This window comes from Pyxicephalus adspersus, chromosome 7, assembly GCF_032062135.1.
Source record: "Pyxicephalus adspersus chromosome 7, UCB_Pads_2.0, whole genome shotgun sequence".
NCBI classification, from domain to species: Eukaryota; Metazoa; Chordata; class Amphibia; order Anura; family Pyxicephalidae; genus Pyxicephalus; species Pyxicephalus adspersus.
The window spans coordinates 46,501,028-46,572,466 of record NC_092864.1 but is presented as its reverse complement, the minus strand read 5'-3'; the positions used below and the strand labels follow the sequence as shown (position 1 = coordinate 46,572,466).

The window sequence follows — 71,439 nt, the reverse complement described above, 5'->3', positions numbered from 1 at the left end:
TGAAATTCAGTCTAATTTAAATAACCTAGATGCATTTCATAATTTCAACATTAATAAGCCATATAGACATCACTATAACAAATAATGCATATAAGCACGTACAAACCTTTGCCTTTCCATTTATTGTAGGATTCTTGTTGGTTCTCCATGATTTTTTTCAATGCAGCCTTTTCCTCATCACCTTCCAGAAGCTCCCAGGTCACATCCTTTCCTTTCAGTTGTAAATTGTCATTATTTGCAGCCTTGGCCTTCTCCATGGCTTCCTTGGCATCACTCTTAAACAGGATAATTCCCTAGGGTGGGGGGAAAACGGACAATTTAGCAAAACTCCTTCTCATTACTGGCCACTTAACCATTTCACATAGCAGTGTAGGCACATAGATATCATATAAGGTTTTTACATTTCTGCCTGGCAAGTAAAAGTTTTTAATCTAAGTAAACTCCAAAGTAATGGCAGTTATTGGGTCAAATTACCCACAGACCAGGGAAAGCAGATGCAAAGTTACAACAGCAGTTACATAATCAGGTCCATCCTGCTATGCATATTACTAGAGCTGCTGTGACCACCAAGCATTTAACGGGGTTTTATTATGCATTATACATACCTCCATTGCACCTCTACTGAAGTCAATCCATTTTATTTCACCATGATCCTGAAATAAGGCATGAATATCTTCTCTTGAAGTCATATTGTCCAGGTCTCCTGAGAATTTTAAGAGGCAGCCAGTCTGTTCTTCCAATGATTTCTGTACATCAAAAACATACACAAATCTATTCAAACTTTTGCATAACATTTAAAAAAAAAAAAAAACCCAAAACACCTAAAAGAATTTTAGATGCCAAAAGTTTTTAGCATCCAACTCTGACAATTAGGCTGACTTCCCACATCTCCTTACCCAATTTCGTAGCCAGGATGTACCAACTGACACATGGTACAAAACAGTGCAATGTCGTTTAATCTTACACATCGCCTCTAATAATATTTTAAAATAGCACAAAAATGGAGAAGGAGAGCAAGGGTTTTATGCCTACCATTTCAGCATCTTCTGCTTGTTTCTGAGCATCTGCCTTATCCCTGGAGAGAAAATAAAAAGATAGTTTTAGAATTGGAAACAAATTACATCATAAAATATGCAGTGTTTTGAAGTGGGCAAAAACTAGTTTGAACAGCAATAAAGGCACTAGAAATTTAAACGTTCAAAGGAACTATAGTAAGATATCAGCTTGTGTTTCAGATTACATCAGATCAGTGTTCTCCCCAGCTCCTTTTAGCCAGGCAGAACACCCAGCACTTTTCAGTAACTGCCTGGCTGTTTTTGAGTTTTTATTGAAAGGTTAGGTCACAATTCAGGGTCACCACAGCTTCTTCCCACCCAGCTTAAAAATAATATGGGGAGAACACTACTAAAAAAATTATATCATACAGTGGGACATCAGCATGATCTAATGGATACAGACATTTAGACCAAGTTTTAACTTGAATCAGACTTATGAATTCTAGAATCTAATTTAACAGAAATTCACATACAATCAAGAATGAATCTTTACATATTAACAGTATTACAATGCCTTATTCTGTATACTTACTGTTTGGATTTCGCTTTGGCCTCAGATTGCTTCTGCTTCCTTTCTTCATTTTTCTTTGCAAAATATTCCTCCCTAATAGTATAGAACAGAAAATAACACCATTACAAAAAAGCCCTTCTATGTAACAAAATCACAAATACATTACTACAGACTAAAATGAAAAAGAAACATAACCCAGAAACTTACTTGGATAATACGATCATATCCGTGTCTTTGAATTTAAGATCTCTATTTTCCAAGAATTTTTTGGAGGCATCCTCTGTTTCAAATACAATAAAGATTGAACCCTGTGTCAGGAAAGAAGACCCAGATTAATACACCTATACAATATTTAACCATCAGCATTTCGAAAAAATAAATAAAAGTTCCAAACCTTGAATGTCTTCTCAAGTGTTCGCCTCATCTGGATGTTTTCAATAAGACCCTTGTTTTCCAACCATCCTTTTATATCATCCAGTGTTGTGTCCAATGGAAAACCTTTCTGTGAAAAAAAACATTTGCTTATTAGTAGCCTGTGGGACCTCCAACATACATTACTGTAAAAAATAAACTATTCTGCAAAGTGGAAGGAAAATAGTTTACAATCTGTTGTGAACTACAGTCCCACCAGGGTATGCTTTACAAAGAGGGCATGCCAAGAGTATTCCAATACAGCAGTGGAGCCATCACGAAATTTGAACCAAGTGGGATCACCTATCAATATATTAATATAGCAAGTCTGGTTTTCTTTGTCATACACTAAGGGACACAGGATACAAATACCAATTGATGTCCAAGGCAATTCAGCTTTAGAGTGGGCAAACAAGCACCGAATGCATCTTAAATGTGTGCCTAAATGTTTAAACACCTCCCCCACCCAGTGGGACAATCACCTAATGATAGGTACAAGGGATGGGATTAGCTAGACTCCAGTACCTGAAGGTACCTAATGCAGAAGGACTGCCTCCATGTCTAGTCTTGTTACACTGGGTTCCTCTAGAGACTGGGCTCTGCCTGACCTCATCCTTTGTCCGCTATGTGTCCAGCCAAGACATATGGCCAGAGGTTACCCAGGACGCTGTAGACAGACGGTAATGGTTTGTTCCACATGGCTCATACAAGCAGACAGCAGCATGGAGAAGCTCCCTGGACACTATATGGTGCAAAGTATGGAGCATGAGCAAGCCACTTTTCAGGAAAGCCTTCAAGGTCTAGACCTAGAGAAAAAAAATTGAGGCATGCTGGTACAAAAAAAGGAGTTCTCCAGGGCTGCCCTACAATTTTCACCCAAAGGGTAAATGACTTCCTGTGTTTGTCAATGAGAAAGAAAGTTTTGCTTAAGATGAAGTTTCAGAGGCTTCAATTTCAGCAGTCAGCTGAACTACACCCAGTCTTTATACATCATCCATGATATTTCATACACATATGTGGGTTTATGATCTCTTTACATAAAGCCAAAGCCATATGACAAAATAAAAGTGGTCATAAATTAGAGACAAGGAACATTTGATGGCTTGCAATGACAAAGTGCACATTTCTGGTATACCTTGTTTCACAGGCATATGGCTCCTGGCTACTTACAATGTAGACTGATCTGTTCTTTATGGAGTTTTTGTACTCTTCTGTGACCTCTGGCAAAGGTTTGCTAGGAGATCTTCTAATTTTAGATTTTTCTTCATCAATTTCCATCAGACCAGTCTTGGATTTTTTAAGTGCTCCCAAAATAATTCCAAAGTCTGTGGTTAATTTACTTAACCTAACAAATATTGAGAGAAAAGGGTTAATACACATAACATGCTACAAACTCACACCAAGCCAGACCACACCAGATAATTTTTACCTGTTAAACTTGATCATTATTTCTAAGGGCACCCAGCCGTCATCCAGGGAGATCTGTTCCTTTAGGAATTTGTCTCGTGGAAGGTTATGGTCACCAAAGTAGTACTGTGAATAGACACAAATTAGGTTTAGACACAGCTATGTGTGGTTTATGAAAACTAACAAAGCTTTAACAACCAGGCAGAATTTGCCTAATTTTCCCATATACCTGTCTATACTCAGCACTTATGAATACAGAAGGGCAAACAACCCACCCATGTGACAGTGCCAATTAGCAATGAGTGAACTACAACTCTGGCCATTTGGATTTTTTACTTTTTAGTCCCAGAGGTTAATCAGAGACAGGATGTGATGGAAAAAAAGTATTTATGTCTGCAGAGGTTATTTATTTAGAAAATACCTCCCCCTCAAATTAAAAATGCCAAAAACTGTACAGGTATATATACTTCAGATGCATACACTCTACTGTTAAACTGCCCCAGGCTGCACAGACGTTGGCAAGGTGTTCAAAATTAAAAACAGTTTTTGAGCCCCACCAGTAGAAATTAACAACAGTACCATCAATAAATTATTATTATTGAATTAATTTTAAAGCACAATCATGCAGATCTGTACATTAAACAGGGATTCATTCTGACAGACTGCACAACATAGTGCAGGTGAGGACAGAGTCTTTTTACTGAGTCTTCATTAGATTAAACATTTACTAACAATTTTTCGTTTCTAGATATTTAACTTACCTCAATCTGCTGGCAGATCTTTGTGTCCAAGTCAGACATTTGTTCTTTATCACCGTTTTCTGCCATTTCAAAGCCTAAAACAAGAAAAAAAAAATAAAGAAATCTGTCACACAGAACTACAATACTGTAAACGGTTACAAGCTTGAATAGTAGCTCAGTTGGTATAAAAGGCAGAATTACTCACGGTGACAACAGGAAAAATTGCAAAGTCATACAGATTCATTTCAGGATAAAAATACCAAGCCTTGATATTAGCACAGGACAGTCATCCCTGTTTGTGCCCCCCTGATAAGAAAGGGTTGCAGTGCCATAGCAGAGACACAAATTCAGCTGTCCCTGTAGGCCACGGGGGGCACATGTGTCTTACGGAGAAATCCACAGAAATGGAATGCATCTTGACATGTATGATTTCTGCCTGACAGTAAAGGGTCTTCTAAATTTTTGCTATTGTTGTGAAATATATACATAGTGTGTGTTGTGTTTGTGCCATTTGTATATTCAGCAATTCAGACATGAGCTTTAGACACTGGAACAAGATTGTAAAAGATTTGATTGTAAGCTCTATGGGGCAGGAGCCCATCTTCCTCCTGTGTCACTGTCTGTATCTGTCTGTCATTTGCAACCCCCATTTAATGTTAGCGCTATATAAATACTGTTTAATAGTTATTTCTAAATAAATTGCTTGCTTCTGAAAAGTGCTAAACATAACACATGCCTATAGGTGATTGTTTAAAAGCCTATGCACGTCAATAAAGTACAACAAAGTGCCCCGGTCCTACAACTATTACACTTTCACTGTCATGTTCAGGGATACCCTATACATGTTGTGCAAGCATCCTTTTTGATCATATGTGGGCATAGATTCATATTTAGCAATAGTATGTTGTAGGATGACCAGCCATTTATGGGTCTTTGCAGTGCAAAAGTGACCACCAGTGTCACCTTTGCACTACTTTGAAGCTGTATGCACAAATAGTGCTCTCCCAGCTCTAACCCAGTGCTGGCCAGGTAAAGTACTGAGATTACCCAGAGCCCAGCGCTTCTGGTGTCATTATTACACAGTATGTATATAGCACCGACATATTTCACAGCGCTGTACAAAGTCCATAGTGGTGTCACTAGCTGTCCCTCAAAGGGGCTCACAATCTAATGTCCCTACCATAGTCCTATGTAATTAATACAGTCTAAGGTCAAATTTGGGGGAAAGCCAATGAACCTAACTGCTTGTTTTTTGGAAGGTGGGAAGAATCAGAAGTACCTGGAGGAAACCCACGCAGACACGGGGAGAACCTGCAAATTCAATGGAGATGTCCTGTCCGGGATGCAAACCTTGGACCTAGTGCTGCAAGGGCCAGAGTGCTAGCCACTGAGCCACCATGCTGCCTATTACAGTGTCATTAATTACAGGGTCACCACCCTCCACCTTGGCATCAGGCATGGTGGTCCCAACACCCTGTATGTACAGGTACTCCAGGGACACATGGCAGGGAGTGTTAGGTGCACCTATTAGTTGTAACATTGGGGTGATTGCACAGCTTAGTAGCCACCCAAATATAAAGTACAGCTAGCAATGCCTGGGTACTGACTCCTACACATCAATGCCAGCCAATACATTAGGAACTTCAGCGAGCCAATAGACTGCCAGAGTTGTATTCCAGCATCTCCGACCATCTATAATACAGATCTGGCAGTGGTACAATACTGAAACTTGTTACAATGTTTATATGGTCAGAGCTTTAGGATAAAATGTTGCAGATTTCAATACATAGAACTAATGCTGTGTACAGATAGAGGATTGCAGACATCTATAGATCATTTCCAGCAATAGGTGAATGTTGAGTGCTGTACACATCTTCCTGGAAAGTGGAGAGACAAGCAAGCAGCACCCAGCTGAGCTCTACTCTTTAGGAAAGTACAGCAGTTGCTTCTGAACGGTTGTTTATCAATCAGCATGACATGATGTTGGGTGGCTGCTGTACACTACAGATTTCTCCCCCCAAGAAACTGTTCACTACCCCAATGTTCTTTTAGAAGCTCAAGACTGCAGAGACTCATTTCCTACTGAACGCAGCACTACAGCCTGGGCCGATGCAAACTGCATACATGAGATTGAAGGTTAATGGGGAATAAAAAAGGGGTTCTTACCCCTAGGAGGAGCTTAGAAAAGTTGCTAACCCCAGAGTGCTACCCCTGCCCTCACACCTGAGTCACCAACCCAGGGCCAGCATGCAGCCAGTGAAATAGGACAACCATTACCCAATTTTTTTGTAGTTACGAATGACAAAGTTTCTACACCAACAGCTAATATCTCACTTCCTTCTATTTGCTAAATAGTGTTTTGTTGCAAGAAGTGCCAACAACACCTGTTGAACCTGCCAGAATAGTCTATTCCTTTGTGCACCTTAAAATGGTGTCAGGACTGAAGCACTCCCTGTATGTTACAGACATGGCAACCCTTCTGCACACATTATATACTAATTTGCTTGGGAGGTACCAACCTCATCCCTTACTACCCCAGCAGCTAGTGCACCCCTCTTTCCTGTACAAGGCTGCGGATGGTGAATAGCATGCAAAGGAATCTGGTGGCTGCAACAACCAGCAAAGCAGCATTGGGGGACCTCATGGAAAGGAGACCCCCCAAAAGAAAATATAATAGTTAGGGCTGGGGGCAGTGTATAGGTAGATGTATTTAGATAACAGCCCCATGGGGGCCAAGGCAGTGATCACTGTCATACCTGTCCCAAGCACATCTCCTGGATCACCGCCCTGTACAGATGTCTGGGGAACACAAAAAGCCCTGCTCATTCACCTACAACATGGGGGGAAACTTTCTCCTCCAGGCTGAATAATAATAATAAACGTGTCGGGCAGATGCTGAGCTGCAGCCACAGCGACCGATCCCCGCACACATGGAGCCCGGACACACCACGTGGATGGCAGAGAGAACCCCGCCGCCTGGCACAGCCCTGACCCGGCCACAAGTACAACAATCTCCATGTGGCTGCAGGCCGGGCTCTGCCCTATATAAAGCCCCAGCCCAGGCCCAACACACCCCGGCACATGGCCTCACCTGAACACGCTGCTTCTACACCGGACAACCACTCGGCCCGGCCGCTGAATGACGCGCTGATTTAAAGGCAGAACTAGCTCAGCACCGCCCCCTCCCGGCATTCATCAGCCGCGCATGCGCTGTAGGAGCTGGATGGTGGAGGATGTGATGTGTGCGGGTGTGTGGTGTCATAGGTAGCATCCTGGAGGTGTGTGTGGGAATGTGTGTATGTATATATTGTGTGTGTGTATATATTTATTTATTGTGTATGTATAATATGTGTGTATATATAATGTGTATGTGTGTATATATAATGTGTATGTGTGTATATAAATAATGAGTGCATATAATGTGTGTAAGGATCCTTCCTCATTGGATCTAGATGAAGACATTGCAGTGCATGCGATTATCCCAAGGAATAATGAGGGGTCAGGGCTAGTTGGTATAAAGTGGGGTTGTAGATGGTGAAAACATCAGTGAGGTCTGAGAAGGGTTAAGGGGTTCTTAAAGAAGGAAAAAATGATCAGCCTAGTGAAATGATAAGGCCAGATTTCTGTTAATTATTGTTTCACAAAATGTGGGAAATATACCAGAGAGAAATATTCTTTATCTAAATGCAAAGGGAAGAAAATAAGATGATTAATTCTGTTTTATCAAAATGTCAGGGGAAAAAATACACCACCTTGCAATAGTTAGGAAATTACTCTAGGTAGATACGCTGTTTTATAGCTGTTTAGTTTTTTTTATGTAGTATTCTAACGCTCTCTATATGACACTGAAAAAGCCGACAGGCCACATGCGTCTGTTTTAAAACATTGCTTTTCTTGAATCTCAGGAGATCTCTGTATAATTTATGGTCATATATCTCATGGTGTTTAATAGGTTTGGACCCTTTTCTAAGAATGTTGTATTTATGTGCTGTTTGATATTCACAATTGTACTTCATTTAAACGTTTTTTTCGGATAAAATACAACCTAAATTACTGAACAAAAAAACAACCCAGTTCTCTTCTTTCTGTTCTGTTGATATACTGGGATATAATACAGGTTTCCATTTTGTTGTTTGTATGTAACTTTAGTGATCTTTATACAGATCTAACATGTTTCCTGTTGTTGGTCCAATCCTGGGATCAGAACCAGAAATTATTTTATGACCAATGTGATCACTTCTCATTCTGCAGAAATGAATAAAAATGTACTGATAGATGATCAATTACACAATTAGTAATAGGGCCAAAGATGGTGGATTCAGGGGTGAGAAGTTGCTTCAAAGCAGGGGTCAGCAAAGTTTTATGGCCACTAGGCCACTATTGGGGTGGGAGGGAGCACACTAGGCCAGACCTGCCCTAATGGCCCCGCCCACCACCAGGGAACGCCCCCTGAAGTGAAATCCTTTTCCTCTGTATGCATTGTGGAGGAGAGGGATTTACCTTCAGGGAGCTTTCCCTATTTACCGCAGTGGGTGAAGTATCAATGCCGGCCGCGGTAAAAAGAGGAGCAACTGCAAGGAGGGGCACCGGAGCTCTGGCTGTTCCTAACGCACCTGGCAGATCCGCCGGCAACCCGCGACTCCAGAGGTTGCCGGCCGGCATTAGGCTGGATCGGCCAGGGGGCGTTAGGCCAGGACGAACTACCGGCTAGGTCGTATCTGGCCTAAAGGCCGGAGTTTGCTGACCCCTGCTTTAAAGTGTAACTCCAGTCTTTCAATTTTTTTTAATATATGCACACACATGTAATTAGCCTAAAGCCCCCCATGCAAAAAAAAAATGTTTTTACCATCTCCACTTTCCTACAGCGCTGTCCCTGAACCCAACACCCACCCCTCACCCCTGATCTGGCACGGGTTCTCTTTTTTAGGCACAACAAAACTTTTCCATGTCGCCCACCTTCTGTGAGCCCAGTCTGTCATTTACTAGCCCCATGAAGCCTGTGCTCCCAGCATCCTCCAGAGTATAAGGAAGAAGCTGCAGTGACATTCCCAAACCACATAAAAGACAGCAGTAAAAAAACTTAAACTTAAATGTAAAAGTTTGGGGGTTCTTTATTGAAGAATATTAGAGATGTTCCCTTGGAATTTTGTGGTTGGAGCTATTCAGATCATAATGATTATGGCACAGCCCTACCATTTTCCTTGTGCCCTCCATGAAGAGGTGTCCAGGATCACTGCTGCATCCCCTGAAAATGCCATCTTTGTTGCCAACTCTTCCAGGTTCACCACAATCTTCTCAAAGCAGGCCAATCACCAACATTTTCACTTTACATAAAAGGGTAGACAACTCATTTTTGTAAAATAAAAAATTCATTCTTTTTTTTAAATCCTTTTTTTTTGTTTTTAAATTTGCTGTCCCTGATAAAACAGAATGGGAGCCTCCTGAGATACCCACGTCACACTTCCCAGTAAGCTTCTGCCTCCATTCCCTGGTAGGGCATCCAGCTTTAGGAATCTTTGAGATGTGTTTGGGAAGACTTTACACAGTGGTGTAACTCGCCTATCATCAATACAAGATCTTGGTGAAAAAATATTAATAACAAATGGTATTTATATAGCGCCAACATATTCTGCAGCGCTGTATATTAAATAGTGGTTGCAAAATGACAGACAGATGCAGACAGTGACACAGGAGGAGAGCACCCTGCCCCGAAGAGCTTACAATCTAAGAGATGTGGGAAGCAGCACAGACTAGGAGGGGGAATGGTGGGGGAGTAGTGATGCTTTAAGAGACAGAAGAAGGTAGGTAGGTGAGTTTGAAAAGACAAGTTTTGAGTGCTCTTTTAAATAAGCAGAAAGTAGGAGCAAGCTGAAAACTCTGGACAGAAATAGGCTTATCAAAATGATACGCAAATCATAGCAAATGTGTGCTGTGATCAAAGCTATAAGCGGTCCAATGACATATCAGAGATTGTGACTTTTTTGTGTTATTTTTGGCAGTGTATTTTGAAGGGAAATCAGTACACTGTACATGCAGCGTCTTGTTGTAACACTAGAGAGCGCTGTTGTCTAGCATAGTTATGGTTGCAGGAAGAATGATAGGGCATGCTGTGCTAAATTTTGTTCCATTTAGATCCATCTACTAGCTAGATATTTAGACTACATTAAAAATCTTGCACTTTTGTATATAGCGATATAGGCGGCTTAAGATTGTTAGAACACTATTTATGTTCCATGCTTCTATGAGTATTATTGTTAATTTTTGTATATTTATGTTGATTTGTTTTATTCTGTTTCATGAAGGCTTTGACAGATTATTGCTACTTTTATCAGAGTATATGCTGTATCTAAGATGTGTATTTTATGCTCATACGAAGCCAATGCCATTACGGGTTAATAAGATTTCTGTGTTTTATGTTTTAATGTTTGCTATGTATGTTTGTCTATTTTCCTTGAAAACTCAATAAAGCTGATTGACACAAAAAATCTTGCACTTTTACTATCTGCTCAGCCACAACACCCTAATGTCATCCATTTGCACGGTTATAACATAACAATAAGCTATAGGTAAAACCTATGGATAACTCTAGATAAGATATACCTTTAAGATCACATAGGCCTGGGGGGACAGGTGTTCCCAGGTGGCTCCCAGCCACTTAACCACGTCCTGGTTCTCTAATGAACCAGTGTTTCAATAATTGAGAGCAAGTAGTACTGAACTACTAATTACCCCCCCTTTCATTTCCCATGGGCAACCACGGGTCAGACACTAGCCTCTCAACCACGCATCCTCACCACCCATCTGACCCAAGCCTAACTTAAAGACATTTGGTTCTCTACAGCTCTGTAATTATAGCCAACATTCTTTGTTGCATCTCAGAACTGCTGATCTCCTGCAGCCTTATTATAGGGATATGATCTTCAGCAATATCTGTATCAAATGTGGAAAATCTCAGGACAGCTCAGGACAATGTTCGAGTGAAATGTGTTCTAATAGCCCTGGATGTCTCCAAAGGAAGCCTATGTGGCGGGGTGACAATGGGAGACAAGGACAGAATTGAGTCACCCTTTAATGAGCATTGTCTAAACAATGATCTTTGTGGCAGGATCATAAGCTAATATTGTAATGAAAATTGAAGATTTAAAAATATTGAAACACATTTTTACAAGCATGTGAAAGCATTTATAACTGGGTTTGCTTATACTGTGAAACGTATAATCTATTAAAAATAGAATATAGAATAAATTGTTTCATCATCAATAATACTAATATTATGAGAATGACAATCAGAATATGACAAAGAATTAGATCCATTCATTTTATTTTTCACAAAGAGCCATGTACAAATATTTCAAAAATATGTACAAATCATCAATTACAAATCAACCAATTCACAGCCAAGATAAAAACGAACACAGCTTGTGCTCTGACAATGATAAAACGTTTGATTTTTCATAAAATTCTTTTAAAAGCACAGCCAATAAATAAACATTTCTGAAAAGGTCAAACTTCACGTTTTATTAGTTAAGGGATTTCTATCATTCCTAAGTCAGTAGCATTTTGGAGAATGTCAGCAGAAATCTGCACTGGAAAATGAAAAGCAAATTTCTATAAATGAATAATGATAATCGTCTTGTGCATTGGTAGCGGCCAGATCATTCCTTCCTGATATTATAATTATGTCCATAGGGGGAATCCAGCAATGAGATCTCTGGTCTTTTTATTGTTAATATTTTTATTATTAATATTATTAAAAACAGTACCTATATAGCGCCAACATAGTATGGAGTGCTGTACATTAAATAGGGGTTGCAAATGACAGACAGATACAGACAGTGACACAGGAGGAGGAGAGGACCCTGCCCTGAAGAGCTTATAATCTCTTTTTGATTGGTTGTCCTGCCTGCCTCCTTATGAAACTGCTGATTACCTGGCTGTATCTGCAATCTTGCTGTAATCTACAATAAGCATGCACCAAGCGAGGTCAATGGGCCTAATTTATTAAAGCTCTGGGCTTTAATAGGGCTGGAGAGGATACACAATTATCAGTGAAGCTGGGTGATCCAGCAAACCAGTAATGGATTTCTTAAAATTTCTGGTTTGCTGGATCACCCAGCTTCACTGATGAAAGTGTATCTACTCTAACCCTGGAGAGCTTTATTAAATCAGGCCCAATGACTCAACTTATTGGACCTGATTTATTAAAACTCTCCATGGCTGGAGAGGATACATTTTCATCAGTGAAGCTGGGTGATTCCACAAACCTAAAATTGATCTGGTCCAGGATTCAAAACATTTGCTAGCAAATAGCAAACTACTTTGAAGAAATCCATTACAGGTTTGCTGGATCACCCAGCTGCACTGCTGCAAATGTATCCTCTCCAGCCTTGGAGGGCTTTAATAAACCAGGCTCATTGAAGCCACTGAGATTAGCATGATGGACTGGAGGCAAACACAAGATTAGCAATAGTAACGCTATTATCACAGTTCAGGTTTCCTTGAATGAATCTTTGACACGCCACATTGCGGGTTGGATCTTTATGAAAATGATGTTGTATGGCACTGTGCGTGGACCTATAAACAGTCCAGGACTTAGTAAAAGTATTCCTATATATAATAAAAACGATGCTTAGCTAATTCAATGAAAGCAATCCTCTGAAAATGGAGATATTTGTTCAACACAATCAGCACATATCCGCATTTCTCCACGCAGAAGATTGGAGATACAGATATTGCTGATAATAAAGATCTCCACCTGCTCAGGATTGCAGAAGAAAATACAGAATCTGCTGTATGATAAGGTAGTGGTATGGTAGCTACCCAGCATCTCTTTAGGTTTATGTGGCCCCTGCAAGCTAAACATGAGCAAGCATAGGAAGCTACCCGTATAAAGAAATGCCATGATGCCTTATACAGCCATGGGAAAAAGAAAGTACACCGTATTACCATTCTAAGGATTTATGTTTTTCAGCTATAGTTGATCCTACAAGCTATTAAATCATGGGGTGCACTTAGTTTTTCACACATGCTGTCTCAATTTTGGATTTATTTTCGTTAAATAGATAAAGACACGATAAAATCCATTGTGTGCTATTTTATACCTGAGATAAGATAATAATAATTTTAGAACCTGCTAAGGGCCAAATGATTTTTTATTATGTCCTGATACCTAAAACCTTAAAAAGGTTGAAACCTCTGAAAAATTATGTCCTTTTTTCATGACTGTATATCATTCTGTACCTGGTGGTAGAGTATGAAGAGCAGAAGAAGACATCAAAATTTTCCTTTTATCATGTGTTAACAAAACATGTCAATACACTTAGGGCTCTAGTTATAAAACGAGGAATCAGACATGAAACAATCCTTTGTGGGAATCTTCCATGTCCACGTGTTTCAATGGCAGTAACTGATTACCACCAGGGAATGTTTAAGGGAATGTCACATTCCCTGTTTTATAAATAGAGCCATAAACTGCATCAAAATCAGTCTGTCCAGCACACTATGATGCAAATACTTTGTAGCACATTGTGTTCGGTTTAAGATTTTTTTTGTCTATTAAGCGGCATTAGCAGACCATTGAGAATAAATGAACTAGCATATCATGAATCACCTCAATGCATTAAAATGTGTTAACGTGATTTGTAGAGTGAATGGGGCCTTAATGAGTCAGTCCAGTCTGAAGTTTTATTTTATTTATAGGTAAAACTTGTATAATAAATCAGCCCCCGGCCTATATTATGTCCTGGATACTCCAGTAGCCAACTAATATAAAGGTTAAAAAATTAAAGACTGTCAAGTTAAACTAAAAGACAAAACAAAATACATAAATACAGATTCTATTAGTCACACTGACTCTGCTGGCCTTTCCTCCTGCAGTGTATTCTGCTGCTATCTCATCCCCAGGAATGCAATAAACATGTAACTAGCCATCCACATTCAAACACATGGGCTGCTGAATGCATTACAGAATGTGAATGCAAAACATAGCTATAGTGGGAACAGCCCCTGACCCTGTGTTCCCCTTACCTCTGCTGATGACAGTTGCTGATCAGACATCCAGCCTGTTCTTTAAAGATGAAATGAAAACTAAATGCTCATTTGGGTGTAGGGAAGCCTTAAGAAACAGTTTTATATGTCTTATTCCTTCACTAACCCCCCCCCCCCCGCATTGTCCTTCCTTAAATGCAGCTAGACTCCCAAAGCCTCATCTCTTTACTGCTCCCTCTAGTGGTAACAGATCTGATGTCATCCTGCACAATGCAGGACCAGCAGTCCTGCATTACAAGTGAGCATTATAGGAGCCTGCCCACAACCCAGAGTATTGGAGGGAAAAGGATGGCGCCAACTGTCTTGAGAGTGAGAGATAAGATAAATAAAAGTGCTTCTTACTTTTCCATAGAATCAAACATTTTGTTTATCCTTTTATTTGGAATCAGGCTTTAAAATATGCAGCTAGATGACCACTTAAGCCAAACATGAAGCAATTTTGCAATGGCTACATGCATAGTACATTCTGACCTTGTATTACTGTATTTTCCATCCATACAGTACATATTTAAAATGCAAGCCATCCATTTGCTCTGTACAAATGTGTGGCTAAATGGCATGATGCCTCAAAATGGCCTAAATGACCCTTAGGGGTAGCTTAAAAATACCCTTCTATATATTCCTGAAGATGGCTGTACACAGGCATCAAAGGTAGTAGTTTGGAACAATTTAGGCCTCACAAACCTGAGGTGCATTTTTTTTGTATCACATATCGGATTATTGTATGTATTAGCACCTATGCATTATATACACAGACGCAGCCATGGGAGCGCATGGGACTGGGGAGATTTCCGACAAGTTCCCATTCATCAGTCTCTGGATTGTACCTCTCGATACTTTGCAAGTAGGTGCCTTTAGACCAGGAGTAACCACCGGTGATATAAATAAATCCATTCATGACAATGGCTCCACATTCCATTCTCCGCTCCATTGTTGGGGCAAGCTCAACCCACTTATTGCTCTCCAGATCATAGCAGTCAGTGGTAGTGGTCTGACCTCCGACCAGGTACAGCTTGTTATGTAGTGCCACAGAACACAATCCATACTCTGAACAAAAAAAAATCTTGGTATTAGATAATTATATAAAAATATATATTCATTTATGTGTAAGTTCTTACCTACTGATGATTTATATCTCGCCTCATTTGTAAAATAATACATTAGTGTAATACATTCCATTACAGTTCTCACATTCTATAATTTTTATTTAGGTAAAGTTTAGTGTAGATTGTTCACTATATACTGAACTTGAGTGTCCTAAACAGACTCTGTCACCAGGACATTACATTACTGTGTCCCTTTAAATGAATCTGAAATTATGAAATCTAAGATTGGTTCCAATGGGGGACCAAACAGCACGAGATCACCTTTACTCCAAGAGGAATGATTAATGAGTTCTCTGCCTGTACTCAATGCAATGATAACATCATGGCCTTTGCAACGTTTCTTTTCAAGGTAGCCACATCGAGGTCCTTATGAATGGAGAATATACTGTTTTTTTTAGAGGAAAACAAAATCCTTATGTGTGCTCATAGGCACTTTAGAAGCTCACCAATGCTTCTAATCACATGGGAGTAACCTAATCATCTTCAGATTATATGAAGTCACAATCCCATTGGTCCCATCTAATAATATTAGGTGCTGTATGGCAGCCTAGTAGTATAAATCTAATGAAGTATTTATAGGGTAGGTGCATTGGATCACCAAGCAACTATAGAAGCCACCATGGGGTCCAGAGACTTGCCAGGGTCCACAATGTAACCACTCTTGAGGGCTTGATGTGACTACTAGACAGAGGTTTTGAACCAGATGTTGATAGGAGCTGACAACCTGAAGAATAACCTTTTCTCTATGAGGAACCTGCAAAAGCAGCCCATTATGGTAAGAAAGAATGCCTGTTACTGGGTGCCATCACCTTGGACAAACTGGACAGGAGGAAAGTGGGACAGGGGACCTAATTCTGAAAGTTCCTCCAAACCAGGAACAGTTGGTAGATATGCACAGATAGTTTTGGTACTTGCTTAACATATGCTTAACATATTCTAAGCATGAACAATAAGAACTAATCTATCCATCACAACTGAACTGGGAAAGTGCAATGCAGCTTTTTGGCTGAATGGGGAAGTTATGTATTCCTTAATAGTGTTTTCTTTTTTTTTGTATGTACAAAGTTCCCCCACATATTTTTTGGCTCCCAGATGTTTGCTTACCTGGATGGGGACACACTGATAAGATGCTCCATTCATTTATATCTGAGTGAAAACTCTGAATCTTATCATATGTGCAGCTTCCTCTGTAACCATAATGACCACCACTGATATAGATGACATCACGCTGCACACACGCTGTAGCATTTCCCACTCCTGTTGCAAGAAATTAAGTCATGTGTAAGTTCAAATAAAGTATATTTCACATTTAAAACACGGTTGCATTTTCCATGATTGTACTTAAGAGCTCAGTGTCTATTACAGCAGTGTAAAAGGAAAGCAGCAACTCTTAAAAAACTAAACATTTGAGGCTAAGTCATGCAGGCGGTGAGGGTATGGTACAGTTACCACTTCCTTACGTCCATGAACTTTGCCTCTGGGTGAGACTATAAAGACTGCCAATAGGGAAATAATGGGTTAGTACCACCCCTACCAACCTGCAAATGTTAAAATGCTGGTTCATTAGGAACCAGCACAAAAGATGGGTCAGCCATGTGGCTAGCAAGCTGCCAACAGGTGAGATCTGCTGTTTCCATCTCATTTCTAAACAAGCTGATATGGATGCTTTTTCAACTGACTTGTGGGATGACAAGGGGATTTAGGGAGTATTTAAGGAGACACAAAGCGTTTTATTGTCCAGGAAACATTGAACCAACTGTCCTGTCTCTTTTTTGATGGTCTGTATACTTATAAATGTGCTGTAAAAATATAGCATTAAATTTGATAAAATTATCACATGATGCAAGAAGAGAAACTTGAACCAACGATTATGTTTTTTTAAGCATGCCAAGAATAACATGATGTCTTAATGTGACCCTGATTAAAGGTCATTTACAACCCTAAATAGGTTTGTGTACATAGGAAGAGTGGTCCTTTTGCTTATAAAAAGAGGACATTTTGTTTTTTCCAGTACATATACATAATGTATACACAGGGCTGTATTTACTTTATCGGCACTTATTGACTAATGCAAGGTAAGAGGAGTCTGTACCAAACTTTACAAAGGGATTCATTTATTTTCCCTTTCCAGCCCACCTCTGGGCATTTGTAGCTAAATGAAAAAATAAACTTCAGGGGGGTGTAAAGAGAGAAAAGTGGACTGACTATAGTTCATTAAACATAAAGCCAACTCTTTTTTGGCTGTTGATTTGTACAATGAAAAAGAAGCAAAGCAAATGCTCCAATATACAGGGCTCAATTTGTAATGCAGTATCATGTCCCTCCTGTGGCCATAATGACATCTCTTTTGTAAACTGGTCCCATGGCATTTACTGAAATCATCCCATGGCACAGGAGCAAAGCTTGTACAATAAGACGTTGTTATTCAGGTGTACCTAAGCTAGCACAGAACTGTATACACAACTCTAAAAATAATACCATCTCACCTAGAAAGAACAAAAAGAATACCATACATGGAACTGGATCCTAACGCTGAAACAAAATATCCATTCTTGGCACTTGTTTCCATATTGTGCCTGCAGGAACTATTTGCAAAAGCTTTAATATACCATATAATGATCCTGCAGCCACAAAAGCATTCTGCAAGCTAGTGCTTTGAATTTCATAATACTGAAATGTATCATTTTATATTACATCTTCATCTTTTTACTGCACAACATTGTCTTATACAACTTTCAAATTATGGTATAACCAATATTTAGCAGGGACATCTATTTTTTTCTCTTTATTTAGCCAGTGTGTGTAGTTTCTTCGTTTCCTTGGTAGGTATATTTGTGTAGTTACATTTCTACTTTAGCATACATTGGAATCTATTAATAAAACAGGGAATCTGACATTCCCTCAAACATTCCCTCGTGAGAATGTTCCAGTTCTATGTGTTTTAATAGCAATAATGGATTCCCACTAGGGAATGTTTGAGAGAATGTCAGATTCCCTGCTATTTATAAAAATAGAGCCCTTTGTGTTTTTAAGTGTTATTGGTCATTATTTGTGCTATGTTAAAATGTATTTTACTTTATTTTGCTGTCAAAAACCATATAAAACAATGAAGCTAACGGAAGGCCATTTTTGGGGGAAAACAAATTGGGCCCGGATAGCTGAAATAAGTTTCTGTGTTTGACTTTTTTTTTCTTTTCATCATGGTAAAGCTAGTAAGTGGTAGAAAGCACTAAATAAAAAGCCAATAGGTAGGTGAGGTGAATAGTAGTGGGCAGGTAAGAATGTGACCATAAGCCTTGGTTGGAGCATACCAAGGCAGGTGCTTCTCTACTGAAACAGTCCACAGGTCCAGCACTGCACATGTGCTCAGAAGCTTGTACATAACAACTGTAATGTATGTTATTCCACTGTGGCATTAAAAGAAGTTTTTTATTAGAAAAACTTAGAGACTTCCATTTGACCTAACATTCTGAAAATGCTAGCTGCCTGGCTGCAATGTTGATCCTCCTACTTCAATACTTTAAATCAATGACCCAAAAAAACATACATCCACATATGTCAGTGACTGGAAAAATATAAAAGCTTGCAAGTCAACCTATGCTGCAAATTGTTTTTTGGAAATAAAGAACAACACTGATATAAAATATCCATATTCACTCTCATTTTAACTAATAAATAACAATTCAGATAACTTTCTGATTTCAGCACTGAAAAATAGTAAAGCAAACCACATCAAGAATATATAAATGTCTACGGTCTGGACCCAACCCTGTGGTCTCCAATTAAAATAATTAAAATAATGAGGTTGCTATCTGTAGCTATCAACATTATTTGACACCTTGTCTGTCTGCTCCAACAATAATGAAACCTGACAGGTGTTCCCTGTACACCACATGTGCTGGAAACTGCTTTCTAATTTAGAAAATGTTTTCTAATCACAGCTGCTTCCTGCTTATCTGTCACAACTATCACAAATATGGAGCAAATCTAGTACACTGCATGGCAAAAATGATCTGTACATCACTTTTTTATCTAATTAAAATGCATGTATTAAATTAGTTTGAAACCATACCTAAAAAAGAGTTTAGGGAAAAAAATATAACGTTTAAGCTTCTCTTCACATATTTTCTAGTTATTAATTACTGGTGTGGGTGATCATAAAGTAGCTAAAAAAAATCACAAGCTATTCAGTGTGAGCACCACTTGCCGCAACTGGCCCATTTCTGCCATTCTTAATGGGCAATACCAAGCACTTCTAGAAGATGAAGCAACAAACAACACGCAACAGTGTCCAAAATTGTTGGAAACATTTCATGCAGATAATCCCAATCCTTTCTTGTTCTATGTGTAAAAGATCAAAGTACCTTACTTGCAAAATGGCTTTCTTTGGCTGAGGAATCTACCACTCCAGGGGCAAATTCAAGGAAAAGCAGATAAAATCCATCTTTCTATGGACAGTCTATCTCAGTGTTTCTCGGCCAGGGTTCCTCCGGAAGTTGCTAGGAATTCCTTGAGCAATGAGCAATTTGTGACTCTTGGGTCAGTTAAACAGATACCAATGATCTTTTTGGCTGTCTGTAAGTGTGACATTCTTTCCATAGGTCAGTAATGTATTCTTCTCACTGACCACTGTACTAATGTACTGTGAGATGGGGATATAGTCATTATAGAAGGCATTCCCAACCCCTAAAAGTTATTTCAAGGGTACCCACATGTTCCGGAGGCAGCAGAATGAATGAACGCCGTGCAGACAGTGCTGCTCTGTTCTATGGAGAGGAGGGAGGATTCAGCACAGCAGATTACTAAAAAATGCTGGAATACAGCTGTGCTGACTTAATTTTCTTGGGTGATGAAAGAGGGGTTTCACAGAAAGAATTCTTTAATGGTCTTCCCATTGGAAAGAATGAAATTTTTTAGGGTGAATAACACTTGACCCAACTAAACCCAAAATGAGGTGGCATGGTGGTTAGCACTCTGATCTTTGCAGCCCTGGGTCCCAGGATCAAACATTATCTGCATGAAGTTTGCAGGATCTCCCATGTGGGTTTCCTCCGGGTACTCCCACATTCCAAAAACATGCAGTTAGGGTAACTGGCTTCCCTCAAAATTGATCTTAGACTGTGTTAATGACATATGACTACGATAGGGACATTAGATTGTGAGCCTCTTTTAGGGACAGCTAGTGACAAAACTATAGACTTTGTACAGTGCTGCGTAATATGTTGGTGCTATATAAATACTGTGTAATATTATGTAATATGACTCTATCTAAGCTGTGATTTCTTTTTTCTACCCCTGTCCTGCCTTTCATTTTCATTTACACAACCAGTCCAAGAGTTTCTGCTGTCAGCCAGATTTCTCATTTTAGTTAATGGAAAGATGATGGTGGGGATGAGCTATTAGGATGAGCAGTCAGGTACCCACAAAGGTAAAGTTTAAAAATAACCAGATGAAAGAAATATGAGGCTGCTTTTTACATTTCCTTGGGGTATGCTCAGGTATGCTCTTATGAGTTTAGAATTATTAGTAAAAGGGAATCTATAAAGAATAAAGTTAGATCACAATCTCTCAGAATTATCAGCCACATGTAACTTACCTTTGATCATATTGGCAATCGGGAACCAAAGCTTTTTTAGTGGATCAAAGAACTCAGCTTCTTGTGCTGGAGCCCCTTTTCTATAGCCACCCAAAGCATAGACACAGCCACCCAGAGTGACAGAGCAATGGTAGTATCTTGCATTGATCATGGGGCAGCTTTCCATCCATTCATCTGTCTCTGTATTATAAATCCATACAGTATTCAGAGCTTCTATATTATCAGTCCTGTACCCTCCAGTAATATAAATCTGAGGTCCTAGGCAGGTGGCACTGTAGCTCTCCCTTGTGTGATCTGGCATATCTGCTCCTTGAGCCCAGTTGTTGCTTTCTGGATCCCACAAGTGGACCTCTGACAAAGGATGCCAGTAATAACCCCCAACCACAAACATATTTGCAGTGGATCTCCTAGGCACTTCTTGTGGTTGCCTGCTTAAAGCAAAATACAGTAATGATTGTATCTTGTTCTCTGTGAGTAAATGTTTTTTGTGCAACTCCAAAGAGGACCTGAGATAGTTGTCATCAATGTCAATTTTAATGCATTTGAGTAGGTCATATATATGTTCTATACGTTTCCTGCAATCGTGACCAATCCATTTCACTAGAGGCTGCAAAAGTAAATCCTCTTTCCAGACATTGAGGTTCTTCTGGGAAAGGATGTACAGAAGTTTTTCAAAAGAGATATCCAAAAATTCTTCCTGAGTCCAAACCTCTTGGAATCTGGACACAATGATCCTTCTGGATTCTTTCTCTAAGGATGGGCAGATATGGAATTCTGCAAAGGAATGCATGCCCAAACAGTTGTCCACATCCAAATGTCTCACCAAAAACTGTTCACAGGCATCCTTGACTGACACAAACTGGAGCTGATCAGCAGCTTGTAGTAGACCCTGAACATTCTTGGCCGTAATCCTGATCTGAGCGGTGTAGGTGTAGTTCAGTAATGCTTCCAAAATGTGGTCATCAATCCCTGAGATCTTGATCTGATTGTTGGACTTTTCCTTCATGTCAGCTGTAAACATCACCTTGAAGTAGTGACTACAAGCAGCCAGGGCAGCTTTGTGGCATTGAAAAACATTCCCAGTGGTGCTCAGCAAAGTAACGTCTGTAAAGAGACCCTCCTTGTAAAACGTTCTAAAGGAGTCCAAAAAATCTACATGATGAGTTGGGTCATTGTAGGTATAACAATAATCTTCCAGATCCTTTTGTGACATGGCTACAAAAACAATAAAAAAAGCTGCACAATATAGAAAAGTATACAAAGATATCTGTACACAGAAATGCAGTGTTAAACACTGACATACATGATACCTAATACTAGTGTTCAGTTATAAAGAACAAGGTCAGATGACTGAGAAAGAGCATGCATTTCCTAGGACAATGATATGAATGAAACAATGTAACAACAGTGTCCTAGCAAGACATAGAAAACACTGTCCTGTGTATACATTACTGCACAGCCTATGATCACTTGTTTATTTAGCCTACAGTAGAATATGATTTGGCTGCAAACATCCAATTTAATGGCATCACTCGATTGGCTACCTAATGTTCCAAAATGGTCAGGCTGCAGGCAATAGAAAATAAATGACAGCATACAGTATTTACCATTTGTCAGTTTCCCCCAAAACATAACCTCCCCTCCTGCAGATTAGAAAATGTCATAATAGCAGCCACCACAATGCTCTTTTGTTGTGTGAATAGCTTTAGCTGCCTGTACACTGATCTTGTGGTTCTGCTACTGTAAATAAAGCCTAAGGTTGTAAAATTTCATTGCAAATCCATTACCATCAGCCCAGAGACGCCTCCTCTTAATAACTAGTAGGATTAGCAATGAGCTGGCAGCCTTGGATGGATCTAGGATTCTCCTCCCCCTCCACACTATGGCACAAAGCCACTGGCTGTATTCAGGTACAAAGCAGGGGATAACAGCATGCAAACCATAACATGATAAAAGTCCTGTCACCTTTTCTGGCACTATGTGATGGAAGCAGAGCCCAGCACAGCTGTCAATCATTGACTCACACACATAGGTGTAGCTTTATCTATGCTCCAGTCCCAGCATGCAAATATCCCATGAATTCTATGTATTGTTATCACCCTTTATCATGCTTCATTGTCATCCATGCAATGAATGATGGCAGCTGCCAATGGCAAGAGCATCTAAACAAAGCAATATTTGAATTGGTCCACAGCAATGCAAGTGCCATATTTCTGTCTGTGCATAATAAAGCTGTCAATGTAGCTTCATAAGAGAGCCATTGTTTACCTGCAGCGCTGTTCCAGGCTAGGAAGTGTTAATGTGCTTTCAGCTGCTGTCAGTGGCTCACAAGCTGATAGCATTGAATACAGCACCTCCTTGTTGACCATCTTTGGCATAAGCTGCACACACAGGGATTTGGAATGGAAGAGTGTTGTTATTGCAGAGGAGAGAATGTCACATCCTATTTTGGTGTCCCAGCTGCTCCCATCCACTGCTATCCCACACTGCATGCCTTTCCCCATCCCCACGGCCTGAGCCACCACAAAGGTCATTTGGATGGGCACAAAGGTTATAGGCCCTAGAAACCTTGCTACTATAAATTATTCACAGCTATTACACTCACTTTATAAATCAGAGCCGCTGTTTACAAAATACATTTAATAAGTACAAATCTAGTCTGTAATATAATACTACAACACAGGTGACTCATACCATAAATATTTAGGATTTGAAATATAAATCCATGGCAGGTTAAACAAACCATAACCCAAAATAGATTTCTATTGAAATAGGATGTACATTTAGTTTAGTAGGTTCTAGTAGTGAAATACGTAACATAATAGTCTGTAGAGGGTTCTTTTCATTATGTATGAGCCATATGCTGCCCCTTAGGTAATGAATTAAACATAAAATGGGGTAGAATTGCTCTTGTAATGTAAGAATACATCTAACATATAGAGGACATTGGTCTGTGCAGTTGGTGCTGGGTTACATTGTCTGCCACATAGTGACATTAGCAGGCAGCATTCATTCATGCGGTTGGTATTCACTGGCTTTTCATTCATAGTTACATAGTAGGTTAGGATGAAAAAAGACATAAGTCCATCAAGTTCAACCACTAGGGAAATAAACATATCCCGGATATAAAACCTTTAAGACATAGTTGGTCCAGAGGAAGGCAAAAAAAACCCTGGTACAATTTGCTTCAACAGGGGAAAACAATTCCTTCCAACAGTCACTGTTATTTTTACTTTAAAGCCTTAATACCCAGTGGAGCTCCTTGTGGAAACTCTTGTGGACCACTAAAATCTAGTTAGAATCAGTCAAGCTTTGACCATGTGGAATGTTGTAACTGAGCAGTAATTACATTAATGAAATGTTTTACATTTTACCCCAAACAAGGATTTCCGCCATGCCATTCCTGCTCATAAATCAAGGAAATCGAGTAGGGCAGTTCTGGACAAAATAAAAAAAGATCTGGAGAGAACAGCAATGGGTCATACTGCACTCCTGTATCCTGCTCTTCTAATTGGGTACCATTCCAATGAAAGACATTGTTTTAATGATATCTAATGAACTGTGAAAAATAGAGATTCCAGAGAAAATGACCTGCAAACATGTGTTCCAGTAGCTCATTGTAGTCCATTATACTTTAAAAGCACCCTTTTTAAATCCAGAATTAAATGGGGTACCCATTGGATATTCCTAAAGTGAGTCCAGTGAAAGAGAGGCCGGTAGCCGTAGGAATTTAGGCACAGGGCCACATGACGGGGGGGGGAGCCTAGCCCAGGGGTTTTAAGGGTTAATAAAATGTAGTAAGGCTAGAGGGGGCTGTGCTAATGTGGAACGTGGGGTAGGAGGGGATTAGGAATAGGATGGGTTTAAAGGGGCTGGACAGGAGTGAGAGGCCCACTTTTGGAAAAAAAAAGTTTCCCGCCCACCCACCCCTTTTATAGTTATAATTATAATTTGAAAGTGTGGTTAATTTTAGCGGTCGGGGTCTTGGAAGGCAAGGATCCAGTGCATTGGTAAAGTGGTGGAATTTGGCAGGGGGAGATCCTCTTTGGTGGGCTCTCCCCCTTTATGGTGAACGGATGATTATGGCTCCTGAGGCGGTGCTGAGTGGCTAGGGGCCAAGGTGGAGATGTTGGAACATGATGGTGGTGGTGAAGGATGGGCTAGAAAGACCGAGCTACCCTCGTCATGATACATTAAACATAATTTGTCACAGGTTGAGCCCCACTATAGTGATTCTGCAGTAGAGTTGGGATGAGAACTTGATTTTGACTTATCTTATTATAATAACATACATTAAGTGTTGTATGGCATAACAATAGTTTATAGTATGGCAGCAGTCTCCAATTTTCTCATATGACTTGGTCATAATTTGCAGCATTCCCATGTAAAAAGAAAGCAGTATATAATAGCTTCTTGTAACAAATGTTCTTACTCAAGGTTCACCTAAATTTTACCTAAAATTCACACATTGTTTAGATTGGGTTTAGTTAGTAAAATGAATAAACTACAGGTAAAAGTTGATTCACACATTTTACAATCCAATGTGAATGATGTTGATTTTGGGTAAAAGTTGTTTAAAATCATTTATAAATAGACCTCATAGAGTGGTCCCCAACACGTGATCAATCTTAAACATGCCAGCATGCAACTAATATAAATCTTCTATCTTTTATTAGGAAATAGAAATCATGAGGGGCATTGGATGTCTTGTAAATTAAGTAATTACTTGCAATATGATAGTGTTCCCTGGCAGCGGTAATATGATTTGGCTAGGGTTGTGAGTATGGGTTAGGTGTAATTCTACGAAACCAGACCCTTACAAATGCCAAGTGCAGGAGGAAATGTAACTGGGCAATATCTATATATAAATTTTATTAACCCTTTGTAGTTTTAATCCAGTGTTTCTAACCCAGGATGGGAGCCTGGGCTTCCTCCAGAGATTGCAAGGGGGTTCCTTTAGCAATGAGCTATTTGTACCTCTCAGGTAATTTACTATTGACACCGATTATCTTTTTGGCTACCTGTAAGGGTGACATTCTTCCAACTGATCCCTAGACTAATATACTTTGAGCTGTGGATATAGTAATTATAGCAGTGGGTTCCCTGAGGATCCAAAAGATATTTAATGGGTTTCCCAATGTTAAAATATTAAAAAAGCCTGTTTTATTCTATCTAAAGCAATGAACTTGCTGCACATATTCTGCCCATGTATTTTCATTGTATAAAATACATATTTGTAGATATCATTGCAGAGTTTGAGGAATAAATATTGCATCCTGTTATTATTATGTCGGTATTCCTAAAAACAAAACATTCTTAAAGCTTTTCCCAAGAGGTGAGTTCCTAATTCCTATTTTATTTAGGTCATTGCTAAACACATGAAGACAGCCATTTAAAGAGGTGCCCCTATATTGTATGGTGAAGGTTAAAATGTATCAGTTAGAAAAAGTCACATGATAGGATATTTCAATAATTAAATAGTTTAAGCTTGAGCAACATACACAAAATATAAATAAAATTAGATTATCTAGTAATACGGCAAAAAAGCAGAAGATATTTTCCTGCTTCTACCAGTTATACTCTGCATTATAAGAAATATATACATACTGGTAATAATGGATATGGTTTTATCACCATACCCAACTAGCCAAATGCAATCACTGCATTCTCACACATGGATGTTCGAAGAACTTATGGCAAGCCTATTATGTTTTTAGAGGTTGGGATAGAGTAGGCATGAGTTCAAACTCTGTTAGGGTATTATTGCTGTTTATGTCCCTACTGGAAGTATTCGCTGCTCTTTTAGTACTTGTGACCATCGTCAGTGATGCTCAGATTTAATCTGGAATCTAAACAGCAACAATAGTCACCAAGACAAAAAAAGATGGAAAATCTTAAATGGTAAATGGTAATGATAGAAAGATGCCCAGGATTAAAAACATTTGCCAAATAATAGCAAAAATAAGCAAAATGTTTTCAATCCTTTTAAATCCATTTAAGGTTTGCTGGATCACCCAGGCTCAACCATGATACTATCTCATAGTCATCTTCTCCAGTCATGAAAGGCTTTAATAAATCAAACAGCTGTCAGTGAATGAAGCACTAAAAGCCAACTAACTGGAGCAAACCAAACATGAGAACTCTCCATTATAAGCAAAAGACTGATACATTTTACCAGGCTAATGATATAGTGCTGTGTACCAAAAGTTACAAGTGTAATTAGCTGGCTTTTTTTAGATGTTTGTTATATACATTGTTAGATCTTGTAAATACATCCAATTAAAAATTAATATGAAAATATTATTGCAAAAAAATGCAAATGAAATAATTATAAGATATTTTAGTTTTACCATGTTATGAATGCTATGAATTCACAACTCAGCTGCACTTGCATCATTAACCAAAAGAAAGAGGAAGCTCATCTTTATTCTATTTTAATCTGTTATATTTGTTCATTACTGCTAATCCATAATAAAAACTTTTCCTGCACTTTCCAGTTAAATTTTTTTGCACACTCTCCAATATTTAAAACAGTGAGTTTAAACCCAGTGGAGAAACCAACTCCTGTATTTTGTGTTCAATCCACCAACGTGTTCAATTAGCCACTAAGATATACTTAGGTAATTCTGATGGGTGGGGGGTATCCATCTCCAACAGTAAGGCTATGTACACATGTCAGATGATTCTCGTCTGATAATCGTTTCAGGGCTAGTATCGAACGAGAATCTGTCATGTGTACAGCTTTTATCCGACATGGTTCATGGATCCGTCCTGGCAGATCCACAAACAACAAACGATCGTAATACAAGTGAAGGGCCCTCTCCATAGAGCTGAACGGCCCTGTGTGTACATTACTTGTTCATGGATCTTTCAGTCTTTTGTCGTTGGAAAGGATTGTGAAAGATTCTTTCCAACGACAATTATTGAATGTGTGTACCCAGCTCTAATACATATAACATAAGTCAAATGTATAATAAATAACCAACTTAACACTTCACCTTTCAAATTCAAACTTTTTGCTCATCAAATTCAATAATATAATAAATTTGGATTTGGATGAAGATGATAATGTGGGTATTTCCCCTGATTGGCGAAACGCGTCAAGAATGGAGCTGTATTGTTAGTTTCATTGATGAGAAATAGTTTTTTATATATGTCAATCTGATGTCATAGAAATAATTGAAATAAATGGGTTGTTTTTTAGGTATTTATTTGTAATATATATATTTGTTATATAAACTATTGATAATGAATGGAATGTGTAATTACATGAAAGTATCTGGAAAATTCCTTAAAGATGCGCTTTGAAGGTAATGTGCAAAAAATAGGAAAAGAATATAATTGGGCATGTGGTACGGCAATATCACAAATTTCACCGAAAAAAATTGAATTGGTATAATGATTGGTGAGAATTGTGACCTGAGAATTGATGTGATAGTGGGCTCTTCATAAGAATATTTAAAAAGATCTCATGCTTGTGACACAATAGGCCTGAATTTTTAAAGCTCTCCAAGGCTGGAGAGGATACACTTTCATCAGTGAGGCTGAGTGATCCAGCAAACTTGGAATGGACTTCTTAAAATTAATTCGTTATTTGTTAGCAAATGTTTTCAGTCCTGGATGAGATTCATTCTAGATTTACTGGATCACCCAGCTTCACTGATGAAAGTGTATCCTCTCCAGCCTTGGAGAGCTGTAATAAATCAGGCCCAATTAGCCTGAGGCAACCATGCAAGGGATGGGGTGAGATTCCTAGGCAACACTAAAGACCCAGGGGACAATCATATTCTGCACACTTAATCCAAAAATGATGAATGGAGCCGCTCTTTGAATGGCCCTGGACACCATGCTCTTTAGCCCTCTGGCCTGGCAGCACTAGGATCGCAGGTTTAAATGTCAGACAGGACACAATCTGCATGTAGTTTCATGTATAGCACTGCATAATATGTTGGCACTATATAAATACAGTTTAGTAATAATATTATTAATAATAGTTTGTTCATCTGGGGACTTGAGCTTTCCTACATGCCAAAACATACTGATAACTTGCTCCCCGCCTAAATTCACCTATGTTGAGGCAAAAGACTATGACATTTGATTGTGGGCTCCTCTGAAGGACAGGTAATGACAGGACTATGGACTACGTACAGTGTAGTGTTATATAAATGCATAACATTATAAATCGTTTGTTACAAATGATAACAGCAAACCATCCTGCTTGGAGAGTTAATAAAACACATTGACACACCTGACCACATATCTTGTCAGTACAGCAGATCAGATTGCACGTTGCTATTATACAGCTCTGTGAAACAGGTGTCTTTCTATTCACATACAAAGAACATGACACAGGAAATAAGTCAATGAATGTCTGCAGTTATGGAAAACCAATACCTGCACACCATCAGAATGTTTATTAGAGAAGAGCACCTGTTATCTCTTACTTCATCACTAATCACAGTCTGCTACACTGAAATCTTCACATGGGAGTCAATAAATCCACTTTATACTACATATTTTTCTCACTGGTGATATACTTATCACTTTTTATGGACCATTACAAAAAAATGTCATCACATCATATTTAGAAAAGAGTAATTGCAGGGCAGATCTATCTCCTCTACTGCATCTTCCTGTTGTTATATATTGTCTAACACAACATAATGGGAGATGCTGGCATTAGAATCATTCTTAATAACATTAAATGGATACTGTAGACATGTAATTTATTATTCATACAACGTTGATGTATGAGAATCCAACAATTCATGCAGGACCCCATGTGTCTGTCTACACTTCCTCACTACAGCCAAACACAATCTCAATTTACACTTTAATTAGTGTTTCAATAAAAGTAAAGTTCTCCACTAACAATGCAGTAAAAGTCAAACTGAACTGCACAGTAAAATTCAGCTGCTGTATCCTAATGCCTCATGCTACTTTGTATCTGCAAATACATACCTACTGTCCATTTCTGCTATTAGCTTGCTATTCTTTTTACAACTCTTAAGAAAACAATTGTTTGCCCACTTGCATTGTTAAAATAAAGGTTGTTAGAAAACATATCAATGCACAGCAGGTGAGGATACCAGTTGAGGCTCATACTACAAATGAAAGGCCTTTTGCTTATGGGTGCTGCCCTAATATAAAGATATTACAAAATGGGTTACAGGCAGAGCAAAGTATGCAGTTGGACGCACATCTTAACAATGATCCCTTGTGGTACCACAAGAGTGTATACAACACAAATATGTGAATTAAAGAATTTCTATTTTTTGCATGTTGCCCTTGAAGCTGCATACAATAGCAATTAGGCTTCCCATGTAACTTTGTTACAACTGGCTGCTATAGTTGGCCTCCAGAGGCCTGAAAAACACATGATTATTTTCCCAATTGGCTTCAGTGTTTTGATAATTTTTCGTTTGCCCTACTGCATTGTTAATTCAAAGTTTTAACAACAACAATATATTTTATGTGTGTATGCAGCCTAACAAATGTATTATACTACCACCATCCACTTCTAATCTTTTTCCAGTAGACACCTGCTGCTTCCCTCGGTCACTCCCACAACATCCCAAAGACGATTTAGGGAAGATCTGATACATTAATCACTGCACTAAAGTCCAATAAGGACATAATATACTGTTGTTCTTGTAGAGAACTGCTGTCCTTTAGGGCAATTTTACAGTTGTGTTGCAATGCCTTAAATTACAGCTAGGTGATGCTGTGAGTGCAGATGCAGCTTCATGAATTAGTGGAGGATAAAGTGGAACCCTTGGGAAGATATGGAAGATGTTATGCCATTAAATATTATTTGCACTTTTCAAAACATAAGGATAACACATGACTAGGAAAATATTATTCTGTAGCAATTGCCCCCAAAAAGTTACTTTTTGCATGAGTAGTCTTCTCTGCCCAATGATCACTGGTTTGGCTGAAAATTTTGCTCCATAAAGATAGCATCTGTAAAGTCCAGTTTACACTTCCCTGTGCTGGTGTGTTGCAGTAAGTTAAACAGCGTTTGGCCTAAAGGGTTAATAATTGGTGCTAAAAAAAATCCCATAGTGGCCTGGTAAAAGTTCACATTGCGTTCGTATAGACACAGGAATGTTGTATTAGGTAAGTTAGATGTATTCAAAGCAGTGGTACTCACATGCCTCCTGAACATGCAAAGCATATTGGAAAGATCTCGGATATGTCAATGAATAAAGTAAACTGCCAAAGGTAGGTCAAAGTGTTAAAGTGGCCCTGTCACCAGAATATTCTGAGCTATTATTCATAACAACTAAACTTAACGCATTGATTGATTTGATAAAGAAACGGTTATTGTATCCACCAACAAAAATGCTGCATATTGAGGTCTGAACCCTTAGATTGTAAGCTCTTCTGGGCAGGGTCCTCTCATCTCTTGTAGCTATCCATCTTTTGCAACCCCTATTTAATGTACAGCGCTGCATAATATGTTGGTGCTATATAATTGCAATTTATTAATATTAATAACCAAGAAAGTTAAGGCGAATAGCAATCAAAATCCCTCCTTCATGCAGCATGGTATAAATGACTCCATAATACCAGTGCTATACAGCAGTAGTCCTGGAAGTTCAGTAATTTGAGTGTAAATGAATGATTTGTATGGTTTCAACTCACTGTTCTGAAATGGGGAATACTCTAGGTATTTTTGGGATATGTGGTGGAGTGAGACGTGAATATCTTCTGTTCTAAAAATTTTTCTACTGAACAATAGGAGAAAGATGAAGAAAAAGTGCATTTGTCTTCTACAAATAAAAAAAAGAATGCAATTAATGATAGACTCAAATCTCAATCAAATACAGTGCTTGTTATTTGCCTTTCACATACAATATTTTCAACAAGCACAGCCAATGAGAGCTCAGAATATGGCAAATAATAAATTATAGTTTAATGAACTGAACCTTATGTGCTGTAATAACACAGCTACAACAACACATTATAGTGCAAAATAATCCTAAAATTAGCACCAGTCTTTTTTTTGAATGACTGTGAAGATTTAGGCAGCACATTCACATGCTGAATTGGTACATATTTGTGTGAATGGATCCCAACAATAATCCCTAAAAGCTAATTTAAAAATTACTGCAAACAAAAGCCAGGTATTTAGTGTTCTCCCCAGCCCCTTTTACCGGGTGAACTGCCTGGCACTTTTCAGTCACCACCCGCCTGTTTATGCACACAAAAGCCACCTGTATTGCTGCCATTCTCACAGATTCCAGTAATTACATTAAATGAGGGAATGCACAACAATGGACAAAAATGCATGGAATATAGAGAGAATGTCTGTTTTCAATACAATGTCTGTTATTTCTGCATATCAGACAGCACATAAGGTGCAGCGTACAACACTGAGTGTGAATGAAGCCTAACAGGGAACATATATTACCATTCCTAAAAACCCAGTTAGGTTAATTGGTTTCCCCTGAAAAAATTGGCCTTAGACTGTTTAAAGACATATGCCTATGGTAGGGACATTAAATTGTGGGGGCCTCTGAGGGACAGCTAGTGATATGACTATGCACTTTGTACAGTGCCATGTAATATGTTGGCGCTGTATTACTCTCAACATAAATTAGTGTTATCCAAACAATCGGTCCTGCTTTTGCACATTTCATGCCAATTTTTCTTGGTCTTTTTATAACACGGGGGAACCTTTGAAATAACTTTCAAGTCTTCAGGAAACCCCTGCTATAATTACTATATCTACAGCATATTAGTTTGGGGATAATGTCATTCTTACAGATAGCCAAAAAGATCATTGGTGTCAGTTACTGACCTGACAGGGACAAACTGCTCATTACTCAGGGAACCCCTAGCAACCTGTGGATGAACTCTAGGGTTTTACGAAACCTTGGTTTAGAAATACCGTTTTTAACAGTTTAGTATTAGTGAGAAAAATTTATAAATAAATGGCACCAAAGAAAACAGAGCTTTTTTTGTACCACATCCAAAAACAGTTAAAAAAATAAGTTTATTAGAATCATTCATTTCAAGTATCGCATACAAAAATACAAGTACACAATATAAACAAGTAATCATTCGTGACCCAACTGATTTTGATAGCCTATAGAAAATTTTCTAATACCTATTCTAAAATGACATACTATATAGAATAACAATATGATGGTTACATCTGTTTAGACCAAAATGATGGCGTGTTTGCAGTACAAAGTCTGCCCCATCAAATCAAAGGGATGGTAAAAAAGTATGGCATAAAAAACAGGATTTTGGCTCTTATAGTACCGAAAATTTAATACAAAAAACAGAGGATTGTGTAAATATATAAATGGTTTCACATGTAAGGAACATATTAATAATTTTAGGTTTTAACTGCTTCTGTTGATTTTGACATCTGAATTGTAAATTGTATACAACCTTGATTCATTAAAGCTCTCCAAGGCTGGAGAGAATAAACTTTCATCAGTGAAGCTGGGTGATCCAGCAAACCTGAAATGGATCTCGTCCAGGATTGAACAAAATTGTTAGCAAATGACTTTTGAGAAATCCATTCCAGGTTTGCTGGATCACCCACCTTCAGCGATGAAAGTGTATCCTCTAGAGCCTTGGAGAGCTTTAATAAATCAGGCTCTGTGTATTTATATGTTCTTTACATGTGAACCCATTTATATATGGATGTGGTACAAGAAAGCCCACTTTTGTGCCATTTATATATATATATCTCATTAGGGATGAAGACCACACCAAGTTTGACTTTCTCCTAGGCACCATTAATCTAGGTATGTGAAAACAACAAAAAGTTAGTATGCAATATAACTGATGGGGAGATTGCCCATGAATGTGATTTTGTTTGGTTTACCAACCAGCACTAGATAATTGACAATAGAACCTTACTGGCCACTATGGGCAACATTTTTGTCTATAATATTAGTGCATCAATTATTTAGGAAATGTGTATGGCTTTTACTTTGCTTTCCTGTGACTTTCTCATAGCACATAACTTAAGTGCAGATTTCACATCTGAGGACATCAATTATAATAACATCATTACAATACTATAGTTACCTAAACAACTAATGCTCAAACACCCTTTTATAAAACATACTGCACTATTCTCTACCCCTGGACAAAACACAGCAATAATGGCCATATATTATTGACCATACCAACAAATTGACTGATATGAAAATCACTTTGAAATATTTACATATATAAGTCCTGCAAAGACAATCATTAGAGAATCCTCCGCACTGCTTCAATATATTTTGTTCCTTTTCTTGCTCCCAGCTGCTTCAGGAAAAAGGTGCAAGTTGTCTTTTGCTGCCAGCCAATCACAAGACAAGAATAATGGGTGCTTGCTTTATATGTAAATCAGAATGAAAGAGAAATATGTATTTGCTCTGAAAAAACATTTAACATTTATTTGTTATTGAGAAAACAAATGTGAAGATTTACTGCTCCAACAATAACTTGAGATGGGACAATATTTCATTGCCTGTGGACCATACACTTATAGAGGAATCAATCAATTTGATCTCGTTAGCAATGCGCTTCTGAAGTGAATAACCTTCCCGTGGCATGGCGATATCCCCCTTCTTCAGGAAAGTTACTGGGCAAAGGTCATTGCTGCCATCACCAACATAAACTATCTTGGAATACTGAACTCCATTGCTGATCTGCTTGGCTACAAATTCTTCTAATACTTTTCGCTTGCATAGGTTCTTGGGGCATGATGCGCAGTGGTGGACGTGAAAATTTTGGACGGTGAGATTTCCAAAGCGATCAAAGGCTGCGGGGTTAGTAAACACTTCATCAAATACATTTTGAACGTTTGCGTGTGTTAGAATCCAGTCAATAAAGATGGTGTTTGAGTCGGAGATGATGATGCAATCAAAGTGATCCTTGTTCTGACCAATAAAATAGAGGAGCTCAGTCATTCCCGGGGTGTACGGTATGGCGATCATAATTCTTTTCATGTCGTCTTCTCGTATGCCCTGTTCCCCTAGGTAGGTGAAGATCCTGCCCATATACTCTGTCCATTTTCCTTTCTCGTATGAATTTTTCAACACGTTGGGGAGAGTTTTATCTGGAGCGCACTGGACAATCCATGTATCACTGTTATCATTCACAATCGTGTGATCAAAATCAAAAACGAGCAGTGTCTTCATCTTTTTGGCTGGGCTGGTGTCGTTGAGCTGACCTGCAGAAAAAAAGAGTCATATGTTGGTTACTGTTATTAATATTACACAGTATTTTTATAGAGCCGAATTATTGCGCAGCTCTGTACACAGTCCATAGTCATGTCCCCAGCTGTCGCTCAAAGGGCTCACAATATAATGTCCTTACCATAGTCCTATGTCATTAATACAGTGTAAGGTCAATTTTGGGGGGAAGCTAATTAACCTAACTGCATGTTTTTGGAATGTGGAAATCAGAATACCCAGGGGAAACGCATGCAAACTATCATGATGCCTGACGTACCAAGCCACATAAATCCTGGTGCTTGTACATTTCTGGCTATATCCAAAATATCTGACATAGTCAAGACCCTGATACAAGCATAAGGTACTGCTATCTGATAAGTGGAGGAGAAGAGGCTGAATAAATTATTCTTATTGTCTGTAGCAGATTAGCTTCAGTCTAAGCAAATTTGTTGGATTCAACTACTGATTTGTAATAATAAAATGTGCAATGTTTAAAAAACACTATACCATTACTGTATATGAGGGAGATGCTCATGCAAAGTGAGTAAGAAGGTCCAGTATCAGATGCAGTTCCATGTCACTGATTCTAAACTCTCCTATATGGAACAGTAAGGCACAATAGTTCAGAATATATACAGCTTGCAGATGAGACCAGTGGTGAGTATTGATGAGTTGTTTGAAGAAGGACAACTACCCACTCATTTGTTTCAGGATATACCTGTACATCTATAGCCACCCTAAAAGTTTGTGTAAAAGGTTATTATTTGATTAGTGTGATTGCAAAAAGTCTCAGAAGCAGCATTAAATAACTGAACAAAAGGAAGTATTCCAAACCAAAACTTACGTAACTCAAAAGCAAACCCCTCCCTATCCTATCAGCAAACTGTATTTTATTTATTCCAGCTCCTAACACCCTTGTTTCATGGACACCAAGTGGAGCCAAATCATCAGCAAGGCAACCCTAAAAAGGAGCCCAGGAGCCTCAGTGGATAGCCAAAAGGGGGCAGCTACAAAAAGTAAACCAAAAAAATAGCACAACTGGTTATCCCTGTGCTCCTGTCTGTCTCCAAGTAAGAGAGAATACATTTATAAATTGTTAGTGTCTAAAGTCAAGGATTCATGCCAGTACAGAAAATGCAAATTAGGAGGCTTCTTGTATGCCTACTGCAATCTATGTTGGGCATTGGAATGCTGGGGGGTGGAAAGCTTGATACCTTGTCGGGTATCAAGCTTGATTACTTGCATGGATTATGGCAGATAGCTGCCTTAATTCATGCAAGTAATCAACTCCAAGTTTGGTTTGTATATCAATGTTTGCAAATTTCAAAATGTTTACAAATTATACAAATGTTTACAAACTTTTCAAATTTCAAAATGCAAAAATAAAACAAATACACATTATAAATATGTTTCTATTATATTTGCTGACTATTGTTAAAATCTTAGGCTACGTACACACGTCGGATGATTTTCGTCAGATAATCATTCCTGGAGTGGTATGAGAATCTGACGTGTGTACAACGGCACTCTGACGTTGCTCATGGATCTGTCCTGGCGGATCCATGAATGGTCGTAATGTAAGTGAAGGGGAGAGAGCTCAGTGGGGTGCCACTTCAACGTTCCCCCCCCTCCCCTCTCCATAGAGCAGAATGGCTCTGTATGTACAGCGCTCCTTCATTCATCGTGAAAGATCCTTTCCAACAACAAATATAGCAAACAATTTTAGGAAATCCATTCCAGTTTTGCTGGATCACCCAGCTTCACTGCTGAAAGTGTATCCTCTCCAGCCTGGGAGAGCTTTTATAAATTAGGCGCTATGGGTCTGCAAAGACACAAACCCTTTCCTAGAATAAAAACAGAAACAGTTTTTGCAAATAGATGCATTTAATTATCCCCACCTATATGTTTTGTTGACAATGGTTGAATATAGATTCCTAAAAAGCAGTTTATCTCTGACTCCAATCATTTATAACAGTTATACATTTTAAAATATTTATTTGTACAATGTATCTGTTAATATTCTGTATAATCTTTGCATTTTCCATGTTACCAATTTTAGCAGGCCTGTGCAAAAAGCTGCCATGTATATTCTTATTGACATCAGTATCCAAGTGTCAGGGGACTCCCCAACAATAAATAGTGGGAAGCACAATACTGACCATACAGAACAGTGATTCAGCATTGGCTGTAGCCATTGATTCAGAATAATCCTTCCAGAAGGTCTGCAGATTAAAAAGGATTTATTGCACTTACCCAAATGAGAGCTAATGCAGGCACAGTTTAGGGGGAATGTGGATCTGAGCCTGTCTCTCTATCATCAGTTTGCTCCTTGGCTGAAAAATAAAATAATAATAATGCACTGTGTCCGTCCAATTCAGATATATTCACCCCTTTCTCCTCCAGACTGGCAGAATCACACACTCCAGCACCAGCTCACTAATGATTTTAGGGCAAAGGTCATTACGTCATATGTGCCAGTCAGCCATCTTTACTGTGGGCAAAGTCCCGAAATATGAATACAACTATTTTTTTCCGATTACTTTTCCAAATTTAAATGTTCCTTTAGTAAGAAAAAAACTGGCCTGGTGCTCTAACTAATAATATTATCTAAACAAGTAATTTTTATCTATTAAACACCGTAGCACGGAGAAATAGTGATTCCAATTATAAAATTCTGCTTTTATTGTTTTTTTTCTTTTCTCTTTCTGTGTTGTTTAAATTCAGCTAAATTAAAGGCCTTTTTTACACCTACAACCCCACCTCACTGCAGAGCCTACGGTCTACCTGTCAAGTGACTGCTCGACGTACTTCCGTCTACTTCCTGCGTTGTAACTAGGTAACGAAGACTCACTAAAATTTTGTAGTGTTTCCGTTGCCAGGCAATGAGGAGACGCGCCAACATCTTGGAAGTATAGGAGAGAAGAGAATTCCAGGGTGATGGCTACGGCGTCCGCTCCTGTGGTCCAGTATGGCAGGAGGAAAGGTTCTAGTAGAAGGCAGACAGGTGAGCAGCTCAGCTCCATGATGGGGGCACTGGCAGGGAGGAAAGGATCACAGCCCTGGGAGCTCCAGAAACTTAAGGATGACAAGGGAAGAGAGGAAAGTTACTTATTTTGCTTATAAAAATCTGAGCAATTATTTGGAATAAATACAACAAATTCACTGGATCTTACCCTATTGTATTTGTGTTTTCCTAACTATTAAAAGTCTTGTGACTCCTCTTATTAGATACTGCACCCCTTCCCCTAATGTTTCTTGCTCTAAACCATCCTTTATTAAACAGGATTTATATAGCGCCAACATATTACGCAGCGCTGTACAATAAATAGGGGTTGCAAATGACAGACAAATACAGACAATGACACAGGAGGAGGAGGACCCTGCCCAAAAGAGCTTACAACCTAATAGAGCCTTTCTTAACCTTTTTAACTTTTAAAATAGGTTCCAGGTCCAGGTGAAGCCTAGATGTAATTACTATATGCACAGCTCACAGTATATTAGCATGGCAGACAGTGGGAGAAATGCCCCCGACATTGATGGCCAGTGGGAAAAATGTCACCTTTACAGATTGTTCCTGAACCCTCACTACTTAGCCACCATACCATATCCCCCTCCTTCTATTGTTTGCCACTTCCATCCTCCTTTTAGATCCTCTCCTCCTGTGTCACTGGCTGTATCTGTCTGTCATTTGCAACCCCTAATAAATGTACATCGCTACGTAATATGTTGGCGCTATATGCATTCAGTATACTAATAATAATTTCAGTGGTAATTGACTTGAGAGGTACAAACTTCTCATTGTTCAAGGAGCCCCCAGTAACCTCTGGACAAACCCTGCTTGAGAAATACTCATCTAAACATTTCCTGTCTGCTTTAATTAATAGATTCTTTTTAATTTATTCTGCAGCTGAAAAAGTCACAGAAAATGTTGATTTAACAATAAAGCCTGTGGATCTGCGTGAGGTCACTGTGCTCCCTAAAGCAGACTGGGAACGGATTGTGAATTATAACAACTCATTGGAAAATGAAGCAAGGAGGCTTTACGAAGAGAGGAAGGAGCTGGAAGCCTTGCATTTACGTTCCCAGGAAGTGGTGAAAAACTGGACTAACACCATATCTGTGAGTTGTCCATTATAAGATCTCGCATTATAAAGGGGCACAGAACCTGTATGTAGTTAGGGGGTACAAGGGGGTACAAATCTGTGCCTAGCCACCATTTCAATTTGCAGTCAGTGGCAGTCAGGTATTCTTTTTTAATAAAATGCATGTCTGATTCTACATTGTGTATACTATTGCAAGCAGTTCATTATTTTCTTCATACTCATTAGCCTCTGCTAATACTCATAGAGCTCTATTTATAAAAATCTGAATCTGACATTCCCTCTCGTGGGAATCCTTCAGGTCCCTACCAGGGAATGTCTGGTGGAATATCAGATTTTAGAAATATAGCCCAAAGAGTTGCATAACTGATTCCTTCCCCAGAAAGGCACTTGTTTTCATTTTACCTCCTTCACCTTTTTGTTCAGTTATTGGCATTACAATAGAAATCACCCAGCACATGCCAGGTATGTGACTCGCTTCACTTTCATTTATGTATCAATGTTGGCCCAGAGCTGTCACATAAGTTCCCAGCTATGTATACAGTTGTATTCAGAATAATAGCGTATGTTTGAAAAAAGTGAAAAATCCTTATATTAGCTTTTTTTTCCCCATACACGCAAATTGGGAACACAAATTTGATACATTTTTCTTCATGTTTTGATTTGGCATAGATGTGCAGTATTCCCAATGCAGTCCTGGATAAGGTCTCATGCTACTTGTGATCCAAATCATTATGAATGACTGACAGATTTCTGAAACTCAACCTGGATAAAACAGAGCTCTTCATCTTCCCCCCTCTTATTTTCTAAATCTCCCCCTGACATATTTCTAACTGTTAATAACACTGTCATTCATCCCTCCCTTTAGGCACGTTGTCTTGGTGTCACTTTTGGTTCTGCCTTCTCATTTACCCCCCATATTCAGAACATTTCCAGGTCCTGCCAATTTCACCTGGGCAACATCTCCAAAATCCACCTCTACCTGTCCCCTGAGACCACCAAACTTGTTGCTCTTACCATCTCTGGACTACTGTAACATCCTCCTCTCTGGTATTCCACTAATCCGACTCTCTCCTCTACAATCTATTATGACTGCTGCAGCCAGACTCATCCATCCTTCCCACCGCTCCTCTTCTGCTGCCTCTCTTTGCAGCTCTCTACACTGGCTTCCATTTCACCTTAGAATCAAATTCAAGCTCCTGTGCTTTGCCTTCAAATCCCTCCACAGTTTTTGTCCCACTTACCTTTCTGACCTGGTAAAAAAATACTCCCCTAGCCGTTCTCTTTGCTCCTCCAATGACTCACTAATGACTTCTTTATTAATAACCTCATCACATGTATGGTTCCAAGACTTTTCTAGAGCTGCCCCGACTCTCTGGAATGGTCTTCCACATCCTATTCGACTTGCTCCTAATTTCTGCTCATTTAAAAGAGCACTCAAAACCCATTTTTTCAAACTTGCCTACCCGTCTTCTTCTGTCTCTTAAAACCCTCATTACTTACCCACCATTCTGTATCCCCCCTCCTATTGTGTGTTACTTCCCCCTCCTCTTAGATTGTCCCCTACTGTATCTGTCTGTCATTTGCAACCACAGATTTGTCTTTGAATCAGGCTTTCTCAATATAACACTTATTCTACACTGATCAGATTGCATTCTTAAATGCATATACTGCAAAAGAAAGTGCTGAAATAAGTTATTTATAGGAAGGAGATTTCAACCCTTGATTTGCAATGCGTTGCCTGGCTGTGGTGTTTAACCTCTATTTTCAGAGCCACTGATCTAGAACAAGCATTTGCATTTATTTCTGTTCTACTACAATGTGTGGCTTAGTGACATCATCTTGACCTGGCCAGTAAAGATGGACGAACATTCAAAACCCAGAAAAAGAATTAGTAAGAATGGAAGAGACAGTAACACCAGAGAGCACAACACAATGCTGGAGGGGTTCATTTGGCATATAAGGGTGCCATAATAAGCAATTAAGCTGTGCAAACCTGCAAAAGATGGCAAAATCCTCCCGGAGGACCAAAACAGCAGAATTTCTGGTAGTTTAGTTCTGCTTTAAGGTTAACAATGATCATTGTATGCTTTAATATTATTTTCAAATAATCGCCACCATTTATTTTTTTTTCTACGGTATATCACATTAAGGGTTTCAGGCAGAAAAGGCTAAAAGCAAAGCAGCTTCGAGAAGAAAAAGAAGAGGAAGAGAAGAAAAAAATTGATCTAGAGGAAGCCCAATATCAGGCGGAGAAGAGGAGAGAAGCTATTGAAAATGCAAGAACTAAACAATACTACCAGACTGATAAAGTCAAGACATTCCACGTACGTCATTTGTTTTATATTTCTAAGTTGTAGAGGGCTGCTGTGTTGAAGCTCTTCTGGTTGTTCTGAAATCTGATTAAGAATATACAAATGTGTAATTGAAATGTGTTACCTGTATTTTTTAGAGTGCGCTGCTACTTACTGAAGTCATGAGAGAGCGAGATGCACAGATAGAGCTCAAAAATAAAATACAAAATATGAGTAATAGGCAAGACAAAGACACTCTGGCTAACATGCAACGAGAACTGGAAGAAAGTATTTATAAAGACCAGCAGAAAGCACTGCAAAAACTCACAGAAAGAAAGAATAACTCAAATGAGCTTTTAAAGCAGTATGTAAAAATGTTCTTCTTGGCACCTTCTTTGCTGTTTTCTATTGTATTTGTTTTGTTTGATTAGTCTGTCAAAATGTATAAAATGCTTATAAAGGTCCACATAAGCAGATAAGGTTAACATGTGACAGATACTTATAAGCAGTTGATAATCTTTGGATTTCGATCTCCCAATATTTTCACCTTTGTTGCTTTCCATGTTCATTGTGAGCACAACTCTCACATGTGGTTTGTTTCTCACCAGGATGGAGGATCACAGACACGCTACTGAATTAGAGAAACAAGCTAACTATAGAGAGGGTGAAGAAATTAGAAGACTGACCAGACTGTATGAGTGGGAAATGAACAAGCTGGCTAAACTCAAACTGGAAGAGAAACAAGAAATAATGAATGCCCATTTGGTCTGTAAATCACAAAGTAATTTTTTTTTTACTGATAGGGCCCCTTTAGTAAGATAAGTGTTTACAGAATTACACTATTTACCAGAAGGAAACCTGAAAACAAACATAACGATATATAGTCCTTTTACTGCAATAGATAAAATACCATTTGACAAGTTAGGAAAGATTTTCAGACAGATCCATAAATTATACTGCCACCAACTTTAAACATGTTTTTTGACAGGATTATGAATGACAATATTATCTTAGTTAAGGCCAGGCAACCAAACGTATCCTACTGTGTAACAAAGTCATGTGACAACAAAAAATGGCTGCATGTCAGGTGACATTAAACTCGGTCACATTGGGGCCAGCAGCCTTACAGAGACCAGAACTGAGCTGCTGCCCATTCCAAGTTACTAATATATATATATATATATATATCAGTAACCAGGAATAGGAAGCAGCTCAGTTCTGGTCTCTGAAAGCTGCTGGCTGACCAAGCAAAATGTCACCTGACATGCAGCCATACACACACATATATGTGGGTGGTCATAAGCCCGTAAAATGCTGTAGCAGGTACACTACTACCTTAAAGTGGAAGGCATAAACAACAGTAAAAAAATTAAAAAACTGGAACCAAGGTGAGCAGCCTCAGTAAATTACAATGCACTGGAGCTTTTTTGGAAATTCCCTTAGGTTATTTATAATAATTTTTATTCCAATGTATCTGTTATTCACATATGTGTATGTTACAGTGTGGCCTGCAAATGAAGGTGAAACTGTCTTTTTGATCTAATTTAGATTTAAGACAGACATGCCTAGTGCACTTATTGCAGCAGACAATATTGGGTACAAAGAAAAATGCAGTGGGGCTTGGTGCTACAAATCAGCTAAAATTTTGAAAATGTACATAACAGGCTGCTGCCCAGGTTCTAAAGTTTTGCTAGTAGATTCCTGGCTAATTCTGCAAAATTACAGATTGTTTGTAGGTGGTGGGTGACAAGTGAAGCGTTGGAACAGCTGCAAGGCTATCTGAAGGTAGTGGACAGTAGAAATGTCAAAATAATAAATATAAGAAAGTGGGCAGCCTTGAAATTGAGTTTTCTTAGCAATTCTCTTGTGCTACCAACTATATTTTTTTCATTTTAACATATCTGGTAAAGTGTCCCTTGCGTGAAGGTGCAACTGCCTTTGTGGTCCAGACTTGGACTTTATTCTGAGAGTACAACAAAACTGCAATGAGTTGGGGCCTGATAGGAAAAATGATCCCAGCTAAAATTCAGAAATTTGTGATATAAACATGGGATTATCTTTGGTTGTTTAACAGGCACATGTTGCAGACAAAAACATGCTCAGAGACCTAGAGAAACAAAAGGAAGAAGAGAATGATGACTTGGTACGTCGCTTCATTCTGGCAAAGAAAAAAATGTCTAACTTGAAAAAAGAAAGAGAGACTGAATTACACAGGTGAGGACATATACAAGTTCTGGGCTGCTGGATGTGTAGTCAAAGAAGGAACAGGACTTTTTTTTATTGTGTGAATTAAATTCTTACCATGAGTTTTCATGTTAAAAAAAAAGATCATTAATGGGTTCATAGCTGTTGTGTCCTTCTCTTCAAAGACCAGGTCCTGGGCACTGCCAACTTTGTAAAATGGCAAACAAAGAAATGCAAATACAATACAATGTTAAAAAATAATTTGGTTTCTAAAATGTCTGGATGCGGTGGAGGCATTTCTTGTTTTATACAGGGCAGCAACAAGTATGAATGTTCCAAACCTCTTTCCAATTTCCTGTTTCCATTTATCAGAGGTATTTTGTGGTTATTGCAAACTGCTTAACAATAATGCCAAACATCAAAATACTGGTATGAGCTGTCTTTACAATCTCCTACCTGTCCACATGTTCACCCACCAGTCTCCGAACAGTTCCTTCTTTACACTTTTTCCCAATGTACACAAATGATGTTCCTTTCTTTCCCTTCTATCAGTTCTGACTCTAATTCCCACCTCTAATCATTCCTCCTGCAGCTCCCAACCAGTTCCTCACTGCCTAACTTCCCAATGGTTTATGAACAGATCACTATCCACTGTTGATGATAGATACCCACTGCCTTCTCACAAACTTTGAGCATCTTCTTTGTGTCTGCATTCTTTCACTTTTCTGTGCTCTAGTTCAGCTTAAACTTTGCAATTCTCCTTGTACATAATCCTCTACATGTTGCCTTCTTTCTTTCTCCCCGGTACTGAATCAATGTACGTACTCACTGTCGCCCTTTGTCCCCACCATCAGCTCCTATTCTGCATCTTCCAATACACACTACCTCTAAAATAGTGCTCTGGTTCAGAACTAGCTGCTAATATCCACCTTCCAACCCAACTAATAGCCATCTTCTGCTTCCTCATGCTTTTCTAATAATTTGTGATCAGCAGCAGTTTTATTTTTTAATGTAGCTAAGAGAGATTCTTCAAAATAACAGGGAAACAAGATACCAGTATTTTTTTTTTTTTTCTTGATGATTTGTAATCAATAAGCAATGTATGTTTCCCCTAAAATAAAATTAGTTGGACAACATGCATATTATCCCCATATGTCAGGCGTTCCTGGACCATCAGGTTGCTTCTCCATAAGACCCCCTTGGATCACTAGCAGATGCCATTCTGCCTCATGTATTAACCTCCTTCCAATTCCTCCTAGTTACTTTATAACGTTTAGATGCTTTTTACTTTAGAATACTTTATACAAGGATTTTCAAATTAGACTGAAAACAGTTCAATTTTGCATCTTACCATCTCCAAAATCTGTTAATATTCTATACCCAAAATTTATTCTACCGTAGTAAGATGACAGGCAAGGTAATAAAATGTGTACAGGTACAATACTTACAATATGTACAATATTGTCCGAGTGAGCAATAATGCATGCAAGCAAGTGTGTTGCAAATCAGCGACCCAGAGACCAAAAAAAATTCATTATCAATTGATTCATAAAAAGGCACATTTTTATTGACATATTTAATAAACATGCTGAGAACCATAAAAGATTGTAATGATTGTAATAGTTTGATTTGTTGGTTACTAGACAAGAATTGGAACGCAGGGATCGAATCACAGAACTGCTGGCAGCACAGATGAAACAGAAAGTTGATGATGAAGAGCAGCGCATAAAAAAAGCTGTAGCAGAAATGGATGCAAAAGACAAAAAAGAAACTCAGGAAAAAGAGGAGAAAATTAAAGCAGATATCAAGGCTATCACTGAACATAGGCTCGCAATGGTGAGAATAGAACAGCATTTCATTCTGATTATTTGGATCGCTTTATTAAATTATTCTATTCACTATGTAAATAGTTCTCAGACTAATATCCTTGAAGGAAAACACACAAACTAAATTTAGCATTAAGAGTGTTAGAGAGGACACACTTACCTGTCAATTCTTATTTTTGTTTAATTCCAGTCATGTTTAGGTATATTAGTCTGCACCATTCTGTAAAAACTTCTGAATGCTGTTTAAACCGATATTGAGCCTTTGATTCCAAAAGCCAGGGATTCCTAACTTCACTTATCATTATATCACCTGCAAAAAAGTGTAAATCTGAAAAAGAATCATCAGCCTTAGCAGAATGAGTTGCATGAAAAATTCTCAAAATACCTGCATAAATATATACATACAAATCCGAAAAATGCCCAACTTAACCAAAACATGGATTGTAAAAGGAGGAGCCTCAGTCAAGTTTTTAGTGTCCACACAAGAATTTTTTCCTCATTTCATTTTAGGAGGTGGTAAAGGCTTAAAAATTCTGATAATTTATTTTTTGTCTTTATCTTCCTGTTCTGGAGATGATCGATGACAAGGACAGAATGTGAAGGACAAATCAAGTTGTTTACTAAATGAAACATCCAAAAAGAAAGTTTTTAATGCAAAGAAGATAGTAAATACCTTCCTTGTACCTGGTGCTGAAAATAACTACCATGTTGAAAAGAATCAAAAGACACTTCTGCAGTGTCACATTCTTGACCTCGCACTGCATTCTGTGGTTCCACCTGCCCTGTACCTACATCACCACAGGTCACAGTGAACTGAGTCACAGAGCACACGGTACCAAAAAGTTTGATTGACCAGGAACTGGCAATGTCTAAAAAGCTTTCATGTAGCTGTGTTTTTTTTCAGTATAGTAGGGTATTCAGATTAAAGAAACATTAAAGAATAATTGACAATGCCTCCCAGTAGCCCATTACCCTATAGAAGGCCTGTTTTCTGACCAATCCCTTTTGAGACAGGATTCCATTGCGAGTTAGCTCTAATGGATGGAATCACATAGCAGAGGTCACACATTTCTACATACCTAGGAGCTGAGCTCCCTTAGAGCAACATGGGCTCTGATGGAGGAAGAAGAGAAGTTCTGATGGGTAATACCTTGCTGGGTGTAGGGACTATCAGGAGGCACTATGGCTATTCTCAAGCACTATGACTCAATTGGCAGGTAACAGTGTCTAGATAGATGTAAATAGTTGCCAAAAAAATCATTTATGGTAAGTACCGATGACACAAGTGGAATAGTTGAGGAGATGCGCATTTCTCAAGACATAAATTAAAATAAAAAGTTCATAAAATCAAGTAGGCACTATAGGCGTATATGAAGTCATGTCCTTGCACAAAACCTAATAAAATATATGTTATAACAGAGGAGAAGAAAAGAAGAGGAAGAAAAGAAAGAGAAACTGAAAGCCTTACAAGCCCTTTATGAAATAAGGGAGGCAGATAATTACTTCATTGCACAGCAGAAAGAGAAAACGAGACAAACAGAAGAGCAATGTAAGAAAGTACAAACAATGCAGATCCAACAGATGGTAAGAATTTGCCTTTACAAACCACAGCTGAATATAAAACTCTCTACTCGTAGACTGATCCAATATATTGATTCAATAAAATATTTGCATAATCTGACAAAACAGCAGACACAAAGCATTACAACACCTTTTTAAAGCTGATAAGAGTGATAAACATAAGTACAAGAACCTGTATGTTCTACTTCAGTCTTGGTGTGCTTTGTGAATGGTAATTGTAATCCATTGTGAATCTTTGCATCTGTTCAGGAGCTTCCTGTAATAAAGACCAGTCACTGCTGCTCTTTCCTTGTGCAGGGTCACTCACTGGTCTTGAATCCTCCCCTTGTAGTTTTCTGCAGGCAGCCTGTAGTGAGAGGAGTTCCTGGGCCATTCCCACAGCTTTGCTTTCTGCAAAGGATATATGCAGCAGTTATATCACAGACAATTTTACAAGATCGTAAGGGAGCTTGCAACTGTATTTGGTGACTGAAGTTAATTTTGGATTAAATTCTGAAATATGTTACATTTCTATTACAAAGTGCAGCAAAAACAAACTAAAAAAGTCTAGGGTATCTTCTATGACTAAATGTTAATAATTGAAATCTGCATACAGCGAATCACCTTGTTTGGTGTGGTCTTGTTTAAAGAGCATCGGAGAGTCACCCACAAATTCATTGGTGTGAAAGGGAGATTGCACAACTCAGAATACTTTGATGTGGGGCTGCATTCCATCCTAGAAGCATTACATGAAGCTTTATTTGATAGAACTCATTTGTCAGAATTAAAGACTTGATTTAGGTCAGAGCTGGGACAGCTTTTATGCCCGTTAGGTTTTGGTCCTCATTGGGAAAACTTCTCTTAACTTCTTATCCTAGTGAAATCGTGAGTGTAAGGGAGATATAGTGTGTCATTAGGACAGCAAATGATATCTTACACATATCTAAACCAATACTTTTATATTCTACATATTACCAGTCCTAGGATTGGGTGTTTGCATGAGTTTAACTTTACCATTAGCGTTTTAACTTTCAATCTTTTTCCCTTTATTTTTGTCTGGTAATCCTGTAATTAACACACTAATTTCAACATTAGATCTTTGGAAGGAACCATAGCTGTCACTCAAATATGTCTACCTTTGTCTATCCCTTGGACTTTGCGAATTGATGGTATGAGCAGTTTACATGAGATGGTTATCATATCTAATGACTGCTAGACAGCTGCAACATATTATATATTTTTGTTTTTTGGAATAACTTTAAGAATATAGTCTGTTTGTGTCAGTTTTCCATGTCAGATTTACTGATTTTGCTAAAATTTAGGCTGAAAAGAAAACCATGTCACATGAAGAACAAGAAGCAGATATTGTCTATACCAAACAAAATGAAGCTTTAATGATGAAGGAAGAGGAAGTTTTCCAGGAGTATGCCAAGCAAGTGATTAATTCAGTCACCAAAACCGGGGCCAATCCATACGCCCTGAAAAAAGCAGCTCAGTCAGGTACTGGTGGAGGGCGCGGCCCAGTTTACTCTGGCAGGGGAGGTATCCGGCCCAGCTACCTAGTACAGGACACCAGTGGAGTCCAGCTTCCAGCTTACCAGAATGACACTACCCAGCTAATAAAGGGCATCCATGATTCTGGGGATATCCAGCAGGCTAAGAGAAAAATGGGTTTTACATACTGATTTTATGTGGAAGCAGCACAAATCAGAATAAAATGGGCTTACGATAAAATGGGATTTGGTGTGTTAATTTTGATTATACTTTTATTAATATTAAACAGGATTTATATAGAGCCAACATATTAAGCAGCGCTGTACATTAAATAGGGAGTACTTTTATGTGAAAGTATGTGCACTGATCTGTATTTTAAAGGACTCAATATATCAATATTAAACTACAATATTAACACATTACCAAAGCATTAAGTGTCTGCTTTTTTGTGTACTGAGGGCAGCCATTTAACTAAAGAGAAAACGGATAGCTTAGAATGTGCTCATGAGTATTTGTATTAGAAAGCATTTTTCGCTCCTCAAAGGTCACTGTGAATGCAGAAGCAGCCTCAAAGAGGGGGGCCTGGAAGAAGATATGAAGCAACTTTGAATGAATTTCAATGCCAGAAGCATGTCAAAGCCAAGAAAGTAAACCTCAAAGCATACATACAGTTAGGTCCATAAATATTTGTACAGAGACAACTTTTTTCTAATTTTGGTTCTGTACATTACCAAAATTAATTTTAAATGAAAAAAAACCTGTAAACAACAGTTGAACTGCAGACTTTCAGCTCTAATTGAGTGGGTTGAACAAAATGATTGCATAAAAATGTGAGGAACTAAAGCCTTTTTTTTAACACTATCACTTCATTTCAGAAGCTCAAAAGTAACTGGACAAATTAAAAAGCTGAAAATAAAATTCTAATACTTGGTTGAAAACCCTTTGCTGGCAATGACAGCCTGTAATCTTGAACTCATGGACATCACCAGATGCTGGGTTTCCTCCTTTTTAATGCTCTGCCAGGCCTTTACTGCAGCCGCTTTCAGTTGCTGTGTTTGTGGGCCTTTCTGTCCGAAGTTTAGTCTTCAACAAGTGAAATGCATGCTCAATTGGGTTCAGATCAGGTGACTGACTTGGCCATTGGCCAAGAGCAGACAGTATGTCTCTGAACACCTAAGAATTCATACCGCTGCTTCTGTCCTGTGTCACATCATGGATAAACACTAGTGTCCCATGCATGCCCAAGCCATCACACTGCGTCCGCCATGTTTTACAGATGATGTGCTATGCTTTGGATCATGAGCTGTTCTCCATACTTTTTTCTTGCCATGATTCTGGTAAAGGCTGATCTTGGTTTCATCTGTCCAAAGAATTTTTTCCAGAACTGTGCTGACTTTTTTAGATGTTTTTTTTTTTTTTTTTAGCAATCTAGCCTTTCCATTCTTGAGGCCTATGAGTGGCTTGCACCTTGCACCCTCTGTATTTACTTTCATGCAGTCTTCTCTTTATGGTAGACTTGGATATCGATACGCCTACTTCCTGGAGAGTGTTGTCCACTTGGTTGGCAGTTGTGCAGGGGTTTCTCTTTACCATGGAAATGATTCTGTGATCATCCACCACTGTTGTCTTCCGTGGACATCCAGGATGGCTTGTTTCACCTGCATGGAGAGCTCCTTTGACCGCTTGTTGTCTGTTCACAGCAAAGTCTTCCACATACGAGTACCCCCCCTCAAATCAACTCCAGGCCTTTTATCTGCTTAATTGATAATGACATAACAAAGGAATTGCCCTCACCAGCCTGTGAAATAGCCTTTGAGTCAATTGTCCAATTACTTTTGAGCCCCTGAAATAAAATGATTGTGTAAAAAAAAAAGGCTTTAGTTTCTCACATTTTTATGCAATCTTTTTGTTCAACACACTGAATTAAAGATGAAAGTCTGCAGTTCACTTGTATCTGAGTTGTTTCATTTAAAATGAATTGTAGTAATGTACAGAACCAAAATTAGAAAAAAGTTGTCTCTGTCCAAATATTTATGGACCTAACTAAGTCTTGAAATCTTGTGGAGGAACAGCAAACTATAGCAGCTGTAAAGACCACACAAAATTGCCATTTTTCTTGGGACCCTGTGTGCAGTTCTCCAATTTGTATGCCATAAACATGGCTACGTAGACATGTGAATAATGCACTTCTCTTTGGGGGTATTTTTTTGTGCAAGTATGTAAGAAGGGTGGAATATTTATGATCACCAAGACATTCTTGTCTGATGGCAAAAAAACAAAGAAATGCAGCAGCTCTTTACAATAGCTATAGGCATTGCACACTTCCAGGTACATTTCCCATGATTTGACTATTTTGTAGGATGTGGTTTCCAAGAAAAAAATAGTTATGTTTTGGTTAATCTCTTTGTGAAATCTCCATAGGAAGATCTAGAGAATGCAATTCAAGTGACACTGGAAGATCCTATTTAAAAAGCTATGTCTGGAGTAACAGGACATTTAAGAAATATGGTTACAGATTAGCTTTAAAGACACATTTTTTGTTTAGGTTCTTATGTAACAATACTTGTTCTGCATACATCACACAACTTGGAAGATTTTTTTTTTTACATCAAATAGGATTTATCAATAACCAATCCTGTTGTCTTACTGTACATGTAGGGAGTAAAGCATTAGGTTTCCTCCTGTCCTTTCATCTGTCACTTGCAGTTACTATAGTTTTTTGCACTGCAATTAGAAGCTTATCTTCCCTCTTTATATCAAAGAAACGTTACAGTGGGATCAAAATTCGGCACACTTACAGTCAAACCCACCTTCCCCGAGATAAAGAAACTGAGTTAAGCCTTTCATGTACTATTTTTTTTTTTTTTTTTTTAAATAAAAAAAATAATGATGTGGCAAATCTATAGGAAAAAAAGGCTTTTTGTCAATAATTGAGCTTTAAACGGCATTCAATCTCTAATTAACCGATTTAAACATTTATCAAAGCTGGTTGCCTTATGGTGACAACAATTAAAGCCTGTGTAATATAGGTCATCACAGCTGCTTGTATTCTCATATTGACAGAGTGTGTGACAGCGTGCCAAGACAAAAGAGAAAATGGGGAACAGGGACAAAGCATCTTCTTGGATAATTAGGTGTTTTGTTAACAAAAAATAAATATTTTAGCTTAGCAGACAAGATCTTTGATGTGGTGGGTGCATTAGGTTTCTTTCAGTTTTTTTTATTTTATCTTACCTACTATGCACACTTCTTCAGAGAGGGAACTGCAATTGTCATTAGGTTCCCCTGATTGGGCTACAAACACATTATCTTTTCATCACCATTTAGGGTAGAGTTTGGGGAGGAGGCACCGGAAGTTAAAAAGGACATTATATTCTATAAATATATAGAATAGTATATAGTATATAGTAATATAGAATATATATAGTTTTTTTGTTCTTAGGTTGAAATAAATCTTTTCCAACATACCGAATATGACAACTAAAACTACATTAATAGGAGCTATTTAGAAACTGGGTTTACATACACTTCAGGCCACAAAACAGATGCAGGGGGTTGGACTTTTTAAAATATATAAATCAAGAACAGAGAGACTAATAGTATGGGGATTTCAAAAACAGAACAAAAATGAAAATGTTTTTTTATCCACAAGCTTAACACATACTAATACAGACATTTTACTTAGATGTACAGGATAAAATATCACAGCTATAAATCTTCAGTTACCAATAAATGGTGCACTACTAAATGCAATTTAACAGTAATATGATTAAAATCTATGCATTCTGAAAGATTTCCACATATAAAGGAAGACCAGAATTCCGCTTTAGAATACCAGGAATTCCTTTACACGTCCTTTTTGTAGCATCAGAAAGATCTGATTTCAGTATTGAGATTGATATAGGTACACTGGCTCCTTGCAAGAATAAAGCGAGCTATTGCTTACAAGAAGGATGTTTTGAGAGTAGGATCCATGCAAGTTTACAAAAGTTACCTTTTAACTCGTTAAAATACAGATCCTTTTAAAATCAGCCCCTACTATGGAGCAAACTCTTATTCACGTAATCAACAGCAGTGCGCTTATTTATATTGTACTGGACAAACTCAACACATGTAAATATGCTGAGATGGGTGCTTTACCAGACTTTACCAATCACCATTCCTTGTGAAAATATATACTGCACAATCAGGAAGGTGGGCAGGGCCTGTATCAAGAATGTTCAGTTATATATTAAAAGGAAAACTCCATAACACACTGATATTATACAGCAGAAAACATTTTGTATACATTTCATACTAAACGCAGATTTTACCAAGGCTTTTAAAAAAATATTTGTAAACATACTTCAAATGTGTCTAATATGTTAGGATGATAGTCATTTACAGGTATGGTGTAGGTGCCATAACAGCATCATGAACCAAAGCACAGTATTTTTCAAAGCATGAAAACATGCATTTTCTATAGCGCTAATGAAAAAATCCAAAATGTCTCAACCAAGTATAACTACAAAAAAAAGGGAAAAAACCTCAACCATTCAAAAAGATTACAGAAAAAGAAAAAGTTGACAATGTTGTACACCTAAAACTCTTTCATCGAAAGTTTATTAAAACATCAGCAATACAAATGATCCAGGCTGAGGATTATCGAGAAAGAAAAAAATTAAATCAAAGTCTGTAAAAAAAATAAAAATAAAAAAAAAAGCAAGAAAATTAATAAAAAAAAAGTCCCAAAATTTAAATCTAACTAGAATTTAGATTGTTAATCATTTTTACTGTCAACACTGTTGGGACTGGACCGATCCTTTGAATGGGACGTACGTCTCTCACGACTCCGTGACCTTTTTCCATTTTCCTTATCGTGTGAATATCTTCTAGTTTTTTCCCGGTCTCCACTTCTCCCGTGGGATGATCGGTCCTCTCTGTAAGTGCTATGCACTATGTTGGAGTCAGGACTCCTATGATTTCGGCTTGATTTCCTGGTTCGCTTAGTGTCTGGGCTGCTGCTCCCAGACAGCTTCCTTTTGTGGCTTTCACGCTCTGGGGACTTTTTCTGAGAACCTTTTTTTGCTGAATCCTTGTTTCTGCTGTGACTAGCTTCACGCTCAGAAGATTTGGAGCCACCCCGACTCCTGCTTCTTTTGCTTCTGGACCTGTCTGGTGTTCTCTTTCGATCTCTGCTTCTGGACCGACCTCTTCCTTTGGATTCTTTCTCATTGCTTTCTGCACGCTCCTGACTTCTGGTTCGGTTACTGTCCCGACTTCTTGACTGTACTTTTCTGGTGTTTTCTCTGCTTTTGCTTCTCTCTTTAGCTGTGCTGTTAGATCTACGTTTTGCTTTCACAGTTTCACGTTCCTTACTCCTTGCTTTTTCATGCCTGTCTTTACTATTGTCCTGTTCCTTGCTTTTACTTCTGCCTCGCTCCTTGCTATTACTTCTATCTCGTTCTTTACTCTTCTTTCTCTCCTTGCTTTTACTTCTACCCCGTTCTTTACTCTTCCTTCTCTCCTTGCTTTTACTTCTACCCCGTTCTTTACTTCTCTTCTTCTCTTTACTTTTACTTCTAGCCCTCTCTTTACTTTTTCTTTCCTCCCTGCTTTTACTCCTAGCCCTCTCTTTGCTTTTCAAGCTTTCCTTACTTTTACTTCTATCCCTGTCTTTGCTTTTCCTTTTCTCCTTACTCTTACTTCTTCCTCTTTCTTTGCTTTTACTTCTATCCCGTTCCTTGCTTTTACTTTTTGCAGTTTCATTTCTTGATTTGCTGTGCTTTGATCTCTCCTTACTTCTGCTTCTCTCTTTGTCTTTTGTTTTATTGTCTGAATGTTTTTCTCTTCCCCGTTCATGCCCTTTTTCCTTGCTTCTTGATTTAGTCTGATCACGCTTGGTATTCTTCAAATCTCTATTGCTTTTAGCATTTTCCTTACTTTCACTCCGGCTGTCTGACTTTGTTCTTTTTCTGTTCCAAGATTTATCTTCCTTTTCCTCATTTTTCCCATGTTTCTTAGACTCTCTTTCCTTGCTCATTGATTTGTGATCTTTGCTCTTCTTGTCATGATCTGTTTTTCTGCTTGGACTCTCAGATTGAGCTCCTTGGTCACACTGTTTCCTTTCTCTTCCCCTTACTGGACTTTTTTGATTGTCTTTTTCATTAATTTCACTCCTGCAAAGATAAATATTTAATATAATAATAACATAATAAATGTAATATAATAACAACGAAAGAGCAACACAAGCTACTTCTACATTTCATAGAAGTCTTATCAAAACCTTGACCCTGTGATCTAAAATGTTTCCCCTTGCTGGAGGTATTTCCAGTGATTTCCAGGTACAGAGGTGTACCTGTGGTGCTGACAGCTATAAACCACAAGCATTCATTTGCAGGCTCCCAGAAAGCTAAGTGATGGACCCAAAACTGATATTTCTTGATAAGATTTGCACAATTCAGTTTCAAAATCGGCAGGCACATTTTATATATATTTTCTTAAAAAGGACATGAACAGCCTAATTCAACCAGGTTCTGTAAATGGTACCTTCTCTGGGGTGCTTCATCAGCCTAGGCAGCTTCAGCTACAGCCTAGGCTCACAATGACGAACTACATAAAAACAGCACTCACACAAGCACCATTCTATGCAGTAGTGAAGGATGGTTACCGCTGAAGCTGAATAGGATGGACCCAGTTTCACACATAAAAGGCAAAAGGACACTTATTTATTTATTTACAAGTTATTTGGGAGGACCTTATTTTAGGGTGCACTTTAATAAAACTTAAAAGCAGCATGGATGACATACTTATCTCCCTTTATCCAGCGTTCTCCAAAAAAAAAAAAAAAAAAAAAAAAAAAAACCTTACTCTGGGACCTCTTCCTTTAATTTTCCTTCCGGACCTGGTTACCAAAAGCCTTCTCTGATAAACAGAATTGCTAAAGCATAGAAAATACAAGTTAAATAATGCAGGAAACAAGCATGTAAAAAATTACAGTTTAGACTGCAAACACCACCACTCATCCATTGCTTTTCACATGCAAAGTCATTCTCTGAAAAAGGTGTACAGATATATCTAGAAACAACTTGCCTTTCCCGCTGTCGTTCGCGGTCATTGGTTCTTCCTTCTTTCTCATCAGCTCTCTGTGGACTCCTCCTCATTAAGAACTTGTTTTCTGGCACTGTGGGGATCTCTTCTGGACGTACAGTTGATGTGACTTGGACCTCATCTTCATTTTCACTCTCAGAACTAAGCAATATTTGAAGTTTGGAGACAGAACATTTCATAAAACATGAGTAGTTAGTAGTTGAGTATAGTAGTACTTGAGTAGTTACAGAACTATCTCTACTTTGATAGAGACTGTACAGAGCAATAATAAAATTCAATGTGTGGTAATCTAAAGCAACTGGTTACTAGATTACAGCACACCATATGCTAAAGACCAATATATTGTCCTCTTATTCAATCCATGTTTTTGAAATGTTCAATTACTAACAATATCAAGAGCAATTTTAATATATGTTTATATAACATGGGATAATATTTTAAAATTAGCTGGCATATACAGTAAACATATCTTAACCATATGGTAAAAGGGGTAATATAACTTCACTATTAAAAACAATTAGGTATTGTTGTTAAAGGCAATTTAACACCTTTAATTAACCTATCAATAACAAAAAAAAAAGGTAATATGCTGTCATTGCCAATTTGTTCTTAAAAGACATGGGAACATCATAAACAAGAGTGAAAAAGAAATGGTCAGTCTGAAAATTAAACACTACAGATTAGTAATGCACCTTTTTTTATTCTTTTTTCGTTTCTTCTTCTCTTTCTTCTGTTTCTTAGAAGTTTTCTTGTGCTTCTTTTTCTTCTTTTTAGATTTTTCCTCCTCTTCTGAGTCTGATGATGAATCCGTAGAGGAATCAGACTCACTGGAGTCTTCAGTGTCACTGGAGGAGGACGATTTGTGCCTCTTCTTCTCTTTCTTAGCTGGGGCCAGAGAGAAACACCAAACAATTAAAATCCATTATGGTGCTGCCTGTCAAATCTAATCAGTCCAGTGTGGAACGCTAAAATTTATTAACTCTCAAAAGCAGCGAAAGACTCTTTGCACGAAGCAGCATATGTCCAATCTGCACTAGCAAGGCTTTCTTCAGTCAGGAAACCTCAATTATCGGATGTGAGCCTTAGATGTATCAAGGAACAGGCATCATACCATCAAGTAAATACGCAACACTCACATTTAGATTTCTGAACTTGAACAAGTTCTCCACAGTTCTGTATTCTGACTTCTGCACTGGGCCTGCTAGAAGCGTCGGTTTTTTGATTTTCAATTTCTCTAACCACATCTTGCCCGGACATGACTTGACCAAAGACAACGTGGAGCCTGTAAATTATGGATGAAGTTACACAATTGGACAAAAATGAAAACTAATATGTTACAAACCAAACAAAAACACAAAACAAATATTTACCCATCCAAGTGGGGTGTTGGCTTTGTTGTTCTGAAGAAAAAAAAAACATACAAAAATTAAAAGTTACTAAGATGTATATTAATTTAAACACAACCAACATGGATATGTACTAAAATACTGTCAACTGAAAGGGCAAAGGGAGTAGCATCACTATTACTAAAATAATTCTCCATTATCACTAATGTTGAAAGATTACTCAAGTGTTGGTCACCTATTTTCTACAATATTATCATTTACTTAAACCTTTCCCTGGGCTAAAAGCCACTGCCAAATTTTACCACCAAAGCCAACGGCTACCTGCTTGCACCCTAATGACGCATCCATAAAGCCATGGCGGTAAAGACAGAATGGGAGTGGAAAGACTCCTGGGATACCCACATCACAGGAGGCCTCTGGCTGCTCCATCTGCGCATGCCCAGGTAAAGGGAAAAAAAAAAAAATGCCGACATTGGACCCCCCTTTTTTCCCTACATATACAGCAGGCTACGTCACGTGGGATTGGGTGAGGTAGCCAAAAGACGACAGAGAAAGTGCGGCACCCAGGGCTTCCTATATGCCAGGACAAAGTTGGATTACAGGATGGCACGGGACCCAAAGGACAGCAACAAGGCATTGAAATAAAATACTAATCTAAAAACAAAAGTATATATACAATATATTACCAGTCCTCAGATGCAGTTGCTGCAATCATTTACATTTTTAGGCCAAGAACATTTTTAGAATGTAAAAAAAAAAAAATACTTGTTGATCATGCCAGAAAAATGTACATGAGTTACACATTGGCTGACGCACAGAACAGCCGAACTAAACAGACCATCCTGGAAATCTGCATTGTAGTTCTAAATTTATAATTAATGGTATAGAGTATATTATAGCAATCTACTCCTAGAAGCACATTTCCGCTCATTTTGTTGAGAGTATGCCAGAATTGTATGCAACTTAAAATGTATGACTACAATGTAACTGTCAAGCTGGACTAAAAACAGAATAAATTATACATTGCCTCTGTGAACTACTTATTTCACCATCCACCATGTTCTAGAGTTGAACAAAAGCAGAAATATTTGTAGTCCAGCCTGGGTGGCAACCATTGCTCCCTTCATTGGATATGACAGAGGAGTAAGTACAGGTCAGGAAAGGGTGTTTTTTAGTGTACCAGGTGAAAATAAAGAAAAAAATATGCTGTGAAAATATTATATGGACAATCTTTTCATTAGTGGGTGACCTCCAGAAACACTAAAAAGGAAGTGACAAAAAATAAAAAGCAGCAGAATTGCGCTGCAACCTAGGCTATCAGGTGTTACTTTTATTTTGAGTTCAACAAAAAAAAAAATTCTCTTCTTTTGTAAAACAAAAAGCAGCTTGAAACAGGACCTAGAATCGTATTTTACTATATATTTCACTCTTAACAAGTTTAGGGCTGTTAATCTCACCCAGCTCAATAGGTGATGAAAAAGATCCTAAATCTCTTTGGTATGGTAGAAAAACTGGATAGGATGAAAATACAAGCTAGCTTCTATTTGCTACTATTTTATGTAATTCCAGCTCTTCTAATACTAACATAAAAAATTGTGAGCCATTGGTGTCCTTTCCCCGGTTAGCCATGGACAGGAGGAATTCCTTGTTATGTGGAACAGAGAAGTTCTCATCTGGAAAGACAAATAATATTTTTTAACATGCACTCTCAGAAATGACTAAATAGATGTTAAACATATAAAAATTAGGCAATACATAAGAACATTATAACTTATTATAAAAGTTTTACCTGGAACTATACTTTACCCAGCTGTGGACCCTGAGTGTTTGGCAAGGACCCCCAAAAAATAAAAATACACAGGGTGTCTGTAGTAAGCTTTAGAAGCTGCTGCTGTCAAAAAACCTTCTGGCAAAATATTTATAAACATTGTACATGCAACACACCCAACATGAAACACTACCCAACATAGTTACTTTTTATATACAGTGTACCATACAACTTCAGATCAAATCAATGAGCGTTTATATGCCTAAAGATGTCTATTAAAGCAACCTGCCAAGTTAAATTAGGTTCTGTTAATTAGGTCACTTTAAAAAAAAACAAAAAACAAAAAAAACATCAATTTAGTGCAGATATGTCCAAAGTCCGGCCAGCGGTCCAGTTGCGGCCTGAGTTTAGGTTTTCACTGGCCCGCAGCAAAAAAAGTGTTATATGCGGCCCTACGTTTGTAGTCGGTGTGTGGTGTGCACGGACCACGGCCAATCTGAATCAAAGAAAGTTCTCTGCACAGAGTCCATGCTGACACCAGACTCTGTGCAGAGAACATTCTTTGGAGGAGGGTGGGCATAGTCCATGCAGGTCCCGCACACCACCACTACAAACATAGGAGGATTACACACACATTGTAGTGGGCATGTGCTGTGCAGGACCCACACGGACCACGCCCACTCCGATTCAAAGAACGTTCTCTGCACAGAGTCTGGTGTCAGTGCAGAGAACTTTTTTTTTTTAATCAAAGTGGGCGTGGTCCGTGCGGGTCCCGAACAGCACACGCCCACTACAAACGTAGGGACACTCCTTCTCTTGGCAGAAGCAGAACTGCCGCAGTTGTTTTCATATCTCCTGCAAACCCTGTTGGCAACTCAATGACCAAATAAAGGAGAAGACAGACAGGAGCTTTTCCCGGATTGGAATGTACTTGAAAGATATTAACTAGAAATGGGTGTAAGTCAAGAATGACCAAAGTCCCCGGGGCTAATTGCGGCCCATATTTTGATTTCCACCGCAGCCTCTGTCATAAAATCAATAATATGCGGCCAGCCAGCACTGTTAACCATAGTATAAAATACACGAGTACAAAAAAAGCTATTTTATATTTCACTAGAATTGATCGGTGGGCATAATCGGCAGGACGGGAGTCCCCATGTGTGCACAAGGAATACCCTTTTCATTATAGTTGATGTGTGCTGTGCGGGACCTGCATAGACCACTCCCACACTAACCCTGGTTAGTGGTCGGCCCCCACACATTTTCACCTCAGCAAATCTGGCCTTTTTTGTAAAAACTTGATTTAGTGGATCAATTGCGTTGCAGATGATCACTGGTTCCGGCATTGAAGAGGAGCAGAAATTAAGCTCTGCCAGTACTATAGGTGATGGCGACGGATCAAAGAGATGAAGATTTCACAAGAATATAAGTATAGTATAGACTAGATCATTTCAGTGTTCAACCCAGAATTTTGGTGGGGAGAAATTGTAGGTGGTGGCAGCCCTTGTATTGTGACAAATCTTCGCACGGGCGCACCTAGCTAAAAAGAATACTACATTTTGTTGGTTCAGGTTTTAGGTCTCTTTTAGGAAAAGGTCATTAGCAGACATGTAAAAAAACAAATGTTGGTTGTTAGGATGTGAAAGAAATGGATAGCAATTTTTGGCACTGTGGCAGATGAAGTTGAATCCTAAATCTGCACACAAGACTTCAGCAATATATAGTCATAAATAAAGAAGAGGCTTAGTTGGCTTTGTTTCCATAGCTTTTAAAATAGGTCACTTTGTAAGCAATATTCCCTCCTACACTTAGCTGCCAAAGGGTGTATGCTGACAAACAGTGTGGTTGGCTGCGGAGGACTACAGGTTACATTTAATTTGGATAGCCTACATACACTTCAGGGAACCTAACTTCTATATATGCTTTTTATATTAAAAAAAAAATCTGAATTTTTTGTTACCTTCAAAAAATCCTCCATATATTGATTCTCCTCCTCTTCCATTTCCTAATAACGTACAAATAAAAAAAAAAATCAAATATTAGGCACAAAAAATAAAAAAAATAAAGGAACCTGTCAAAAAGAACAAATTTGCAAAACGAAGGGTTGCTACACATAAGCAGGTCTCCTGCCAATGTTATGCTTGCCCAAATAATTTGATCGATATTCTGATTGTAAATTTCTCCCCAACTCATTGCTTTTTTTAGGACAGAGTGATTGTAACTCTGATCAGGTTTGCTTTATTAAGTTTACACACAATACAACCTGTGTACTTGATATTTACAAACATGTCTGACCTATTAACAACTGATCAGAACCTAAAAAATTGGTCTATTACAATCATTTAGTAGCAGAACTCCCTATAGAGTGTTTCATAGAATAGGAACTGCAAATCTGCCTGGGTGTACTGACCCAAACACTTTATAACACACATGTAAGCATTTTCTGCACATTCAAGGCAATTTTAATGGACAGTGTGGAAAAAAGAAACACTCGCGTCCACAAACATTAATGTGTCAATGCTGTAATATACTTTCAACTTATCAACCGTCTTTTTCCCTATGGCTGTAATATCAATACTGACTTAATTGAATTTGAGTTGTATGATGAATTGCAAGGATTCCAACACCAGCAAATATCCTTAACAAGAAAAATTGTATTGTACCTGTTACCTATTTGTACACTACCAAATAAATTCCCTAATAATAAAAAGGAAAAAAAAATAGTTGTCATTACCTTCACTAAAATCTCCCCCCTGAATCATGAAATCCTTTACCACTCGATGAAACAAGCAGTTTTTGTAATACAAGGGTTTCTGGGTAGTTTTCCCAACACCCTTTTCACCTAAAAAGGAAAAAGAAAGAAATCAGAAAAAACGTTAAAAAAAAAATTAAAAAAAATAATCGGAAATAAGTGCAAATTCTAATAAAGTCTAATAACTTGGAGCCAGGCAGTAGCACGTAGTCATGCTGAAACATTCAGGGCAAGCTGGGTCCATCAGGACATATCCATGAACAAAGTCGAGTGACCTTGGTACTCGACGGAGACGTGCCCAACCGGGTGAGAATCATTTGACATGTGTACAGCCTAATATGCCTTGTAGCACCAAACACAAACTATTTTAGTAAAAGATAAAAGAGGACCTGGCTGCTATGTACTCCCTAAATTATTATGGAAGTTTTAAAAGGTGTACCTTCAACATAAGTCTGTGAAAAATTTAAAGCAGACGTAAACCCAAAACAATTAAAATCTCACTTACCCTCAACTGCAGATCAGTCTGTCCGCCGGGAGGTTTCTTCCATCAGGTCCCATGTTGTCCGTCTTCAGCCCGGAGCAGAGGGAGCACCAGGCTTGCCATCTTCTCTCTTTTTCCACGTTCGTCTTCCTAGTCACTTGATCTGTGCAGGCGCAATATCGGGTGACGTAGATTGGTGACGATAAAAAAATTTCCTCTATTGATGAAATGGCTCCTTCTGCGCATGCACAAGTTGATCAGGCATGCGCAAAAGGAGCGGCCAAGAGCCTCCTGATATCGGTGATGTAGGTATCCCGGAAGTATAGATAGGTACACCTAAGGGCTCTCCCATTCATTCTTGATTGCCTAGGCCATCGAAAATAAAGTGGGGGGGGTGCTGCACCCCCCCTTTTTTTTTTTTTTTTTTTTTTTTTTTTTTTTAAAAGGAGTGTTGCATTTGCAAAAAAACACAGACAAAATTTTTACTTTAAATAAAAGGGTTGTATACCCTTCTATGTAAAGTGAAAATTCTGAGTTAAGGTACACTTTAAGTAAATAATGTCATGGTGTATTATACAATGTGCGGTTTATTTTCCTTATTTTAGGACCGGCTAAGAACCAGATGTTTTTTTATTATATCCTGAAATGTAAAACCTTCATTCAAAGAGAGTGTACTGCTTTATTTTTGTCAAACACTGTTACTAACCTGTGCAGAGACATCGGAAATTTTCACAAGTTTTTGGACAAATATCTGTAAACAGCTCAAAGACAACTCTTCCAACTGCAAAAAAATAAAATAAAATGGAAGTTAATACTACTTTTCATTATTTAAAAAAGCTAAATTGATAACAAATTAGTAAGCCTGACATTTGTTCTGAAACTACACATTATTAAAAAAAAAACAGCTGTCAGTAAAAGCAAGGGACATCAGAAGCCAATTAGTCACTGCCTTGTATCCAGAGAACGTCTTTAACCTGTTGATTTTTTTTAACACTGTATACGAACATTGGCCAGTATTTCACTTAAACTTTAGTGACCTAAATCCAAGGCTTTTGTTTAAAATTGATGCAGTGTAAGAGATTGCAAACTCACGCACATCCCCATAACACGTATACATTAAAACAAGCGCCTCTAGCTTGAACGAACACGACTACTTGCAGGAACATTTAGCGAAACTTTCCAAGTATCTGCATAAGTTGCACTTTCAGGAGCTAACACAAGCAGCTGTACTTAACAAGCAACACAAATTAAAGCTTTTCAAAAACATGTTTTCCAAAATGTAGTCCTATGTAACAGCTTGCAGGGCATGGGAGGGTTCTATAGCTGTGTTTATAGCTGAAGTTTATTTTTTTTTTTAAATATATAAATTATGACCTGCCCTTCCTCTACTAATACAGGCTTCTTGAGTATTTTAACCCAATAAAAATGTTGACATATTAATTTCTCTCTGTACAGAAAAATTACATTATGGTCCATAAGAATCCAGAAAGCTATGAGACCTATGTATTTTACATATGCCTGGCAAGTCCCCTGTGACATATGATATCCAAACTCACTGAAATCTTAGATTTTAGTGTAATATACACGTTTTATGTCTGTTTTTCCATTAATGTGATTTCCCACGACTCCCTGCTAGTCAGAAAGTATAGGAAATTTCTCCAATAGAATAAGGACAAAGTCAAATTCATTAAAGTAGGAAAGGGACAGAAGTTGCATGTCTCAATGACAACTTCAACTCTTTATTGGGTGCCATAGAGAAACGTAGTAAAGGAAAATAACTCACAAATGAAAACCTGACAGAATTTTTACCCATCCAAATTAAAATAAACATGGTTGGAGGTAGGCTTTAAATTAGAATAGTAAGTTATGTTTAATGTTATGAAATGTGAAACCGATAAAAAATGGTTTCTGTCACGTGCCTCAAACACTGGTGTTGTTTTCTCTCACTGGCCATATTGCCCGTTTTGTTTTTTATTTTGGAGAATTATTTGGGGAGGTGCTGCTGAAACCATCTTTTTGGGATGTGTGCACCCATAGGGGTACATCCTTTCACTCCCCGACGAAACACGAAAAATTGGGAGCCCACAACAAAACGTGTTTTCAAGCCCTGCCTTACCTGTAACATTGTTAATTGATATGTCAAAGAAACAACGAGGACGCTGAACCTTGATCCCCATGATTCCTACTGTGAAAAGAAAAAAAAATGTTACTGTATTGTAAAATAATCAATGAATAACAGACTACTCTTGCAAAATATAATATACAAAAAGAAAAGAAAACAATAGATGTTTCAAACTAATAAGCAGGTTTGTCTTTTTCGCAAATCGAAAACATACTTTCGATCTATTTACAAAATCAGACATTCCCTCATTCCCATCAAGACATTTCCTCCGGGGAATCTTCCAGGTCCATGTGTCTCAAAAACATTACTGATTCCCAAAAGGGAATGTTTGAGGAAAAATCAGATTCCCTGTTTTTTAAATAGAGCCCTAAGTGTTGACACAGCACTTTTATTGCTATCAAACCAGAATTTTGACAGCCACAGTAAACCAAAAGCTTAAAGTGGACCTAAACTCCAAATTTTTACTTTACATAAAAGGATAGACAACCCATTTATTTAAAACAAACAAATCTACCCCTTATGTAAAGTAAAAAAAAAAAAAAAAGAAAAGAGAAAGGGCGCAGCACCTCCACTTTCTGTCTTGATGCTGCAAAGCTTCCCGGGATACCTACGTCACGCATCCCAGGAGGCTCTTAGCTGCTCCTTCTGCAAAACGAGTCCTTTCTTTAATGGGAGAAAACATTTTTGCCCCTATCTACGTCACCCAATAGAACGACTGCACAGTGCAAGATTGAATGACGTACGAAGAAGAACCTGGGAGAAGAGCGAAGATGGAGGTGCCAGATGCTTCCTTTGCGCTAGGCCCAGAAGGATACTCGGATGATGAGGGACCCAAACAAAGAAACCTCTCGACAGATCTGCAGAATTAAAGCTAAGTGTGCCTGTGTGTTTTTATTTTATTTTGAGTTTAGTTGCACTTTAAGTGAAAGGTCTCATTCCTTGTAATTTAATTTACAAAATAATCTCTTGTATAGGAAGGACATAGGGATGCCATCAGAGCCACTAAAACCAATCAGACAATATAAGGCACCAAATGTAAAGCGTGCACATAGTAAAACATTGAACTAATAGCACTTCAGCTCTCTGGGTCCCAACATTTGGAAAAATGTGCCATCCCACCATTGATGAAACAGTACGGTTCTCGCCTTGTACAGAGGACTGGGTTAGTTCCATTACCACTGATATTAAGCATGTGGAATTTCTCTTTAAAACAACAGGCAGGTTCTCAGTTATGGTTCAAAGTATTAGAAATAGACTTTTGCTGTGAAAACATACTGTCACATACATGGGCACCCAGCTGTCACAATACAACACTTTAGGTTGTCAGGGAGAGTCTAGGCAGCCCTCTAGCTATGCTGGTGGGAGATCTGTACTTCGCATGGTTACTCTTCTTAACTTTTGAGAGCAACACTGACAAACTGCACCTTTCACTGAAAGTTTACTAAAGTTGAGATTATTAACTTTTTTGTTGGCTATAAGAGAGCCTGCAGGTTTTGCAGGTTTGCTGTACAAGGCTTCATTACAACTATGCTGCACATTTATTTGTAAATGCTACATGCAATGTTTACAGGCGGTTTGCCTTTTTACCCAACCATTTCCATAGTTGAATTGTAACCTCTTGTCACATTGTCAAGCAGTTTCAATTAAAATATTATTTAACAGCTAATGTGTAATAGTCTAAATTATTATACAACAATGACCACACAGTCCCCTTCCTAAACGTTACTGCACTCTTTATAAAACATGGGCCACAATACACAGGAACTGGACAGTTGGAGCATAATAGAAAAATGATGGAAAAATGGAACAAAGTACATGGGGGGGGGGGGTGATTGACACAAATATGGTCCCTGGATAACACTAAAATATATTACATGTTGCCCTGTCTATTTTTGACGACCAGGTTACAGCTTTCCCCCACCTGACTGAAAACAATTTCAGCACAATACCCAAGTATTCCAGTACACATACTCTGCCCCATATAATATGTACATCACAGAGGGCAATGCATGCCCAGCTGATGGTGAGCAACTAAGAATATAATTGGCAAGTGGCAGTAAGAAGAGAGCTGAGCTGGAAGTGGAGGGCCGGGCTGTAGAGGATCCAGCTAGCAGCAAATAAAACGATTGAGGAGCTGTAAGGTAGCCGGTCAGTACAAGTAAAGCCGGGCTGCACTGATTTATTTATTACAGCACCTCTACCCAATGCAGGGCTCTGCACTTCCTCACCAAAACATAAACACTGCAGGGTAACCAGGGAGGCCGGGTAAAAATCCACAATACTCTCTCAATTCCCTATTCCAGCAGCTAAATGAGAGAATATGCAGCAAACAATGGGGGAGGGAGAGAGGAGCTGGGCCAGCATAGACAGCAATTAAACACTTCAAGTAAAGGAAATGACTTGGAGGTATTGGGCTGAGCTGGGGAAAATACTCTGCTTTTTTAGTTTGAACTAGCTAGTGAATAACAAATACTTTAAATAAGCATTTGGACGCTCTGATTGCCCGGTGATACATGTAGCTGTGTGCAAACACTGGGGATCTGTGATAAATATTGTACAGCAGGCAGTGCACACAGATAGCCCTGACATTGGGGTAATACATGACATCCAGGTCAGGTAAGGTAAGTGGTTCCTGCAAGCTGGCTATAGATTTTGTAGTAAATGCAGAGAACCCTCATACACATATGGGGAATAAACTCTGCAAACATGCAGCACCGCCTCCCCACCCAATGAGGCCCGCACACTGCACTCACCTCTACCCGAGCCCCCTGCAAGCCCCCACTCCTTCTTCCTCCTTAGCACTCAGTAAACGAGGCTCGCGGAAACCGCGCTACAGAAATGTGAACCGAACTCCGACACCATCCGGTCCGGACCCGCCTCCCCGCTCACCACACAGCGCCGAAACCACAAAGGCATCAACCAACGAGCGCCGATCACATCGCTGCCGAATACATGTACTACAGTCTACAAGCAAAGATGGCCTTCTGAGCCACAGTCATGTGATCAGGCGCAGCGGAAGTACGTCAGCGTTAACATCGACGAGCGACTTTTCATGCCTAAAAAAAAATGGTCATCAGTAGGTTTTCGCGCGAGAATCAGTACTAAGACCGCGCCTGTTTCTTCTAACTTCAAGGGAAAAGGTTCTGCGCATGCGCAGTAAGGAGTCGCAGGACTAACTTTTATATTTGTGTCTAAAGCTTGCTAGTAAAGACTTTAGACTTTTATGAGCTGTGCTGGGTCCTACTGCAGGGCATGTAAAGTAGAAGTCAGAAAAATGGCTTCCCCTACAGAATTGCTACAGGGACAGATACAAAGCTTCCAACGTCTCAAAGTACCTTTGTTTATATATATATATATCAAACAAATTTTTCCCATAAGAAATAAAAGGAAAATGATTAATCAATTCCCATGAAAAAAATCCTATTGTATTGGCATTTTATATACTGATGAGGCTGCATGAAATGATTTAGACACTGCTTATTACTAAAATACATAAATAAAAAAAGCAATTACATGAAATAAATGAAAATTTAACCTCACTTTACCTTGCTGAGAAGAGTAGAGTGCCTACTAGTATGGTGCTGAGAAGGGAGGAGGAGGAGATGTTATGTATATCACAGAGAGTTATAGTGCAGGTTATTCACTGAATGGTAGCAACTGGCGTACTGACGCTTGTATGCAGTCGTGTCTTTGTCTAGAAAGAGGTAAATAAGGGTAGCATGCGGTGTTATGACTCATTTTGACCCATAAAAGTTCTAGCACACAACTCTTTTTCCAAACAAAGGTTGTATACCAAGCAAAATTTTTCGTGTCCAAACAGGACTTATACCAAGTTGGAATTATTCCAAAGCGGATTTATACCAAGGTACCACTGTACTTTCTAATGACAATCGCATTGAACAGTTATAACATTCTTGGCCACTGATCAATAAAAGAGCAAAAATGATGGGGTAGGGGGTAAAATATAGTGCATTCTGTAGAGAAAAGTGTTGTATGGATGTCAGTGGAGAGCAGCTTAAAGCTTAACTAAACTAAAAATAAAAGAATTACACTTATCTCCTAATGGCACTGGTCTTTCAATCCAGTCCCATGTCGTCCTAGAATTCCTCTTTATCCCGCTGCAACCTTCTTCAGTCTTCTCTTCCATCTTTTTCTTCGGTCTTCTTTCTCCATCACCTACAAGATCCGATGCAGCCACTGTGAAAAAAAAGAGAGCCAATCTCACTGCACATGCGTGAGATCAGCATCTCTTTCCCCATGACAGAAAAATGCCCCTTCTGTGCATGTCTAAGATTAGGGCATGTGCAGAAGGAGCAGCCGGAGCCTACCGCGATGCGTGACGTAGGTATCTGTGCTGCTATGGTGATCATGTCTTAAAGGGTCGGTGCTTTAGAAAAAAAGAGTGTTGCATTTAAAAAAAAAAACTTATACAACATTTTCACCTGATATAGAAGGGTTGTCAATGTCTACCCTTCCATGTAAAGTAAAAATGTTGAGTTTAGCTACGCTTTAAGAAATTGGTTACAGGGAATTAATTGGATTACAAGGAATGTGGTAATGAATCTGACATTCCCTCGTTGGAATCTTCCAGGTCTACATGTTTCAATGGAAGTATTTGCGGGAATGTCAGATTCCTGCTTTTAATAATAGCGCCCACTGTGTTTAGATTTCAGCCAGTTGACTTCAGGAAAGTACAAGAAGAATAGGGAGTGAAACACACAGTCTAGTCAGAAGTCTTTCTCGTCCTATTCGATTTACTCCTACTTTCTTTTTATTTAAAGGAGCACTAAAAACCCATGTTTTCACACTCACCTACCTGTCTTCTGCCTCCTACACCAGGGGTCTCCAAACTTTTAGTTAAAAGGACCAGATTTGGTGAGGTGAAAATGTGTGGGGGCCGACCATTCAGCATGTACTCAGGGTTTGTGTGTGCGTGGTCTGCGCCGGTCCCGCACAGCACACGCCCAACAGGGTGATGTAAGGGATTCCCTGTGCATGTGTCCGGTGTCACTGCGCGCTCAGTGCAGAGCACGTTCTAGGAATCAGAGTGGGTGTGGTCCGTGCGGGTCCCGCACAGCACACGCTCACTATAATGACGTAGGGCATTCCTTGTGCACACATGAGGACTCCAGTCCTGTCGATAATTGTAAGGCGGTAGATCACCTCTTTGTAAAGTAAATTTTAAACGACACTAACTGAGCAAAGTTATTTGCCAAGGGAGATGATTGTGGTCCCTTTTACTAGGGCTTTTCACAATGCCAGCACTAAGATCAATGACATTGGCAAAACATCAGATTTTGTATATTGATTATTATTATTATTATTATTAATAATAATAAACAGGATTTATATAGCGCCAACATAGTTCACAGCGCTGTACATTAAATATTGATTACCTTTATACCACTTTTATACCGGAAGAAGCAGATTTGTGATCAGTTAGTTTGTTACACTCTTTCTGTGCCACTTTTGTATTTGCAGACTAGACTGATCATCTTATCAATTCATAAATCTGTCTGTCAGTTTATTATAAAGACACTCCAATGCAAGCCTAAATGTAACTTTCAGCTGGTGAGTGATAGCTGTATTCAAGGACAACTCTTAGATTAACTGACTGAACTGAATTGAAAGCCATTTACATGTATTTATACCTGGGGATTATAGTAAATTTATTTGGGATTGATCAATCTGAAAGTTCTTTGTACTCCTGGCTTGTTCGGCACCACACTTTGAGGGCAATAATCAATTTTTATCTTTGCTAGATGTGTAGTAGTAACTATATCAGTGCAAGTAACATACAAATAATTATTAAATTAATTATTATATGATGAATAATAAATAATAATTTAATATGATTAAGGGCTAATAAACAGTATATAAATATATATTTATTTACTGGTTTTATGTTGGTACAATTTATTGATTGATTACATGATTTAGTTACAGTGTATAAATGTTGATTAAATGACAACAAACAAACATTGCAGCCAAGCACAAAAGTACCAAACATAAAATTTGTTTGTTAGACTACTATGACAGGGAAACCTTTATGTATGTTAAAGACTATATATTCTATTATACTTTAAAAATAAAAAATTATTTTCCCACACAGATGTCAGTAGAATACAAGACACGTGTCAGCGTTTCTCAGTGAGTATCATAAAAATAATAAGTGAATTGTATACTATGCAACTAGAGAAATAAAAATCTAAAATGGCTTTTAGGGAATATGTAAATACTTAGGCCTGATGTATTAAAGCTCTCCAAGACTGGAGAGGATACACTTTCATCAGTGAAGCTGGGTGATCCAGCAAACCTGCAATAGATTTCCTAAAAGTCATTTGCTATTTGTTAGCAAATGTTTTCAATCCTGGACCAGATCCATTACAGGTTTGCTGGATCACCAGCTTTACTGTTAAAAGTGTATCCTCTCAAGCCTTGGAGAGCTTTAATAAATCATCTAGTTGGGGCACAAGTGCACTTTCTGTTGCAGTTAAGCATTAAAGTAAGATTTCTTCCAACTGTGCAACTAGTTATATTTTTTACTGTCTTTGGGAATTTTCATTTCCATAGGGAGTATTGTACATGCGTATTCTAACATGCGTATGCATGCTAATGCATTTATCTTTATGACTTATCACCAGTAGTTTGTGCACAATACGTACCTAAATGGGGTGGAAATGAGTTCAATTGTTTCATTTATTGGTGCTTTGATGTGCCAAACACACCAGCTGTTGGCAGGATAAAGTTCTGGGTACAGTGGGCTTGCTATCAGTCCTGGGCTTTGTGTCAGATATCCTCCACAACTAGTAAATGGTGCTGTAATAAAATATAGTAATATAATAAATCACTAGCATTGTGTTTTTTGCCCTCCTCCTGCTGTTAGAAATGTAGTTCACCTGAATTGCAAACAGAAGATTTTATCAAATAAATCATATTCATGGAGTAAAATAAATGTAAATAGTAAGTAAATTCTATACAAAGTGTGTAACATACAAATATATTGAGTGGCAAAAGGGCTCCTGGGGAATCTTGTTGCTTAAACACTTTTTAACTTCCCTGCCATTACAATAATATATATGCGTTTTCACCATCATTTTAAAAACAATATGCACTAAACAGGGTCACTTAAGACACATAGGGCCTGATTTATTAAAGCTCTCTTCAAGGCTGGAGAGGATACACTTTAATCAGTGAAACTGGGTGATCAGCAAACTGGAATGGATTTCTTAAAAACCATTTGCTATTTGCAATGTTTTCAGTTTTGGACCAGATCCATTCCAGGTTTGCTTTATCACCCAGCTTGACTGACGCAAGTGTATCCTCTCCAGCCTTGGAGAGGTTTATTAAATCAGACT

The 71,439-nt window shown here is 38.4% G+C and overlaps 6 protein-coding genes across 9 annotated transcripts in view; 2 read left to right on the top strand and 4 right to left on the bottom strand.

Annotated features, from left to right (window-relative positions):
- SSB (small RNA binding exonuclease protection factor La) overlaps window positions 1-7,328 on the bottom strand; it is an 8,593-nt gene extending 1,265 nt beyond the window's left edge. The window contains exons 1-10 of the mRNA XM_072418307.1: window positions 7,216-7,328; window positions 4,146-4,219; window positions 3,407-3,510; window positions 3,148-3,322; window positions 1,961-2,068; window positions 1,774-1,874; window positions 1,588-1,659; window positions 1,033-1,075; window positions 606-746; window positions 107-293 (exon numbers count right to left, since the gene is read on the bottom strand). Coding sequence (XP_072274408.1) covers window positions 107-293; window positions 606-746; window positions 1,033-1,075; window positions 1,588-1,659; window positions 1,774-1,874; window positions 1,961-2,068; window positions 3,148-3,322; window positions 3,407-3,510; window positions 4,146-4,211 — 997 coding nt within the window. The 5' untranslated portion in view covers window positions 4,212-4,219; window positions 7,216-7,328. The remainder of the gene's footprint in view (window positions 1-106; window positions 294-605; window positions 747-1,032; window positions 1,076-1,587; window positions 1,660-1,773; window positions 1,875-1,960; window positions 2,069-3,147; window positions 3,323-3,406; window positions 3,511-4,145; window positions 4,220-7,215) is intronic.
- METTL5 (methyltransferase 5, N6-adenosine) overlaps window positions 1-10,602 on the top strand; it is a 22,482-nt gene extending 11,880 nt beyond the window's left edge. For both annotated transcript variants that reach the window (XM_072418308.1, XM_072418309.1), the window contains one exon: window positions 5,384-10,602. In XM_072418308.1, coding sequence (XP_072274409.1) covers window positions 5,384-5,485 — 102 coding nt within the window. In that variant the 3' untranslated portion in view covers window positions 5,486-10,602. The remainder of the gene's footprint in view (window positions 1-5,383) is intronic.
- A 1,677-nt stretch (window positions 10,603-12,279) lies between these two features.
- KLHL23 (kelch like family member 23) lies at window positions 12,280-23,320 on the bottom strand. Of its 2 annotated transcripts, XM_072418304.1 has the most exons (4): window positions 23,142-23,320; window positions 20,874-22,088; window positions 16,382-16,534; window positions 12,280-15,218 (listed from the first exon to the last, which is right to left on the bottom strand). In XM_072418304.1, exons 2-4 carry the CDS (start codon window positions 22,084-22,086, stop codon window positions 14,908-14,910), a joined length of 1,677 nt encoding a protein of 558 aa, XP_072274405.1. In that variant the 5' UTR covers window positions 22,087-22,088; window positions 23,142-23,320; the 3' UTR covers window positions 12,280-14,907. The 2 variants fall into 2 exon arrangements, with proteins under 2 accessions (XP_072274405.1, XP_072274406.1); XM_072418305.1 differs by lacking the exon at window positions 23,142-23,320 and having other exon boundaries at window positions 20,874-22,667.
- A 9,535-nt stretch (window positions 23,321-32,855) lies between these two features.
- PHOSPHO2 (phosphatase, orphan 2) lies at window positions 32,856-37,882 on the bottom strand. 2 transcript variants are annotated; one of them, XM_072418303.1, is made up of 3 exons: window positions 37,850-37,882; window positions 37,319-37,398; window positions 32,856-35,061 (listed from the first exon to the last, which is right to left on the bottom strand). In XM_072418303.1, exon 3 carries the CDS (start codon window positions 35,027-35,029, stop codon window positions 34,313-34,315), a length of 717 nt encoding a protein of 238 aa, XP_072274404.1. In that variant the 5' UTR covers window positions 35,030-35,061; window positions 37,319-37,398; window positions 37,850-37,882; the 3' UTR covers window positions 32,856-34,312. The 2 variants fall into 2 exon arrangements, with proteins under 2 accessions (XP_072274404.1, XP_072274403.1); XM_072418302.1 differs by lacking the exon at window positions 37,850-37,882 and having other exon boundaries at window positions 37,319-37,648.
- CFAP210 (cilia and flagella associated protein 210) lies at window positions 37,873-49,041 on the top strand. The gene is made up of 9 exons (XM_072418301.1): window positions 37,873-38,069; window positions 38,973-39,184; window positions 41,319-41,492; window positions 41,618-41,823; window positions 42,068-42,224; window positions 43,534-43,673; window positions 45,287-45,479; window positions 46,889-47,053; window positions 48,352-49,041. Exons 1-9 carry the CDS (start codon window positions 38,003-38,005, stop codon window positions 48,712-48,714), a joined length of 1,677 nt encoding a protein of 558 aa, XP_072274402.1. The 5' UTR covers window positions 37,873-38,002; the 3' UTR covers window positions 48,715-49,041.
- A 3,105-nt stretch (window positions 49,042-52,146) lies between these two features.
- On the bottom strand, window positions 52,147-66,973 carry PPIG (peptidylprolyl isomerase G). Its single transcript, XM_072418300.1, is given in 13 exon segments — window positions 52,147-54,681; window positions 55,312-55,344; window positions 55,347-55,442; window positions 55,595-55,753; window positions 56,305-56,497; window positions 56,749-56,894; window positions 56,983-57,012; window positions 58,544-58,631; window positions 60,687-60,731; window positions 61,461-61,568; window positions 62,666-62,740; window positions 64,076-64,144; window positions 66,835-66,973. Coding segments are annotated over 12 exon segments (2,433 nt in total). The 5' UTR covers window positions 64,137-64,144; window positions 66,835-66,973; the 3' UTR covers window positions 52,147-53,282.
- Between the last annotated feature and the right edge of the window lie 4,466 nt (window positions 66,974-71,439).

What these genes read in the sequence shown, in the direction of transcription:
- KLHL23 (XM_072418304.1), bottom strand. Translation starts at nt 22,086, where the DNA reads ATGTCACAAAAGGATCTGGAAGATTATTGTTATACCTACAATGACCCA. An exon ending in GATTGCCAATATGATCAAAG is followed by an intron (nt 16,535 to 20,873) that starts GTAAGTTACATG and finishes TTCTTGCAACAG; the next exon opens with GAGTGGGAAATGCTACAGCG. An exon ending in ATCAGTGTGTCCCCATCCAG is followed by an intron (nt 15,219 to 16,381) that starts GTAAGCAAACAT and finishes TTTTTTGTTCAG; the next exon opens with AGTATGGATTGTGTTCTGTG.
- PHOSPHO2 (XM_072418303.1), bottom strand. Translation starts at nt 35,029, where the DNA reads ATGAAGACACTGCTCGTTTTTGATTTTGATCACACGATTGTGAATGAT.
- CFAP210 (XM_072418301.1), top strand. Translation starts at nt 38,003, where the DNA reads ATGGCTACGGCGTCCGCTCCTGTGGTCCAGTATGGCAGGAGGAAAGGT. An exon ending in TCAAATGAGCTTTTAAAGCA is followed by an intron (nt 41,824 to 42,067) that starts GTATGTAAAAAT and finishes GTTTCTCACCAG; the next exon opens with GATGGAGGATCACAGACACG. An exon ending in CAATGCAGATCCAACAGATG is followed by an intron (nt 47,054 to 48,351) that starts GTAAGAATTTGC and finishes GCTAAAATTTAG; the next exon opens with GCTGAAAAGAAAACCATGTC.